The 72,089-nt window shown below is 45.3% G+C and overlaps 1 protein-coding gene across 1 annotated transcript; it reads left to right on the forward strand.

Annotated features, from left to right (window-relative positions):
• Positions 1 to 11,961: 11,961 nt before the first annotated feature.
• COX5B (cytochrome c oxidase subunit 5B) lies at positions 11,962 to 36,784 on the forward strand. Its single transcript, XM_077454250.1, has 4 exons — positions 11,962 to 12,147; positions 29,923 to 29,993; positions 33,458 to 33,557; positions 36,599 to 36,784. Exons 1-4 carry the CDS (start codon positions 12,036 to 12,038, stop codon positions 36,709 to 36,711), a joined length of 396 nt encoding a protein of 131 aa, XP_077310376.1. The 5' UTR covers positions 11,962 to 12,035; the 3' UTR covers positions 36,712 to 36,784.
• The last annotated feature ends 35,305 nt before the right edge of the window (positions 36,785 to 72,089 follow it).

Raw genomic sequence — 72,089 nt, forward strand, 5'->3', positions numbered from 1 at the left:
GGTCACTTGGCCATATATTTTCAAGGTCCTGGAAAAATGAGGATTGGGCCCCAGCAGTTTGGGGTAGCCTCAGGTCTCGGAGTCAACGTTTCCAAATCCGCAGCTCTGAATATATTGATTTCGCCGAACCTTCTTAAAGCCTGCAATCACACTTCCCTTTCACCTGGAGCTCAACATCTATTCTCTACTTAGGCATAAACCTTACCCCTAGATTTGACATGTTATTCAACAGTAGCTTCAAAAAACTTGAAACTGACATGTCTGCATGGTCTAAACATGATCTATCCTGGCTGGGCAGGGTTAATTCCATTAAAATGACCCTCCTTCTCGCCTCCTGTACCTCTTCCGATCCCTTCCTATCCCAATTAAAAAAGCGCAGCTCCTGCGGTTCCAATCCTCCATCCTGAAATTCATCTGGGGATCCAAAGGCAGACGATGTTCCAAAGAACACTTTATAGACTCAAAACCCAAGGTGGTCTGGCCCTCTCTAATATTTGGTGGTATTACCAATCAGCGCAATTAGCTCAGATCTCTGTAGCCTACTCTAGGGGCCCTAAACCCGACTGGCTACTGCTGGAGAGACCAGCAACACAGTGACACATAGAATACTTACTCTGGGCTCTTCCGCGACTCAGACCAGCAATATTAGCCCCAACCCTTTCTTACTCAATGTCCTTATGGGACAGACTTCAAAAACACTCTGCCCTAACTTCCCCCATTCACCCACTTATTCCACAACCCAGAATTTCCCCCGGGCCAAAACATACTTGCATTCAAATTGTGGCTAGACAAGGGCCTATACAGGATTGGACATTTCCTCAACTCCATGGGCCCCCTTACTGTCGGATACTGTGTGAGTAAGTTGAAAATGCTTGCCTCCGAAACAGACTATTCCAAATCACTCACTTCTTGCGTTCAAAATGGTCTCATAATGCAGACTCCACGGCACTGACTGCATACGAAACGTGGTGCTCCAACATAACGGATCAGAAGGGGGGTATCTCCATTATCTACAATTCTCTAACCAGAACCTTAAACAAACTGCTTTATGCCCGACTTTGGGAACAAGGCCTGGCAGATGAGTGGGACTTGAATAAATGGTATCAATGCTTCCACAGATCTTTCAAAGGCATCATGAACATTTCTCTAATGGAAGCTAGCATTAAAATCATAACTTGGTGGTATTGAGTTCCTGCCACCCTGGCAAAAATGTTCCCAGATTCTTACTCTCTGTGCTTCAGGGGATGTGGCAATGTTGGCTCTCTACTTCATATATGGTGGACATGTCCCAGACAAGGAACTTTTGGAACGGCCTTTTCCATTTATTGCAGAAAATCACGGGCGTAGCAGTTCCACAGGTTCCGGAAATAGCACTTCTCAATGTCCAAGTAGAGAAAATTTCCAAACACGCTCATTCTTTGATCTTCTATATGCTCTTAGGAGCCAGAATCACTATTGCCAAGAACTGGAAAAGCCACACAGTACCGCTAGCTGGAATGAAACATAAAATCTCCTGGATCATGGCCCAGAAGATTGTCAGCAAGCTACTTGACAAAACCCACAACGGGCGAACTACATAGGTACTACAATATTTCCTGGTGCGTAGCCGACCCCGATTACTTTCTCTCACTCTAGGTGATCTTCTTTTCTTCTTCTCTTTTCTTTTCGCCCCTTTTCTTTCCTGCTGACACTTCTCTCCCCAACTTTACGCGATTTTCGTTTCCCTTTGCTCCTCCCTCCTTTTTCTTTCTTCATGTGGAGACAAAACATCTCTCTTGTCTGATTCTCTTACAAGTAGATGGACGATAACATTCATTTATCCTCTTACCTGGTATGGTTTAGGCCAGGGATATGCAATTAGCGGACCTCCAGCTGTTGCAGAACTACAAGTCTCATGAGGCATAGCAAGACTCTGACAGTCACAAGCATGACACCCAGAGGCAGAGGCATGATGGGACTTGTAATTTTGCAACAGCTGGAGGTCCGCTAATTGAATATCCCTGGTTTAGGCCATAAACTAACGCAATCAGGATCAGCTACATAATAGCATTTAGCACTGTATGACACAGTCTATGACCACTTCCTTTCGACTGGCCATGTCATTTTCCAGGAGGGATTGTCTCAGTCCACCTTCTCCACAATGTGTTCCCCTAGGGGTGGAGAAACAGCCCAACATGAGCAATCTATCTCTGTTTATCGCAGGTTACAATATGGGCCGATGGAACTGAGTTGACTTCATACTACACTAGGACATAATGACTGTATGTACTTGTCTCCCTGGTCTTGATCTAACCCCGAGCTTAACCTTCCCTCGGGCAGGATGACCTTACACTAGCTTTATTTAGTGGTCAGCTTTAGTTGTCTATTGTTACTGTACACATATGTTGACTCTGTTTTCTCAACTATAATGACTTACCGGAATTTGATATTACCATGTATCCTTGTATGATATAAAATCAATAAAAATATTGAAAGGAAAAAATAATTGTAAACATTATTATGGAGATCGGGCTTTCAAAAACTAGAATATTAGTCATGAGATGAGGATAAATAATCAAGAAATCAGTTTGTGAGAACTATGTGTGAATATGAGCAGCAAAACAACTTCATTCTTCTAGCAATCTAAAGAAGAAAAGAATGCGCTGTATTAAAAGATCACAGAATTAGCAGCGCGAGGAATGTGCTAGCTCCAATACGAACGGTAGTTTTACCACACCGAGTGCTTCCGCCTCATACTTGCTTCAGAGCATAAAGGCAAGAAGTGGGCCATCTTGGAAAAACGATCCACCACTACGAAGATCGCTGTGGAACCCTCAGAAGGTAGGAGTTCTACAATAAAATCCATAGAGATCATTTTCCATGGCCTGTCAGGGACAGGTAGAAATTTGAGTAGACCCCATGCTCTTGCAGACAGGACAAGAGTTTACATAACTTTTACAGAATCCTTCCAGATCTGGCCACCAAAAGGTGCGCAGTCAGCAGTCTTATGCCCTGTACACATGGTCGGACATCCCGACGACAAAATCCATCTGATTTTTTCCAACGGATTTTGGCCCAAACTTGTCTTGCATACATATGGTCGCACAAAGTTGTTGGAAAATCCGATCATTCAGAATGAGGTGACGTACAACATGTACGACGGGACTATAAAGAGGTCAGTAGCCAATAGCTTTCGTCTTGTAATTTATTCTGAGCATGCGTGGCACTTTGTACGTCGGAATTGTCTACACACGATCGGAATTTAAACAATCGGATTTTGTTGTCGGAAAATTTTAGATCTCAAACTTTGTGTGTCAGAAATTCAGATAGATAAAGTCCTATGGAGCCCACACACGATCAGAATTTCCGACAACACAATCCGATCGCACATTTTCCATCGGAAGGTCCGACCGTGTGTACAAGGCATAAGAGATACTGAAGTGGCCTGCTAGTGGATGATCATGAAAAGTCATTTGTACCTTCACCCATGAACTTTTGGGTACAAAGATCTGGTTCCCCTGCCATAGCAACCCCTCCTTATATTCCAGGATGATTCCTGAGGGGCTAGTATCACCCGTGGAAGGTTGCTTAATTTGTGAAAGCAGATCAGATTGCAATAACAAAAAGTTACCTGCAGGCAGGATAGTATCCAGAGCTGAGGGTTCCTTTGGATTGTTATACATACATGATAATGCATCTGGTTTGACGTTTTTGGATCCAGGTCTGCAAGTAATGTGAAATGAAAATCTTGAAAAGAACACCGGTGGTTTTAACCATTTGGAAGACCGTAGATACTCCAGATTCTTATGATCAGTATATAATAGGATGGGATGGGCCGCACCTTCTAATAAATATCTCCACTCCTCTAGAGCTGCTTTGATGGCGAGCAATCCTCGGTCACCTACTTCATAGTTCCTCTAAGCTGGGGAGAGCTTGTAGGAGAAGAAAGCCACAGGATGCATCAAGACCTTCAGACCCTGGCATTGTAAAACAACCACTCCAACTGCAATTTCTGAGGCATCCACTTCAAGGATATGGGGCAATGCCAGGTCACGATGGCTGAGAATAGGAACTGAGGTAAAATGTTTCTTTAAAGTGTCTAAAGCGTCCTGGGCTTTAGGACTCCAGCAGAAATGAAAGTTCTGTTTGGTCAGATGAGTGATGGGGGTGATGATTTTAGAAAAACCCTTAATAAATCTGTGGCAGAAGTTGGCAAAACCTACAAAACACTGCACTTCCTTTTTGTCTGTAGGTGCAGGCCAGTCCAACATGGCAGAAACCTTTTGGGGATCCATCTTGATTCCTGTTGATTCCAGTCCCAAAAATTGAATACTCTGACATTCAAACTCACACTTCTCCAGTTTAACATAAAGTCCATGTTGGCGGAGTCAGGAAAGAACACTCTTTACATGTTCTCAATGCAATTTTAGGGACACAGAAAAAAATCATTTTATCCAGGTAAACTATTACAAAATTGTCCAGGAAGTCTCTGAAAACATCATTGATGAAATGTTGGAAGGTGGCTGGGGCATTGCAGAGACCAAAGGGCATGACCAGATACTCAAACCTGGTGCAAAACGCTGTTTTCCACTCATCCCCTTCGTGGATGCATACCAAGTTATAGGCTCCTCATTAATCCAACTTAGTAAAGATGTTGTAGCTCGTAATCTCTGGAATAGTTTGGGCATGAGAGGAAGGGGATATCGTTTTTTAACCGTGATTTTATTTAATTCACGACAGTTGACACATGGTCGCAGTCAGTGGTCCTTCTTTGTAACAAAGAATATTCCTGCCCCTGCTGGAGAGGTAGATGGGCGGATGAACCCTTTCCTGAGATTCTCATTAACATACTCCTTCAATGCTTCCTGTTCTCGTTCAGAGAGTGGAAATTTGCGCCCAAAGGGAATCTCAGCCTCAGGGAGTAGCTCAATTGGACAGTCATATGGCCATACATAATATTGTGGCCAGGGTATTAGGAGGCTTGGGGAAACAGTGTTCCTGGCAATAAAAAGATTGCAACTTGACTTCTCCGGTGTCCCAATTTATCTGGGGGTTATGGGCTTGGACCCAGGGCAGGTCCAGGATGACGGGAAACAGTGGAGAGGATATGGCATCAAGGCTGAATAAATCATTATGCTGGTTAAGAGTTATTACAGGAATTGGTGGTGTCTCCTGAGTCACTAGGCCTGATTTGATACTGGAGTCATCAGCCAGGTATACAGACAGTCCTTGTGCCTTTGGTTGCAGGGGGATAAGTTGCTGGACAGCAAAAGTCAAGTCAATAAAGCAACTACAGGCCCCGGAGTCAATGATGGCGTTGATGGAAACCGTTCCTCTTGGAAAACTACAAGTGAGAGAGCCAAATGAGTTGCCTGGGTAGACAGGGGTGACAGATGAGCAAGAGGCATAACTGGACACTTACAGTTTTTCAGGGCAGGTCCATAGGTAATGGCTCGCTTGCCCTGTTGTCTATGTAGTCATTCTTCAGGAGATAAAGAAGGAGGCAGCAGCCCAATCTGCATAGGTTCAGGACTAGAGGTCGACCGATATATCGGCCGATATTTGCCGTTTTTTAAATAATCGGCATCGGCCGATTGTGCTGATAAAAAGCATATTCTACAGCGGGACTTTGAAATGACTTCTGTAAGAAGTCAGTGTGAGTTGCCTGAGTCGTCATAGCAACACTTTCCTCCTCTCTGGGCAGACTGCCAAGAAAAGAACTAAATGATACAATGTTTACACTTGAATGAATGAAGTCATCTCTGTGTGTAGAAGTTCTCAGTTTAACCATTTAAAGACTAAATCTTTTCTAACACTTGTTGCTTACAAGTAAAAATCCTGTATTTTCTGCCAGAAAATCACTTAGACCCCCCCAAAAATTATATATATTTTTTTAGCAGAGATCCTAGGGAATAAAATAGCGGTTGTTGCAATATTTTATGTCACACGGCATTTGCACAGAGGTCTTTCAAATGCATTTTTTTGGGAAAAAAATACACCATTTAAAAAATAAAAATAAAATAAAAACAGTAAAGTTAGCCCACTTTTTTTTTTTTTTTGTCCAAAAGTTTTGATTACCCGTTTTTATTTAATATATAGGTTTTTTTTTTTTTTTTATCTAGATCATACATACAAGTAAACTGATTGGAGGTTTGTTTTGTTTAATAAATGTTTAAGTGTAAGAAATTTTCTGTATCACTTATGAAGACTGCTTTCACACTGGAGCGGGCAGGCGTTGATGGTAAAAAGTTTTAGCGGCTCTTTACCATCATTTTAGCGGTGCTATTTTGCTGTGGGGCACATATAACCCAGCTAGCGGCCAAGGAAGAGGTTAAATGCGCCCATGAAGCACCGCTGCCAAATCGCATTGCATGCGCTTCGGCAGTGGTGCCCATTCATATCAATGGTCAGGAGTGGTGGAGGAGCGGTATACACCACTCCAAACGTGCTGCTTGCAGGACTTTTTTTTTAAGATCCTGCCAGCGCATCGCCTCAGTGTAAAAGCACTCTGTCTTTCACACAGACTGCAGGGGAGCCATTTTGCAGGCACTTTACAGGCGCTATTTTTAGCCCAAAAGCGCCTTAAAAAACGCCCCTGTGGGAAAGGTGTGTTAGATCAAGGGGGATTAAAAATAAATAAGTAAAATAAAATCGGCCTAACATATCGGCCCAAAAAAATCGGCATCATATATCGGCTATCGGCCGCCATGATTTCTAAATATCGGCATCGGCATCGGCCAGAGAAAAACCCATATCGGTCGACCTCTATTCAGGACCACTGGGTGCAGCATTGTTTGGAGCAGGGTTGGCAGGTGGCAAGTAAGCAAAAACTGGGGCTCTGGGCATAATCCATACAGGATGACCTTTCTGGGATGATCTTTCTGTCCTGCGTCACAGAGCAGAAAGTCGATCTGGATGGCCAGGTTGATAAGGCCTTCCTAGGTGTTGAGGACTCCAACCCAGGTCAGTTTGTCCTTGAGACCTTCGGAGAGACCTAGACGGGATTGATGTCGCAGGGCTGCATTGTTCTATTGTGTTTCTGTGCTCCAGTGTCTAAAGTCTGTTACATAGTCCTCAGCTACTCTGCGACCTTGCTGGAGCGCATAAAGAGCAGCCTCTGTTCGAGACATGGCATGGACCTGTACTTTATTCTCCTCCAACAGCCGGTGGGCCCAAGTCTGGGGTTCCCCTTGAAGAAGCAAAATAATAAAGCCCAGCTCTGTGGCTTCCAAAGAGAAAGTCCATGATTGCAGGTTGAAGTATAGTTGGCATGCATTGCGGAATGCCCTGAGCTTGCTTTGAACCCCTGAAAATCTTTTGGGGGTAGGCACTCAGGGTTCAGGTGGCAGCATTACCACAGTGGATGTGGTAGCAGGCTGTGCTGGAGCTGTAGCAGGTGAAGAATCTGCAGGTGAACTTGTGGAGAAGGCTACGGACTATGCCTGTTCCTCCAGCCGGATGTGGCCTTCTTGCAGGGTCTTCACGGCCTGTGTAAGGGCTGCGAGATGCTGGCAAATCAGTCCATCGGAGAGGCCCCTCTTTCAGGCTTAGACATGGCTGTCTGATACTGTTACGTACCATCTGGGAGAGCCTGACGAGTAGAGGGAGACCTCTCGTACAGCCTCAGCTTAAGGACTACTGGAGTTGCAACAGTGGCTGGGAGAGCATGGCGAGGTAAGAATGCCTGCAAAGTCCTTCGTTGGTAGCGGTAGTGGTAGCTGATGAGTAGCAGGACCAGACTGGATTGCTGAGCAGCAGAAGGTAGCAGAAATAACGGATGCAGGTATGCTGTGGATGCAGGACAGTGGATGCAGGTAAGCTGTAAATGCAGGACAGCGGATGCAGGTAAGCTGTCGATGCAGGACAGCAGATGCAGGTATGCTGTAGATGCAGGACAGCGGATGCAGGTATGCTGTAGATGCAGGACAGCGGATGCAGGTATGCTGTAGTTGCAGGTCAGCAGTACTGGAGCTACACAGGCTGGAAGCAGAAGACTGGAGCAGAGTCAGACAAGCCAGGTCATACACGGAGGATCAGTCTATGATAAACAGCAAGCCGAGAATGGTCAGAGTTCAGGCTGGGTTTTGCAACAGAAAATCAGACAGACAGGCAGGAATAATCAGGGTCATGGAAAACCAAAGGTCACAACTGGAGGTAGCAGTGTGGTCAGAAAGCAGCATCAAATACTGGATCAGAGACAGGCACAGGATCAGAGCACAGGGTAAAGCTGCAGATCAGACAGCACTGCACTAGTGCAGCTTCTGTCTTTATATAGCCATTTGGCATTAATGGCTAGTAACGTGTGCGCATATGCCTCCGCCTATTAGCGCTAATGTTCCTGCGCATGAGCATAGGCATTAGCCTATGCCCAGCAAGACGAGCACCTGCAAATGCACCTCTGCACATGCCATGTCCCTGACAGCTGTATCGACCACAAGGCCTCTTTCTTTGGACCCTGAGGGTCCAACTCTGGTGGTTCTGTCGCCTGCTCCACAGATATCGCTTTGGGACAAGACTCAGTTGCTGGCTTACTACTGTAGCATTCTCGCTGACAGCCAAATGCCACTGGTACAGGGGTTGTATTAGCACAATCCTCCTCTTCAGGTTCTTGATGGAACAGCTTGACCCTGCTATCTTTGGAGGAGCTCAGGTGTGGAACAGCTTCCATCACTGGCACCAGTTCCAGATCTTCCGGGTGCACCTCTTCTGGCTGCTGTTTAGGATCCTCATTGCCTTTGATGATCTCTCAGGTAGTGCCCTCCTACCATGGCACCCAACACTCACATAGTGCTTCTTCAGCCGGGAGCACCTTGAATAGAAAGGCTCTGCATCCTCTGAAGTGAGCCCGAGGTGAACCCAATGCAGAAGTTAGGGCCCATTCAGCACAGACAGAGACCAAGGTCTCCGTCATCCCAATGTATTATACTGCCAGTATACATACCTTAGCATCACCCGCACTCCAGCACTGTGTCAATAGTCACATCTTTGATGCATTGAAATGTGAAGTATGTTTGGACCACCCTCACTGCCATGTATCTTACACTGATACTAAAGTCTTTTTTTTTGCTGTTAAAAATAACAAACGTTATACTTACCTGCCCTGTGAAGTGCTTTTGCACAGAGCAGTCCGTATCCTCCTCTTCTCAGGTCCCTCTCCTGTGCGCCTGGCCCCTCCCTCCTGTTGAGTGCCCCCAAAGCAAACAGCTTGCTATAGGGGCACTCAAGCCAAGCCGCAGCTGCCTTTGTCCATTCAGACACAGAGCCATGGTCCGGCCCGTCCCCTCCCCTCATTGGCTCACTGACTTTGATTGCACACAGGTTTTTTTATCTTAATCCATAGAATGCATTAGGATAAAAAAACCTTCTGCCTTTTACAACTACTTAACCACTTGTTGACCGCTATCGGCAAATATACATTGGCAGAATGGCACAGCCATACGTTACTTTGAATTACCCGTAGTGCGTGTGCTCGCGCCGCTGCCGGCGAGCTCCATGACTGTGGGACCCACGGACTTAATCGCTGCGGGTATACCCGCGATCGTGTCACGGAGCTGAAGAACGGAGAGATGCCAATGTAAACAGCATCTCCCCGTTCTGCCTAATGACAGAACACTAAACGTCTGCTCCTTGTCATCGGGAGCAGCGATCAGTGTCATGTCACACATAGCCCATCCCCTAGACAGTTAGAAACACTCTCCTAGGGCACACTTAACCCCTCCCCACCCCCTAGTGGTTAACTCTTTCACTGCCCGTGACGTTTTTACAGTAATCAATGCAATTTCTTAGCATTGATCGCTGTATTAATGCCAATGGTCCCAACAATGTGTCAAAATTGTCTGATGTGTCTGCCATAATGTCGCAGTCACAATAAAAATCGCTGATTGCTGCCATTACTAGTAAAAATGCCATAGAACTATCCCCTATTTTGTAGACGCTATAACTTTTGCACAAACCAATCAATAAACGCTTATTGTGTTTTTTTTTACCAAAAATATGTAGAAGAATAAATATTGGCCTAAACTGAGGGGGAAAAATAAAATTTATATATTTTTGGGGATATGTATTATAGCAAAAACTAAAAAATAATGCGTTTTTTTCTAAATTGTCTCTCTTTTTTGTTTACGGCGCAAAAAATAAAAACCACAGATGTGATCAAATACCTCCAAAGGAAAGCTCTATTTGTGGGAAAAAAAGGACGTCAATCTTGTTTGGGAGCCACGTCGCACGGCCGCGCAATTGCCAGTTAAAGAGGCGCAGTGCCGAAACGCAAAAAGTGCTCTGGTCAGGAAGGGGGTAAATTCCTCCAGGGCTGAAGTGGTTAAAGGCTTGCATGTTCCAGCTGTTCACACTTGCCAGCGACTTCGCAGTGTCTGCAACAGACCATCCATGTAATTTTTCTGCCTCTTGGCTCAGTGGACAATCACACATTCTGACACAGGTTGCAGGTGGTGACGTGTCCCATGCTGCCAACTATGCCAAGTGTAAGGAGAGCCCACATTAGTTGGCTGTTGGCTCCATGTGGGCTATGGAGCTGCTCTGCTTCTTCATCACATAGTCATCTAGCTATTATTTTAGAGGAGCAGCTCCAGCACAGCACTACATCTCTGCAGGTCAGGGGTGTCCTTTTCCCATACCCCAGTGCACTGGGCTCCACTCACAGCTGGCATATAGAGAGGCACTATCTGCACCCATTATATCACTAGAGGCAGGATAACAATTAAAGGGGCACTAACACCTGACAACAAGCTGAATGTAATGCAACTATACTTCAGCTAATTACAGTACAGAGGATGTTTTTCCAGGCCTTTACAGTCAAGGAAGCTGCCATTTTAGCCTCTGACAATTCTGCAGTTGTTATGGTGCTGCACATTCGATCAGCAATGGTTTCAGTCATTTGATGGCTTGACAGTTGGGTTGAGAACACAAACACATGTGACAGTATTCATTCACAGCATCCCTTGAATGTGACTGTTTGGGAAACATTTAGGCAGTGATGGCCCGTCCATACCGGGTACAGGGGCGCCGTCCCCATAATCCATGCCCCCGGCCCCTAATCTCCATGCGGGGCCCCGGACGCATGGATTCCATCAGGCTTTTATTTTTTTAGAAGCACAATTAGAGCCCGTAGCTTCAAAAAAGGTGGGCTCTGAGCTGCAGAGCATTGCGCCCTGAGCCCACCCAGTTCTGTGACAATAGGAAATTAATATTCACTATTGTCTTTCTGATTCTCTTTCCGGCCAATTAGGAAGCAGATCTTAAGACCCGACTGGCCGAGAGGTGAAACAATCGTATTGGCCGCCAAGGGAAGGAGGCGGGAAGCTGCAGAGAAGCCAAAGATGCATGGTGAAGCCGCCAAGGAACAGACGCAGGAAGGAGCCAAAGCTGACTGTGACCTAAATGGGGTAAGTGCAGGGCTTGTGGGCGGATAGAGTGAGTGACAGGGGGTGGCGGATTTGACAGATCCATTGACCGACCCGGTGGGGGGTTCCCTTCACTTCCTCTGCTATAGAAAGAACAGGAAGTGAGGTAAATCTCCTCTTAGTTGTCCCTATTTCTTCCTTCTCCATCACTCCTGTTCTGCTGACAACCCTAATTATACATTATCTGTCCTTGACATTGGTTCCACACTCCAAATCTTTTTTTAGATTATGAATTGTGGCCAGTGTGTTTTATTTGTAGAGCAATTTCTTTGTATTTCATTCTAGGGGGACACAGCCTGCTGTCACTTTATGAATGTTTAACCAGCAGAAGCGGACCAGCCCATTCTATGAGGGGTAGAGGCTCATACCATTATTACGTCGTGCTTTTATTCATCTACAGCACCACAAACGGGGCCATGTGCTGGCATAATAATTACGCGAATCACTCGTATTTTATATATGAACGTTCTGCCAGCCTGTCCATAATGAGGAACATTCCTTGTTGCCCCTCCCCCCCCGGGGTCCGGGACTTGGTACGGTCAGCAGTGTAGGAAGTAGGTGTGGTCAGACTTGAGACCGCCCCCTCACATTGAGCTGTGTCTCCTCAGGACTGAAGGTGCTCGGACACAGGCAAGGATGGCTTCCATGAGAATGTGTCAGCTAATGCTGCGGGCAGCTTCCCGCTCTGCCTCCGTCCCCCGGGCTGTGTACCTCAGCAGAGCCTGCACCAGGGCCATGAGCGGCGGCGGTGAGTGTGTTGTGTGTGTGTCCGTCCCTCAGTGCAGCACCTGAGTGATGAATGTCCCTGTGTGTGCGGCCCATGGACGGTGTGTGGATGTAGGTGACATGGTGGCCCTTGTGAAGGGCACAATCCGGGTTATTGTAGGTGACTTGCCGATGATTGGGGGGGAGGGAAATGGTCAGTGAGTGAGGCGCACATAGGCCACGCCCCTCGGCACGTACTGCACTGCGACTCCAATCCCAGTGACTGGGAAGTGAGCACGTGACCCCCGGCTACGTCAAATACACGGGACTGCGCAGTGTGACCTTGTATACATACCGGGCCTGGCCTGGGGCCTACACCTACAGGCTGACCTCTGAGTGCCTATATATATATATATATATATATATTGTACCTCATGTTAAATCCCTGCCCCTCAATGAGACTACAATAGAAGGTCCCTATATCGCATGCATGTATACACCTCCTGGGCACAATTTATTATTTTACAGGTTTTATATAGTGCCAACAGTTTGCACAGCGCTTTACAGCATGAGGGTAGACATAAGTTACATTACAATTTGATACAAGAGGAATTGGAGGGCCCTGCTCATTAGAGCTTACAATCCAAAAAGGAAGGGACAATTGATACAAAAGGTAATAGCTGTGAGGGGATGAGCTGATGGAGGAAGTAAAACAGTGTTAGAAGCAGAATAGGCATCTTTGAAGAGAAGGGTTTTCAGGGATCATCTAAAGATGGATAGATTAGGGGACGGTCAGACAGATTGAGGTAGGGATTTCCAAAGCATAGGAGAAGCTCTGGAGAATTCCTGGATGCGAGCATGGGAGGAGGTGACTAGAGAGCGGGAGGTCTTGAGATGAACAATTCCAGGCATTGATATGTTATACATGGTGCTACTGACCCTGCCTGGAGCAGTGTGCATAGCTCCCAACTGTCCCTGATTTTGGTCTGATCTATAAAGTTGTGTGTATAAAATGCACTTTTTATCTTTCAAAATATGTTTCCCAGTGCTAACCCACCCTTCTAAACTATAAATGGCTGCATTTGTAAATTTTATATTCCTATATAAAGGAATAGTAGTGGTAAAAAAAAGCCCCTTGTGGATTTAATTAACTTTTTTTTTCTTTTTTTTTTTTTTTTTTAAATTCTGCTTTAAGGGGGCGTGTCCTATGCCTACATACATTTGCTGGTAGGTGTCCCTCATTCCAATCTCAAAATGTTGGAAGGTGTGGTACGTATGTAGCACTAACCCTTGAAGGAGCTGCTGGTTATTTTTGGGCTTACCGTTGCCTTCCGTTCTCCTTAGGGATGCACCGAATGGTTTTTTTGGTGCCGAAAATGAAAAATACACTAGGCCGAAAATGGCTTTTTTTATATATTAAAAAAAAAATTATTTATATAAAATTGCCATATAGTATTCATATTCAACTGAATCATTAATTTTATGAATAAAAGAATAGTCCAGTAATGTAAATAACAGTACTTTAATAAAGCAACCCAAATAAATTGGACAGTGGACACAGAAGATAAAATCATAAAATCAAATAAAATACAAAATTTAATTTATAAGTTACTACAGCATATCCTGCGATGTAGACTGCAGTCAGTGCACATTGAACCATAACAAAAAAATAAATAAAAAAAAAAGAAATGAAATAATATAAAAATAAAATGACTAAGTCTAAGAAGACTTTGAGTCTTAGACTTTATTAATTTTCAACTTAAGGCTGGGTTCACACTGCTGCGGGGGGAGATCCGGATGTGATTCGCACCGCAAATCACATCCGATCTCCGTAGCGCTGCGAGTTCAGCCATACAGATAGTATGGCTGAACTCGCAGCGGTCCCGCAGCAAACTCGCACGGGACCCTTTTTTTCGTCCGCAACAGAATCGGATCGCATGGGCGTTCACACCATGCGATCCGATTCTTGTGCGAGTCGGCAGATCGCACTGCGATATGCGATCGGATCTGGGGGTGTCATTAACATATCATTGACACTCCCAGCCGTTCGCATAGGGCAGTGTGAACTGCCGGCGGGAGTCGTGCGATGCGGGAAAACGCCGCGGATTCGCGGCGTTCCCGCATCGCAGCGGTGTGAACCCAGCCTAAATCACAAGAACTAGTAGTAATTCAGTTCTCTCTCCCTAAGGTGTCAGCGGCTGCATTTGCGATAAGTGTATGTATGTAGCTGCGGGTTACATACATAGTCATACAGTAGGCCACGCTGTTTTCCAGCCCCCGGGTATGAGCGGAAACCTCCTGGAACACAGTCTACAGTCTGGTCTACAGCAGCGGTGCTCAGGCAATCACAGCAAGCAATGTAGACTAGTCTGTTTCTGGAAGTCTCCGCCCATATCTGGAACACAGTGTGGTATAGTACTGGAATATGTAGACCGCCACAGATACAGGACATCGTTTTGCACATGCAGCAGGCTGAAAGCTTAGGGAGAGATATAGTTTGGCCCAACAGCAACAAACTATGTATGATGTGTGTGTACAGTACTAAAACTGGAGATCTCTTAAATTGATGAAGTGCAAAAAAACTGTAGAACTACTACAATGAACAAGCAACTAATGGCAGTATGGCACAACTAGACAACTGGAACATACTGGTAGTCAGTCATAGTCATACTATGTTGTATGTTCCAATTGTCCAATGCCAATTCATTTACTATGTTCAACAACATGGTAAAGGAATTGGTCTATGCTACGGATTTATAAATCTATTTCAGTATAAGTGGCAGATTTGGCTTTAAGAACAAAAGTTGCTCCGCTTTCTCACAGGAGAGACGGTTTCTCTTCTTGTCAAGAATGAGATGCTAGACTGAATAGCCTCTCACTCTCTGTACTGGTGCTTGGGGCAGATAAATATCTGCGTGCAATCTGTGCAAGCAAAATAAAACGTTTTGTTGATGCGCCAGTACACAAGGGGATTGTCACTTCTGGCGATAGGATGTTCAGCTAAATAAATGGGTAGCTGCACTTGTTGCTGCACTGCTATGGACCGGGGTGCATTCATGTAAAATTTCTTCAAACATATCAGATATGGAGGGAGCGTGTTCCTCTTCACTTGTATGCAACCGTTTCTTCTCACTTTCCTCTGTGCTACACCTCAAAACTCCTTCACCAGATGCTTCCACCACTTCCATTTGTGCCTGTATCATTTCCCGTGCACGCTGCTTTTTCTCAACATTAAAATAATGCTCTTTAAATCGAGGATCTAGAACTGTTGCAATGCAGTACTGAGGGTTGGACTCGGTGTCTTGAATCCGGTTGGTAACAGCCTCCAGTAGAGTGGTTTTAGCCATTTTTACGCCATGGTCTGTTTCTATCTCTTTTCCTAGCAGACGCTTCAGTGCGGCAATCAAGGGAATAACTTCAGAAATGGAAGCATTAGTTGAGCTTATCTCTTTTAACTGTTCAAATGGAGATAGAAGAGACAAACTATTTTCAACTAACATCCACTGATGTGCACTCAGTGTTGCCGGCAGCTTGTAATCTGCAATGTATGCAGCTAAAACACGCTTTTGTTCAAAGACTTTGCAGCATATAGTAGGTGCTGTTCCAACGAGTGGCTACATCTTGCTGCAGTCGTTTCGGTGACATTCCAAGCGGTATCTGTAAAGCTTGTAATCTGGAATAAGCAAGCGGGGAATGCATAAAGTGACCCACAATTTTTCTTCCTTTTGATACAATATCAGATATGATGCGCTGACTCAGCAATCCTTCATTCACAGCCAATTGCAGCGTGTGTGCCATACACGGTATGCTTTTAAGTTCACTGTCCTCCATTGCCTTTGCCATGTTCCGCGCATTATCTCGGACAATCAAATGCACTTTAGACTTCTCAATGTGCCAAGTGTCGGGCATGGATGTCAAGTGTCAGCTATTGCTGCTGCAGTATGTGATCCAACAAACTCGCGTGCGTTAAGTAGGATGTTTTGCAATTGAAATTTGTCATCTATCCACTGCGCTGTCAGGCTAAGCATGCTCGTTGGACTGACGTCTGAACTCCAAATGTCGGTAGTCAAACTGATTGCTATGATGTTGGTAGTCATGAGCTCTTGAACGTGTTTTCTAACACTGCAAAACAATTCAGGTAGACGGGTATCTGCAAAGTAGCGTCTGCTTGGTAGTGAGTAACGCGGCTCAATATGTTGCATAAGCCTACGGAATCCAATGTCCTCCTCAACAGAGAATGGCTGGTCATCTAATGCAATAAATTCCATAATTTTATCTGTTATGGCACGAGCTTTAGGACTGTCACTTGCAATTTTTTTTACCTTTTTAAAGACCGTGGCCACAGATGGTGTTGAGCCTGAGTCACTTTTTGGAAGTGGCACTGTTTTCTTGTAATCTGAATGCTGAACTGGATGTCGTGTTTTCAAGTGGTGTATCAAACCTGTTGAAAAATGCCTTGGCACTGTACCCCCTCTTGAAATTTCTGCTGAGCAAAGACTACAGATTGCAAATTTGGGGTCTTAATCAGAAACTTTAAAATATTTCCACACTGCAGACATGGTCCATCTTTGCTGGTAGCGCAGAATAATAGCATAGAATGATCTATAGTGGGAGTGAAATCTGAGAGGGGAAAAGAAGAAAAAGGACAAAATCTATTTAAAAGCTAAACCCCAGGAGGCAGCTTTAAAAAATAACAAACTATCACTTTTTTTTTTTTTTTTTTTTTTTTAAGGCTGCAGCTCTTGCCATGCAAGGTAGTTAATGTCTGCACTACATCTGACTTGTACCAAAAAGATAATATAATTGCACTGATTAAATTTCATTGCAAATGGAATGGAATGGATTGCTTGCATGCAAATTGCAATTGCATGCTATGTTTAATTTTTTTGAGCCATTCTGCAGTATAATATACTGTAACTTCATGCGCTTGTTGTCATTGCATTTGTCAGCGTAGTATTAAGTTATACATGATTTGTTGAAACATGACAGTACACAATAAAATATATAATATATAGTTATTAAATATAATATATCATATTGCGTACTTTCATGTTTTAAAAAATCATGTGCTTGCTGTCATGTCAGCGTGCTATACTATACCAAAATGACAAATTCAATGACAACAAGGGCATACATTTTATAGTATACTAGTACTACAGAATAAATAGCATGCCATTCCATTTCAAATCAGTTTTATATAACTTTTTTTATTTTTTTTGCTACGTCAGATGTACTGTAGTACAGACAGACATATTTAATATCATACTGCATGGCACAAAAGCGAAAGTAATACATTTTGACTGCTATGACAGTTTCAGTAGTATAGTAAAATAAATTGTTTGGCAGTTTAAGGCAAAAAGGCAATGCATTGCTCACCGGCGAATAGTAGTAAAGGTAGCCATCCAGGAGGGACAGTGCCCACTGTTCTTTAGTATGCTATGTGTAGCCCTCTATGAAGGCGTCTCTCGGGTCCCAGCAGCGTCCGCGGGGAAGGTGCCAGCGTCTCCAGCAGGGAACGTGCTTACGAGTGCAGCGTCTTATCTGCGAGGAACGTGCAAGCCGCCCACAGAACGAGTGATGTCATCCGAAGTTTCTCCCACCGCTACTGCGCATGCACGATTTTCGGCGCCATTATCGGCAAGAATTCTCTTTCAGCAAAATGCCGAAAAGGCCATTTTCGGCCGATATATGTTTCGGCGGCCGAAATTTCGGTGCATCCCTAGTTCTCCTTGTTGCACGTCTAGCAGATGTCCTGTGGTAGATGACCCAGTAACTGGAGACTGACAATAGATCCACTTGAATGGATTTTATTTGCAAAAACTCGAACCATTGAACAGTCTTTCAACTTTGGATCAGAGGGTTGGGAAGAAGGTTCAGGTACTCTCAATGTCAAAGTCTATAAATGTTAAAAAACTTGCTTACTTTGACTGCATCCAGAGAATAGCCATTTGCGGCTGGATGAACACTCAGGTTGGACAGTCCCCCTCTCATAAGGTCTAGCAGCCAACAAGGTGCTTATTCAGGAAGAAAGTCTGTCGCAGACGTTGTTGCAGAACACGTAGGAAACTAAGCTGTAGGATACCTGGATCTTTCAGCCCCCTTGGCCATATCCACAAGACCGGATTCTCTTGGTTACTTCAGCCCTTCCAGGCTCTTTAGAAGAACACCACGTGTGCATTTGGTTTTCTTAACAAGAGTCCTCCCCTGGAATGCTTGAAGTACAATGGGTCTCTCCCGAACCTGAGACGGTACCCAACCACCTCAGAATCCTTTTTTTTTTTTCTGCCTCAGGCTAGCCTTTCCCAAGGCATTAAAGTCGGGTGGATCCGGACCCCAGGCCATAGCCTTCCTGGGGGCTGTTGGTCAGGAGGACCAAGTAGTCAGCACATCATACTGGACCAGAACCCCGAACCATTTGACATCCGTATCTTAAATACCCTCTCCCAGAGGGCACAGCTAGAGGGCCAGTCCCACTGACCTGGCTCCGAAAGAGTAACTTAAGCGCCTGACCAGACCATAGTTCCACGCCTGCCACAAGAGACATTGCCCCCTGTGGCCAGGCTGAACATCTTGCAACCCAGTCAGACTGACACAGAAGTCAAACTTGGAACAATAGACCCAAACCAAACTGTAGCTTGGTTGAAATTTTAAGTTTGAAAAACACATAGCGCGTGCTCTTCAAGAGCCTGCCACTACACTCCCCCCCACTTATTTAGACAATGTCCCCACTGTCTGGGAAAGACAGAAAAAAGAACCCCAGAACTAACTGGTCCTAAAAAAACAAAACCGTACCTGAATTGGGGTGGGAAATGGGGGGGGGGGGGGGGAAGCGATGGTAAAATTTACACTGTACACACTGCAACAACACAGCATTATCTTACATTAGTTACCACCCAAGCCTGTCTATCTAACCCACCAATTCTCCAGTGGTTTGACAGATGCTCTCCAGTGAATCCTGGAAAAGAAAAGCACAGATGTACAATATCTTACACCGAACTGTTAGAAAGCAGGACTCCACCAATCTCCGTGAATTCCTCTCTAACTTCTAAAACCCTCTTAAATTTCTAAAACTTTTTTTTTTTTTTCCCTGTAAAACAGTACTTATTGCGTACTAACTAACAGTACCTAGTGGTACGCGTTGCTGAAGTGCAGTCTTTAACCTAAAACAGCTCAAGTATTGTTGACACGGTGGATGTTCCATTTCCTGTGTGACTGACTCTGACTACCCCAAAGTTCAATAGTTTGAAGAGAAATTTCAAAGAGGCAAAGACCAAGAGAAACCCTCCTTGCAAATTTTAAAGTCTTGACTCGGGAACAGTTCACTAGTAAAAGCAGGGATCAGGCAAAGTCAAATCTTTCCCCTGTGCATCCACGGTAGTGATAAAGTACACAGCACTGCCTTTCCGTTCTGCAGATCACCACTTTGTCCTCATAGATGTGCCGACCGTAACTCCAATGCCGTAGACATACGACAAACCGTTCATAAAGCTCCGGTGAAAAAGCCTTTTCTCCTATCGTCTTCCAGCACAGCCTCTGAGAAGATATAGGGCTCCTCCCTCCAGGACAGGAAAATGCGTCTTGCCAATCAGATAAGAGTGGTCCTCCAGGCCCTCCAGTTTTTGTTTCCTACCGGATGGGAAGGAGCATGTCGGAACTAACAGGGGAGCTAATATCTCAGGGGTGTTCTGGGGAGCACCTGGTGGACCTAGCCCATAGCACACCTCGGTCCGTTAAGGGGGAGGGGAGGGTCGCTAGCAGCCTCTGCTGCCATCAAACGTTCGGAGAGAATGGGACCCTGATGCACGGCAATCTCCCCACTATCTCACAAACCGCTCGTACCTGGCTGGTCGGATGGCGGGCAGGAGACGTTCGGATCCACTGGCTGGCGTTTTCCGAGTACTGGCAGGAGCTTTGCAGCCGTAGGAACGAACTGTGAGTGGGCGGAGCTTTTGCGTTCCAAAGTGTGAGACGCACTTCCGCTAGAATCGCGTCATCAGGGGGCACCGCGGGACCTGTTCCAGTCTCCAGGGCGCAGTCATGTGGCTGTAGGGTTATCTGGAGCAGTATAAAGGCTCAGGGAGACTGAGCGAACACAGGAACTATGGAGGGCACAGTGGTGCAAGTGGACTCCGGTTCGGCAGGCTCGGGCACCTCCCAGGTAAGCTTGGTGAGGGCAGACCAGGTCTTACACTGGGGGGGTGGAGGGGTAATTTTTGACCGTAGTAACCCTCCCAGGATGGGGAACCTTTAAGGGGGGGACACTTCCTAGGCATACCCTTAAGCACAGTGGTGTGTCAGGGGTGGTATTCTAATGGGAGCCTTTTTTTTTTTTTTTTTTTTTTTTTTTTTTTTTTTTCAGGTCAAACAGAATAGAGCCCAGATAATGTTCATTAGAAAGAAATGTGCCATGTGTGGGGCTAAGTTGGGCAACGGTTGGGAGAAGCTGCTTTGCCTCGAGTGTGTCAGTAGTCTCGTCAAGGAGGACTCTGTGGCAGCTTGTCACAAAATCTTGACATCCCTAAAGGACGAAATTGCATCTACTTTCCAGTCTTTTAAAAGTATGATGGATAGGATGCAGGGTACCTCTTTGTCCTTACCCAGGGCAGTCAGCATGCCTTCCTTTTATCTGAGCCGAGTCAGGAGGAGGAGGAGGGGGATAATTAGAGGGTACCAAGATCACTAGCCTCCTCACGGACAGGGTCAACTTCCGAGTCTGAGGGAGAGGAAGAGTCCTCTAGGGTGTCAAGATACAAGTTATCTTTGGACGATGTGGGTGACCTTCTTAAAGCGATATACGACATTCTGGAAATCAGGGGAAGAGCAGGTCCACCTTTCCAAGCACGACCTTATGTATCAGGGGTCTAGTGCGCAGAAAGACAGGGTATTCCCCGTGCATAAATCATTGATTGAAGCGATTTTGCTGGAGTGGGAGCAGCCGGAAAAGAGGCAGTTTTTTTTTTCAGGCAGCCTTAAACGGAGGTTCCCTTTTGAGACAGATGCGGTGCATCCCTGGAGCAAGGTCCCCAAACCTGATGCCCCTTTGGCCAAAATCTCTAAAAAGATGGATTTGGCCTTTGATGACATGGGTTCACTCAAGGATCGCTGTTGCGACTAGAAATTGTGCCCTGACGCCTGGGTTTTTGACACTGACAGGTGCCTCCAGACACGGAGCACTGTCTGGTAGTCGGGATGGAGCAGGAAGAGAGCAGCTCAGCAGCCTCTGACATCCTACTCCCTTCTCTACACACTGTTGGTAGAGCAGCGCCACAGTGTGTGAAACTGTGTAGAGAGGAGCTGTCAAAATTGAGGCTGAATGTCGGGGTTGGCTGGACCCAGCTTTTCAGCAACAGCCAATGGGATCTGGGCGGGCCGATACGTGTATGTGGCCCCTCCCCTTAAGCAGCCCAATCATTGGCTTGGATAGCTGCTGGGTCCCGCCCACCTCTGACATCACGCTGAATGTCGGCTCCTCTCTCTCCATACAGTTTCACACAGTGCAGCACTGCAGGGAGCATTCAGTTTCAGTTACACTATCAGCTGTTCCACCTGCCAGTGCAATCCAATGCCACCTGCCAATGCCAGTTAGTGCCACTTGCCAGTGCCAACCATTGCCACCTGCCAGTTATTGCCGCCTGCCAATGCCAGTTAGTGCCACCTGCCAGTTCCCATTAGTGGCATTTCAGTGCTGCCTATTGGTGCCCATCAGTTCCAACCTCAATGCTGCCCCATCAGTGCCCATTAGTGCAGCCTATCAAAGCACATCAGTGAAGGAGAAAAAAAACGTATTTGCAAAATCTTGTAACAAAACAAAACTTGATTTATTTTTTTTTTTTTTTTTTAAATATTGTCTTTCTCTTGGCATCAGGCATGAGCAATTGTTATTGTTCGATGCCCCAGACATGCAGTTCTGGGTGCTGGGCAGAGGATTTAAATAACTGGCTCCTAGATTCTAAGCAAATTTGTCAAGCCCTGCCCTGCCATATTTGGACGATCTCCTGTTTATAGCCCAGTTGGCCCAGCAGCTGGAGAGACTGGCAGGAGGCATTGGTTTTCCTGCGGGCGCTGGGGTGGCTTATCAACCAGGAAAAGTCCCAGTTGACCCCTTCGCAGGAGATTCTGTATCTGGGGTACAGGATCTCCTCGGTAGAGATGAGTGTTTCTCCCGGGGGAAAAGATCATGAAGTTAGAGCAGGCGGTAGCCCAGCTTCAATCCGGTCGGGAAGCCTGGATATGGGAGGTTGAGAGTCCTGGGACTGAGGAGGTCTTGTTTTCCAGCGGTTGCATGGGCAAGGCATCATCAGCGCCCTTTGCAAGTCTCATGCTCCCTTATTGGGACGGCAGTGAGCAGAGTCTGGATCAGGTTATGCCCCTGTCCTCCGCGGTGAGGAAATCGCTGTGGTTGTGGCAGGCCCAGGTCAACTTGGACAAGGGTCTTCTCTGGTCCCGACAAGCCGTTGTTGTGGTCACGACCGACGCCAGTGCGTTTGGTTGGGGGGCCCACCTGGAGGGCGCCTTAGCTCAGGGGGCCTGGTCGGAAGTAGAGGCAGGCCGCTCCTCAAACCAGAGGGAGCTTTTGGCAATTTTGAAAGCAATAGAAGCTTTCCAGTCCCAGATAGAGGGGTGTGATTTTTCAGGCTCAGTTGGACAATGCGGCAACTGTAGCTTATCTGAACAAGCAGGGGGGGACCAGAAGCCCTGCGCTGCAGGCCATAGCAAACAATCTTTTGCTGGGCCGAGAGGAACTTGTCCTTAATATCATCGATTCATCTGAAGGGCTCTCAGAATTCGCTGGCCGATTTTTCTCAGTCGGCAGAGGGTATGTCAGGACGAGTGCTCCCTCAACAGGGGGGTGTTCAAGAAGATTGTGTTATGCGAGGGTCAGCCGGTGATGGACCTATTTGCCGCAGAAAGCAAAAAAAGTAAAACAATTCTTTTTCCTTCACCCGCAGGATCAGGCCAGGGGGATAGACGCCTTTGCCAATCTTTGGCAATTTGGGCTTTATGCCTTCCCACCAATAAGGATGATGGTGGAGGTTCTGCAGAAGTTCTTGACAAACTACAGACCTCATCTTAGTGGAACCCTTTTGGCCAAGGAGACCCTGGTTTGCCAGTCTGAAGAAACTGGCCATTCATCCCCCATTATCTCTTCTGGTCAGGGAGGATTTGGTGTCTCGGGGCCCATTCTACATCCTCAGACTCAATCTTATGGCCTGGTATCTGAGGAACAGCTCCTAAGATCACAGGGTTTCTCAGAGTGGTTAAAACTTTGTTGGAATGTCGTAAGCCGGGAACTAGGGCAATTTATACCAAGATAGGGAAAAGATTTGACACCTGGTTGTGGGAAAAGGGAGTTAAGCATTCTGAAATCCCGGCGGTCCTGAATTTCCTTCAGGCGGGGGTAGAGCTGGGTCCATCGGTACCCTAAGTGTTTTTCTTCAGACCTCTCTCCAGCAGAATCCTATCAAATTTTTTCAACTCTCTGGCAAGATCCAGGCCAGTGAAGTTAAGGACCTTCCCTACCTGGGATCTGTCCTTGGTCCTTAGGTCCCTGACCCGAGATCCCTCTGAGCAGGCATCCCTTAAATGGGTAGTGCTTACGACAGTTTTTTGATCACCTCAGCTAGAAGGGTGAGTAATCTGCAGGCTCTCTCGATTAGGGAGCCGTTTTTGTTAATTTTAGAGGACAGGGTGGGGCTTAAGACTGACCCTAGTTTTCTCCCTAAGGTAGTGTCCAGATTTCATAGGACTCGAGACATTGTCTTGCTGACTTTTTTTTTGGAAGCCACTAAGAGCTTCAGGAAGTCTGAAGCGCTTTTTGTTAATTTTTGTGGGTGCTTGCAAGGCGTCCAAATCGTCTATCGCCAGATGGATAAGATTGACGATCGTTAAGGCTTATGAGTTAGAGGGGAAGCAGGCTCCCTTAGTAAAGGCACATTCTACCAGGGCGGTTTCTGTTTCATGGGCAGAGAGGGCTGGCGCCTCACTGGAGATCTGCAAGGCAGCAACTTGGTCCAGCTACTCTACGTTTGCAAGACATTACTGTCTGGATTTACTGTCTGACCAGGAACAGACTTTTGGATGCTAGGTCCTCCAGGCAGTGGTCCTGCCCTGACAACGTGAGTTCCTTGCTCATCTCAGAGGCTGTCCTGGAAGATGATAGGAGAAAACCGGAGTTAGACTTACCGGTAACTTTTTTATTTTTCTAGGAGTCTTCCAGGACAGCCTGGTTTACCACCCAGGGTTGTTTAGATTGGTGGGGAGGATGTTTACTGACGTTGTTAGTGTTATGTCTTTCAGAGCCTTCCGGCGGTACTGTTTGGGTAGACATGTTTCCTTTCCAGGAGGGAGGAGCCCTATATCTGAGGTCTAACTCCAGTTTTCTGGAGCGGCTTTGGTACTTTTAAATGGCTCCAAACATCGTCCTTGTACCAGGCCTCACGGTTTTCTTCAATGACGGTCATAATGTCCCTTGAAACATAGGGGAATTCCAACCCCATACTCTTGCCACCCGCCTATTCTAACCGTCTCGGATGCCTGATTGGCCTCGTCATAATCGGGCAGTTCCTTTTTTATATTTTTTTTTTTTTTTTAGCATGGCTTAACTACCAGCCTCTAGCAAAAAGTTTAGAAGAGTACTCACAGCAACTTGGGTTCAAAGTGCCAGTCGTCTCCCTCATCCGAACCAGAGCGGTTCCCCGAACTCTGCGATGACTCCCCTGCGGGCTGACGGTTTCCAGTAACACCCGGAGCTTTCCTGTGTCTATCTGTGGGTATCCTCTTCAAGATGATCTGCCAGGGACGGCGTACGGACGATCCGGCTTTACGGCCACAAGGAGCGCTGGGCTGCTTCTCTCCCTTGCTATTAAGTTTCTCTTGCGGTGCCTCGTGCAGGAATGAACAACTCAGACTCCTCATCCTGGGATGCTCAGGTTGCGCAACTTTGCTGGCTTTTCGGCAAGGGCCCCTCCCACGCTTGCGCACCTCAGTGAAAGTCCAAGTAAAGATGGCGCAATTACAAAACGCAACCCTCTGTCCTTGCTTTACCACGTGTACAGTTCCTTTTTGCAAGGGAACGGTAAAATCCCGGACGACAGGCACCCACATGTAGCACTAACCCCCGAAGGAGCTGCTGGTTATTTTTGGGCTTACTGTTACCTTCTGTTCTCCTTGTTGCATGTCTAGCGGATGTCCAGTTGTAGATGGCCCAGTAACTTGAGACTGACAATAGATCCACTTGAATGGATTTTATTTGCAAAAACGCGAACCATTGAACAGTCTTTCAACTTGGGATCGGAGGGTTGGGAAGGAGGTTCAGGTACTCTCAATGTCAGTCTATAAACGTTAAAGAACTTGCTTACTTTGACTGCATCCAGAGAATAGCCATTCGCAGCTGGATATAAATAAAAACCAGTGCACTAAAGAGACCTATACATATAGTACATAAAATAGTCATTTATTGAATGCTAAAAAAACGCGCACACACAAACTCTGGAACTTATCCACAAATGTCTGTGAAAAAAGAAATCCATAATGATTATCAAACCTTGTGTGAATTGAAACACTGGCAATATTGTATTTGATTTATATTCAAAAGAGTCGGATCACAAGGGGTTAACGCCACCTCAGGTCCTGATCTTCTGGGTGAACTGATGTCCAAAGATGAAAGGCAGGGTATAGTGCTCACTATGGGATCAGTGATGGATGGGTGTACTCTCCTATTTCTCACTGTGTGACAGAATTCCCCCAGATCGTTGTACTGGTTTAGGCAATTAAAATATTATAGTAACACCGTTCAGGGTTACCGCTGTCTCCAAACACTGCTGTCGGACGCTCTGGGAGTTCAAAGCCACAGCCGGAAGTATCGACTCGTTATGACAACCCGAAGTTGTACGATTCAGTCCGCCAAAGATTAGCCGCTCGGAGATCACGTCAGCCGCTCGAGGCATCCCAGCGATGAGCTCCGTAGGACTGATACTTTTTGTGCAGAGACAATAGGTAAAATATAAAATGTATTGAACAGAGATATTGGTAACATGTAAAATGTGTGTGTAAAAATATTCTATTCAAATCTCTGCATGGCTTCTGATTATGTTCTAAGGTTGATCCAACATTCTGATGAATATCTTCATAAAAATAGAGGTGGGGTACTCTTACCAGTAGTGATGGACTCGCAGACCAATGGCCGTGAGTCAAACAGGCTTAACCCAATGAAGGGTAAACGAAGATCTAATCCAAATCAATTGATTACTCCTGTCAAAGGGAAGGATGTGGAACGATCCGCTTGCACACATACCACCTCAGTTGGAATCCTTAAACACTTCAGTAATCCTTGGTGTCCAACTGGCTGTATTAAAAAAATAAAAAATAAAAAATAAAAAAAGTTTCCATTACTTCCTGGGTGGACCTTGGGACATGACATAGGAAGGAATTTGCCATCTGTCCTCATTGGCACCAAATGACTCATTGGCTTCCGCTGCTGTTCTGAGTAATTTTCTAGCCAAAATATGCTTTTTACATGTAGATGAGTGCCAGAATAGGCCTGGTATGGAAGTAGTTAAATAGAGCAATGTTTTCTGCAGTGTATTAATCTTGCATGTTTAGCGTATGCTACATTTAAGGCATGCCTCTGCTGACTGTGACCGTTGCCACACACTTTTTGTTGGCAAATCGTTCAGGCATTTCACATGGGCAGCACCATAGCAACGGCGTATTTAAATAAAAGCCAGTGTGGTACCATCTCTGGCTGTGAAAGGATAAGGAGGGTTTAGTTCTGTTTTTAATAATGAGGATTTGGTTTAAATCACTAGTAAAAAGGCTTGATTTTAAATCCACTCCTATTTAAAAAAAAAAATTAACCACTTCAGCCCCAGACCAATAAACACCTTAAGGGCCAGAGGTCTTTTTCCAATTTCACACTGCGCTGCTTTAACTGGTAATTGCGCGGTCATGCAATATTGCACCCAAACGAAATTTGCGTCCTTTTCTTCCCACAAATAGAGCTTTCTTTTGATGGTATTTGATTGCCTCTGCGATTTTTTTTTTTTTTGCGATATAAATGGAAAAAGAGCGAAAATTTTGAAAAAAATATATTTTCTTCTTTGTTATAAGAAAAATCGAATAAACTAAATTTTAGTCATACATTGAGGGCAAAATTTATTCAGCCACATGTCTTTAGTAAAAAAAAATGTCAATAAGCGTATATTTTTTGGTTTGCGCAAAAGTTATAGCGTCTACAAACTAGAGTACATTTTCTGGAATTTACACAGCTTTTAATTTATGACTGCCGATCTCATTTCTTGAGGTGCTAAAATGGCAGGGCAGTACAACCCCCCCCCCCCCCCCCCCAAATGACCCCATTTTGGAAAGTAGACACCCCAAGGAAATTGCTGATGGGTATGTTGAGCCCATTGAATATTTATTTTTTTTGTCCTAAGGGATTGAATAATGACAAAAAAAATAAAAAATAAAAGTTTACAAAAAGTTGTCACTAAATGATATATTGCTCACACATGCCATGGTTATATGTGGAATTGCACCCCAAAATATATTCCGCTACTTCTCCCGAGTATGGGGATACCACATGTGTGGGACTTTTTGGGAGTCTAGTCGCGCACGGCACCCTGAAAACCAATCACCACCTTCAGGATTTCTAAGGGTGCAAATTTTTGATTTAACTCCTCACTACCTATCAGTTTCGAAGGCCATAAAATGCCAAAATAGCACAAAACACACCAAAATGACCCCATTTTGGAAAGTAGACACCCCAAGCTATTTACTGAGAGGCATGTTGAGTCCATGGAATATTTTATATTTTGCCAGAAGTTGCGGGAATATTACAAACTTTTTTTTTTTTTTTTTTTTTGCACAAAGTTGTCACTAAATGATATATTGTTCACACATGCTATGGGCAGAAGTCAAATTACACCCCAAAATAAATTCTGCTTCTCCCGAGTACGGGGATACCACATGTGGGGGACTTTTTGGGAGCCTAGCCACGTACCGGACCCCGAAAACCAAGCACTGCCTTCCGGATTTAAATATAAAATGCTACCAAAAAAACTTAGCGATCGCAGGGATCAGGCCTGACTCTGCGATCGCTGCAGTTATGTGTTTAGTGTTTTGTAAGTGACAGTGATCGATACTGCACTTGGGTGGGCTGGGCATAGGGGCAAAATGCAGGTGCTAGCAGGTATCTGGGCTGATCCCGCTAACAATGCGTTTTTTTGGAACCCTGAACTGCTGGGGACGCTAGTATAGATCTGATCAGATATTGATCTGTTCAGATTCTATACCACTACGGGAGGTGTATGCTTTGCGCGTGGGTGTTAGCGGTACTGGCACTAACCTAGCGCTGCCTGGGGCGACGCAGACCCTGACCCTAAAACCTAATTGATATCACCCGCCGGGTGATCAGGGGGTTAAACCTTTATTGGGTAATAAATGGTGGGTGCCCTGATGCTATAAAAAGCAAACTAACCAGAGTCACCCGTAACACTTATACGGTGATCACTGGTGAAAGGGTTAACTAGGGGCAATCAGGGGGTTCAAATTTTTATTAGGTAGTATATGGGGGTCCCTGGCGCTATATAAAAACCTGACGGGGAACCTAAATAACTAACTGGCTAACCAGCGTCACCAGTGACACTTATACTGTGATCGCTGGTGAAAGGGTTAACTAGGGGGAATCAGGGGGTTAAAACCATTATTGGGTAGTATATCGGGGTACCTGGCGGTGAACCTAAAAAAATAACTAGCTACCTAGCGACACTGATGCAGCGATCAGAAAAATTATCGCTTAGTGACACTGGCAAAAGGGGGTGAAAGGGTTAACTAGGGGCAATCAGGGGGTTAAATCTTTATTGGGGGGGTGATAGGGGGCTACCCTGGACCTAACACTAACTGCCCTGACAGTTTTTACTTTTACAACTGACACTGAATGCATTGATCAGTAAAGAAATGATCAATGCAATCAGTGACACTGTGACTGGGGGGGGGGGGGTCGGGGGGGGTTTGTGTACCTATGTGTCAGTGTAGTGTTTTGCTGCACTTACTTTTAGTCTTCTCGTAGTCCGGTCAAAAAGACCGCCCCGAGGAGAATGACATCACTTCCTCCTTCCTGTGTAAACAATACACAGTGGGAGGAAGTTCGTCATTGGCCAGGAGCGATCGAGAGGGGGTGGCCAGAAACCAACGGCCATCCCCTTATCACGGATCGCTCCTGGAGGGAAACGGACCGCCGTATCCAGCGGGAGGGGGTCCGATCGGACCCCCCACCCGCTGGAAGGCAGGCACGTACATCTATGTGCTTGTGCCTGCCTGTGCCATTGCGATGACGTATAATGGCAATACGGCGGTCCTTAAGTGGTTAAAGAGCGACTCTCATTTCTGTCCTGCAGAGGCTCCTCTGACCTGATGTTGCTTCACCGACAGTCCCATTCACTTTAATATGTTGGTGATGCAGCATTGCCACAACAAGGTGAGGGATGTGGCGGCAGCAGCAGAATATATTACCTCATGCTACATAACGAAGCTCCATTTCATGCTGAATGGTGACAGGTTAACCATGCATAAAAGGATGTCAGGAATTGGTCACTGGAATTAACGTAATATGCTTACATTTCTAATAGTAATAGCTATAAAGTCAGGATTCATTAGGACAGACTTTTTTTTTTAAAAAAGTGGAAAAATTATGTGTGTGTGTGTGTGTGTCATTTGTGACTGTCAGTTAACATTTGTATTGTATAAAAAAAGTTAATGGTTATGATTTATTTCACTTATGAGATTGTTTTGTCTAAAATGCAAATATATCTCTCTGAAGGTATTCCCACTGATGAAGAGCAGGCCACTGGACTAGAAAGGAAAGTTTTGGAGGCTATGAAGAGAGGAGAGGTAATTCAGAATGATAAAAAGCTGTATTTTTGAAGTTGCAAGTTTTTTTTGTTTCAGAAATATGATCGAGAAAGGTAGCTTGGTTTTTTGAGAGTTTTGTTTATATTTTGTCATTTAACCACTTTCAGACCGGACCATTTTGCTGGTAAATGACCAGAGGTCTTTTTACACTTTGGCACTGCGCTGCTTTAACTGGTAATTGCGCGGTCATGCAATGTTGTACCCAAACAAAATTTGCGTCCTTTTCTTCCCACAAATAGAGCTTTCTTTTGATGGTATTTGATTGCCTCTGCGATTTTTATTTTTTGCGATATAAACGTAAAAAGACCGCAAATTTTGAAAAAAAATGATATTTTCTACTTTTTGTTATTAGAAAAATCCAATAAACTCAATTTTAGTCATACATTTAGGCCAAAATGTATTCAGCCACATGTCTTTGGTAAAAAAAAAGTCAATAATTGTATATTTATTGGTTTACGCAAAAGTTGTCACATCTACAAACTAAGGTACGTTTTCTGGAATTTACGCAGCTTTTAGTTTACGACTGCCTATCTCATTTCTTGAGGTGCTAAAATGGCAGGGCAGTACAAAACCCCCCCAAATGACCCCATTTTGGAAAGTAGACCCCCTAAGGAAATTGATAAGAGGCATGTTATGCCCATTGAATATTTTATTTTTTTGCCTCAAGCGATTGAATAATGACAAAAAAAAAATTTTTTTTTTTTTTTTACACAAAGTTGTCACTAAATGATATATTGCTCACACATGCTATGGGCGTATGTGAAATGACACCCCAAAATAAATTCTGCTGCTTCTCCTGAGTACGGGGATACCACATATGTGGGACTTTTTGGGAGCCTAGCCGCGTACGGGGCCCCGAAAACCAAGCACCGCCTTCAGGCTTTCTAAGGGCGTTACAGTTTTGAAGGCCATAAAATGCCAAGATGGCACAAACCCCCCCCAAATGACCCCATTTTGGAAAGTAGACACCCCTAAATTTAGGGGTACACTAGTGAGACTAGGTAATAAATGGCGGGTGCCCTGAAACTATAAAAAAATAACTAACCAACCAGCGTCACCTGTAACAGTTATATGGTGATCACTGGTGAAAGGGTTAACTAGGGGGCAATCAGGGGGCTTTATGCGGTAGTATATGGGGGTCCCTGGCGCTATAAAAAGCTGCGGCGAACCTAAATACCTACTTGCCTAACTAGCGTCACCTGTGACACTAATACAGCGATCAGAAAAACGATCGCTTATTAGGCTGGGTTCACACTGGAGCGATGCGGGAACGCCACGAATGCGCGGCGGGTTCCCGCATCGCATGCCTCCCGGCGGCAGTTCACACTGCCCTATGCGAACTGCTGGGAGTGTCAGTGAAATGTTACTGACACCCCCAGATCAGTTCGCATATCGCAGTGCGATCTGCAAACTCGGATCGCATGGTGTGAACACCCATGCGATCCGATTCTGCTGCGGGCCAAAAAAAGGGTCCCGTGCGAATTTGCGGCGGGTGCGGCGAATGGCTGAACTCGAATCGCACAGAGATCGGATGTGATTTGCACTGCAGTGCGGTGCGAATCACATCCGTTCTCAAACCGCTGCAATCTGAACCCAGCCTTAGTGACACTGGCGACGGGGGGTGATCACGGGGTTAAACCTTTATTGGGGGGGTACCTTAGAACTAAAGGGGGCTAACCCTAACTGCCCTAACAGTTATTAGTCACAAATGACACCCGCCGGGTGATCAGGGGGTTAAACCTTTATTAGGTAATAAATGGCGGGTGCCCTGAAACTATAAAAAAATAACTAACCAACCAGCGTCACCTGTAACAGTTATATGGTGATCACTGGTGAAAGGGTTAACTAGGGGGAAATCAGGGGGCTTTATGCGGTAGTATATGGGGGTCCCTGGCGCTATAAAAAGCTGCGGCGAACCTAAATACCTACCTGCCTAACTAGCGTCACCTGTGACACTAATACGGCGATCAGAAAAATGATCGCTTATTAGGCTGGGTTCACACTGGAGCGATGCGGAAACGCCGCGAATCCGCGGCGGGTTCCCGCATCGCATGCCTCCCGGCGGCAGTTCACACTGCCCTATGCGAACTGCTGGGAGTGTCAGTGAAATGTTACTGACACCCCCAGATCAGTTCGCATATCGCAGTGCGATCTGCAAACTCGGATCGCATGGTGTGAACACCCATGCGATCCGATTCTGCTGCGGGCCAAAAAAAGGGTCCCGTGCGAATTTGCGGCGGGTGTGGCGGGTGCGGCGAATGGCTGAACTCGAATCGCACAGAGATCGGATGTGATTTGCACTGCAGTGCGGTGCGAATCACATTCGTTCTCATAAACCGCTGCAATGTGAACCCAGCCTTAGTGACACTGGCGACGGGGGGTGATCACGGGGTTAAACCTTTATTGGGGGGGTTAGGGGGGTACATTAGAACTAAAGGGGGCTAACTCTAACTGCCCTAACAGTTATTACAGTCACAAATGACACCAATGCAAAAAAAAAAAAAAAAAAAAAAAATGACATTGGTGTCACTGTGACTGGGGGGCAGGGGTAATTGGGGGGGTGATCGGGGGGTAAAGGGGGGGTGTGAGTGTGCCTGGCATGTTCTACTGTGTGTGTAGAGTGTTGGTGCAACTCACCGATCCGCTCTCCTCCGTGTCGGAACGGAAAATACCGACACGGAGGAGAGAATACATCACTTCCTCTCCTGTGTTTACATTACAGGAGAGGAAGTGATGTCACGGGGGATTTCCATTCGTCGAGAGCGATCGCGAGGGGGTGGCCATGAATGAATGGCCGCCCCCTCATCCCGGATCGCTCTCGAAGAAATGCCGACCGCCGCAGGCACCGGGGGGGGGCCCGATCGGGCCCCCCACCCGCGGGCAGGCAGGGACTTATATATACGCCCATATGCCTGCCCGTGCCATTCTGCCGACGTATATCGTCGTGCGGCGGTCGGCAAGTGGTTAAACTGTACTTTAGTCTTGTGTCATTAGAATCCATTTTCTCCTGCATTTATCAATACTATATTGTCTTCTATGAGGAATACAGTATGAACATGGATGGGGTTTATATCCCATCATTGGGTCTCTAAACTTTCTAAATTGAGGGCAAGTTTACTTTTCAGACTTTGGTAGGGCCAGTGTGACCAATAGGAGTAGAAAATGTCCTGGCATAAGAGAGATGTCCCTCTTTAGTATTGAGGGGAGGATTAGTGGCCCTGATTGGGGGGGGGGTGGGTGTTCTTTTTTTTTTTTTTTTTTTTTTTTTTTTGCCCTGCCCCCATTGGTTTCTGTTGGTGAAATTATGCCTTGTATCAATAATAGTGCCCCAAGGGTTTGTTGGATAATGGCAAGCAAAGGCCTGCAGTTTAAAGACAATTGCTCTACATTGATGACTTTCTTCTATATAAATGATAGTTTTTGTTTTCCTTTTAAATTGAAAGGATCCATACGACATTCTGCCAAAGGTAGGACGTCCAGGGACGAAGGAGAACCCCCATATTGTGCCCTCCGTCAACAAACAGAGAATTGTTGGTTGTATTTGTAAGTACTGGTGCCAACTCTAAAATCTGACTTGGTTGCTTAATATGAATTTAAAAATAAAAATAGTGTGTGCTAGAAATGTAACGGGAGAGAATCTGGTTGCTAGAAATTCATTTCTTTGAAACTTTAGTATTGACCGCAATTTTTTTTATTTTTTTTGGCTACCTTGCCTAAAAAATTTAACAGTTTAAATTCATAGTCCTCTGTATGTACAGCAATAAATCGGTCCACATTAAGTGTCCTCCCCAGGGCTTTTTTTTTTTTTTGGTGTGTGTGCGTGTGATTAACCACTTGTGGACTGCCCACCATGCATATACTGAGGCAGATGGCCACTCTGGTACCTATTACGTGATCTGACACTGCTGGGTCTGGGGCACGGGCCGCCAGCAACCTACTCCCACTGTGATCACACAACAGGAGCTTAGCGGCAGGTACAGTGAACTCTATGTCCACCGACACCTGCGATTAGACAGTACACAGGCAGAATGGCAATCTGCCTATGAAAACAAGGCAGATTGCTGTTCTGTCAGAAGGGAAGGTATTGATCCTTTGTTCCTGCAAAATAGGAACATAGATAAATGTCATCCCCTAGTCAAAGCACCTCCACACTGACCCTTTTTTTCACCCTTGATAACCCCTTCCTAGCCAGTGTTGGTACAGTGACAGTACAAATCGTTTAGCACTGTCCCCAAAAAGTGACAAGCGACCAATTTGGCTACAATATTGCAGTCATTGCTAGAAGATGCTGATCGCTGTCATTACAAATAAAAATAAGTAAATAAAAATATCATAGTTTGTAGATCTATAACTTTTTTTTTTTTTTTTTTTTTTTTTTTTTTAATATACGCTTTTTGGTAAAAAAAAAATGCAGCAGAATACATAGGAGGGAAAAATGTACATTTGCCCACTGACAAAAATGATCAGTCTATAATTTTAATGGTAGGTTTATTTGAACAGTGAGACCGAATAACAAATATCCAGAAAAACGCATTTCAAAAGTTATTTATTGATTTGCATTTTGATGAGTGAAATAAGTATGTGATCCCTTATCAATCGGCAAGATTTCTGGCTCCCAGGTGTCTTCCGTACAGGTCACAAGCCTAGATTAGGAGCACTCTCTTAAAGGGAGTGCTCCTAATCTCAGGTTGTTACCTGTATAAAAGACACGTCCACAATCAGATTCCAATCTCTCCACCATGGCCAGGAACAAAACTGTCCAAGGATTGTAGACCTACACAGCTGGAATGGACTAAAGGATCATTGCCAAGCAACTCTGAGAGGGCGACAGCAGTTGTTGCGATTATTCACAAATGGAAGAAACCCAAATTGGCTGTCAATCTCCATAGGTCTGGGGCTCCATGCGACATCTCGCCTTGTGGCGTTTCAATGATCATGAGATCAGTAAAGAATCGGCCCAGAACTACATGGGAGAATCTTGTCAATGATCTCAAGGCAGCTGAGACCATAGTCAACAAGATAATTGGTAACACTATGCCATGAAGGACTGAAATCCTGTAGCGCTCGCAATGTCCCCCTGCTCAAAGCACATGTACAGGCCTGTCTGAAGTTTGCTAATGAACATCTGAATGAGCCAGAGGAGAACTGGGTGATAGTGGTGTGATCAGATGAGACCAAAATCGTGCCCTTTGGCATCATCTCAAATCGCCATGGTTGGAGGAGGGAATGCTGCCTATGCCCCCCAAGAACACCATACTCGCGGTTTGGGGATGTTTTTCTGCTAAGGGGACAGGCAACTTCACTGAATCGGTTACGATGGACTTTTATTTTTTTTTATTTTTTTTCTAACACCCTAGAGAATAAAATGGCGGTCATTGCAATATATTTTTTCACACCGTATTTGCGCAGTGGTCTTGCAAGCGCACTTTTGGAAAAAAATAACTTTTTTGAATAAAAAGACAGTAAAGTTAGCACCATTTTTTTTTTCTTTATAGTGTGAAAAATGTTACGCCAAGTAAATTGATACCCAACATGTCGCGCTTCAAAATTGCGCCCACTCGTGGAATGGCGTCAAACTTTTACCCTCAAATCTCCATAAGCGACATTTAAAAAATTCTACCAGTTGCATGTTTTGCGTTAGAGGTCTAGGGGTAGAATTATTGCTCTTGCTCTACCGATTGCAGCAATACCTCACATGTGTGGTTTGACTACCGTTTTCATATGCGGGCGCTACTCACGTATGCGTTCGCTTCTGCGTGCGAACCCGTTGGGACGGAGGGTTTAAAGAATTTTTTTTATTTTTACACTGTTTTTATATATAAAAAAAAATCACTTTTATTCCTATTACAAGGAATGTAAACATCCCTTGTAATAGAAAAAAGCATGACAAGTCCTCTTAAATATGAGATCTCGGGTCAAAGTCCTCAGATCTCATATTTGGACTTAAATGCAATAAAAGTCATTTGAAAAAATGACATTTAAAAATGTGCCTTTTTAAGAGGTATGGGCGGAAGTGACGTTTTGACGTCTCTTCCGCCCTCCTATGGTATAGACGAGTGGGGGGTCATCTTAGCCTCACTCGTCTCTATACCCAGGCACAGATAGGACCTGATCGGCTCTGGAGAGTGGCGGGAGGGGTGGGGTGGCACCTCGCCTGCCACCTGAAGAGATGGAGCTGCTGCCATTAGATCTCTCCAAAAAATGGACGTACATCGTCGTGCGCCGGTTGTAAAGTGGTTAATTTGAAGGGATTTTATCACACTTCCTGTTTTGGCTATGGGACAGGAAGTAAAGGGATATCTCTGCAATAGGACACAAATGGAAAAGAAAAAAATCTGACTGGTTATAACTCTCCCTACTCTATCCAAAATTCGTTTTTGGCTATAGTTCTACCTTAATTTATAGGTGGGTGCTGGTTGGAGGAATTGCCCACAGGCTTATGGTGAGACCTCCATGCTAACTACAGTGCCATGCTGTGTACTCCTCCTTTACATGTCTGTTAGATGTGAGCTTTGCTGAGGAAGTGCAACTCTCTAGTGCTTCTATGGATGTAATATTCTTTGTCCTTTTTTCTTTTTTTGTAGGTGAAGAAGACAATACTGCAGTTAACTGGTTCTGGATCCATGCGGGAGAAGTGAACCGCTGTCCAGAGTGTGGCTCTCATTACAAGCTTGTGCCCAAAGAGCTTCCACACTAACATGTGTGACTTGCGATACTGTCTATCTTATTAAACCCAGAACATTTTATTATTAAAGTCTTGACCTGTTAAATGTGACTATTTGTGTTTTTTTTTTTTTTTTTTTTTTTAATACATGTTCTTTTGTTGGGCAGGCTAGCAGGAAAGTGTTGTGTTGGGCAGTAGGAAAGTTAAAATGTAGGAATGGTTTAATACAAATGAACATAGTGGTACAGTGATCATCAAGAACACAAGTTAAGCCCACTACGAAGAAAATCTAGTTTGTACACAGATTATGTATCATTGTCACTTCATTTCAGCAGTTTTTTGCTCAAAGTGTATGTTTAGGCAGAATAAAAAATACATCTTTTCAATACATGCAGTTAGCTGTTTTTTCCTGTTAAATGCTGTAGAAAAATGCTGTCTTGCTGCCTAAATCCAGTGTGCTGACATGGGGGAGATTTACTAAAATGGGTGCGCACAGAATCTGGTACGCCTGTGCATAGTAACAAATCAGCTTTTAAGTTTTATTGTGAAAGCATATTTGAACAAGCTGAAGTTAGAAGCTGATTTGTTATGCACATCTGCACCAGTTTTAGCAAATCTCCCCTGTGGTGTCTGCTGCACTGAAATCCCAAGCTGTGTGTATGTTGAATTCAGCAAATTCAGGCAGTTTCCTCCCTGGCTACCACCTCCAAAAAAAACCTCACTGCTTTCAGAGTGAACTGCACTGGGTCAGAGATGGGATGGTCACCTACTAAAGTAAACCTCAAAAAAAGTAGGCAACAACCTAACGCTGAATGCTGGGGCAGGAAGGAAATCTTCTTGCAGAGGGGCTGTCCCTGTATTCTAGATTCTCACTTAGGTCTAGTGTACTGGAAAAAGTGGCTTGTTACCCAGTCTTCTGCACCTGCCCTCCCTGCTGCAAGACTGGTCTCACAGCCTCTTCTCCCATATGCTGTGGCAGCCAAAGTTGCTTTGATGTCATAAAGTGAAATGCATAGCCCTGCATTGGATAGGTGAATACAGAGGATCGGACAAGTAAAACTGCTGTTACTGGTCCAAGCATTTACCCCTTTCGGTGTGGTGTGCAGATTTTTACTTTCCATAGATGGATGTTGAGCACAGAACCTTGCCAAAGGGACATATTGGCCAGGGTGGTTATAAATCAATGAGCTTTCAAAAATTTGGGGGCGTGCATGTCAGTCTGACACACTGCAATTACGATCTAGGTAGAGCCTGACAGATGTCCAATCGCAGCTGATCATGATGTAAACAGGAAGAGTCATTGATCGGTTTTCCTCACTCACATCTGACAGAGTAGATGCTGCTCTCAACAGGGAGATGATGCTGATTATCAGTGCAGCACCCCTTGGATGCCTGCCCATGTCCAGGTATGCCAATTTGTGCCCAGGCAGCTGCCAATCAGTTCCAAAGTAAAATGCCTGCCAGTGATGCCCATCAGTGCCACCCATAAGTGCCCATCAGTGCAGCTTATCGGTACCCATCAGTGATGGAGAAAACTTGTATATTTTACAAAATGTTATAACTTTTCAATTTTCAAGTACCACCAAAAGAAAGCTCTATTTGTGGGAACAAAGTGACAGTGCTGAAAATTGGCCTGGGCAGGAAGGCGCAAAAGTGCCCTGTAGTGAAGTGATTGACGTTGCTGTAGACCTCTTGGCACCCTATTTGACCAGTTTTCTTCTAGTCTATGCATCAATTTTGGAAGGACATCCAGTTGTTGGTAATGGCACTGTTGTGCCATATTGTCTTCACTGTGTTCCATGGTAGATCTAATGCCTTGGAAATTTTGTTGTACCCTTCTCCTGACTGATACCTTTTTAACAATGAGATCCCTCTGATGCTTTGTAAGCTCTGTGGACCAAGGCTTTTGCTGTAGAATGTGACTAAGAAAATGTTAGGAAATACCTATTGGAACAGCTGATCTTGATTTGGGGTCCAACATGATTAATAGAAGTTGGTACACACCTGCCATCATTTAAACTGAGTTTGAATGTAATTGCTTAATTCTGAGCACAGCTACATCCCCAGTTATAAGAAGGTGTGCACACTTATGCAACCACTTTTATTTTATTCTTCCTTAAAAGATTTTTCCCACTTTCGTCTTTCAGGACAGCACACTTGAGACCTCGGCTCCTCCCTTCTCAGGAAACACTGCCTCCACCAGATCTTTAAAACCACTCCTTCCCTCCAGCCCTTCAGTTTTGGTGTTTCCCCCGGCGCGGAGACATCGCTAGGAACCTGGTTTTAAATCAGCTGGGGAGGCTGAGTCCAGTCTTACCCTGAAGGCAGAACGTTTTGTCTGGCCGAAGGGATTTCTGAAGAGATTAAGGTCTCATACATTGCAGCAGGGCTGGGGAGTCCGTTAACTGCAGTGTCTGGCACGTCTCATCCTTCCTTGGAGAGAGTGGAGGTGTTCGCTGGATGTGTCCGCGTCTTCCCCTCGTTAGTGGGGCCAGCATGGAGCGCAAAGCTGGGTCGGATGACGAGCGACGTCTTTTTTTCCGACGGGAGAGGTCACGTCCGGTTCACCTGTGACTTCTGGGTCCGGTCGTGGGACGCCATAAAGAACGGAGCGATAGCTGGTGTCTGCCTCATTCACGCTGTAGCGACAGCTAAGAGGAGCAGTTTCTTGTCGAATCAACCATCGAACCGAAGGGATGTCTGAGACTGATGGTTCCCGTTCGGCTCCGGGTGATGCCAGCACCAGTCACTCTAAGGTAAGTGGAACCCTGGGGTGGTGTTCCCTTACTACTTCCCGTATAGCTCCACGGGTGATCTCCCCTCCTTGGATAGGAGGGGAAGAGTTGTACGTCTGGGACCCTGGTGGTTTGTCCTGGGAGGGTGCACTCTTGGTGGTGTTCTGGTGTTAATTTTTGCTGGCAGGGGCTGATGCTGGTGGGGTTTATTTTTTTGTGTTTCAGGACAAGTCCATGGAAAAGTCTAAGCCTTCACATGGGTCCAAGAAGACGTGCCCCTTATGTAGAAGTGTGTTAGGGGAATCCTGGGGGAAAGTACTATGCATGAATTGCATTGAGAGCTTAGTCAAGGATCATGTTGAGGAACAATGTTCTAGTCTGGCGGCTTCTGTTAAAGAGCTCTCCAGCACTTTTCAGTCTTTTAAAACCTTGTTTGAGAATTTCCAGCCTGTACAGCGCCCAGCTAGTCCTCTGCCAGCACAACAGGATGTCACACCTGGCCCCTTGGTAGGTCCCTCTGCTAATGATGGGTTGCCTGGGGGTAGCAGAACGATACTAGAGTATGAGCAGGGGCGCGTGACCAGTGCGGAAGTGTGGTAGTGCGGAAGCTGGGAGGATGAGGGTGTGTGAGGGACCGGCACTGCTCCCAACCCCCCCCCCCCTGCTCACTGATATGCACGGCGGGACGGCTTGCCCGGCTTTATCTGCTGCAATGGCGTCACGGGCCCTGGACGGTGGAAGTGTAGCGGTATAGGAGGGATGATACTTTTCGCTGGAGGGCTGCCCCAGCGTGTTTTGAAGCAGGCTTCCCTCCCTCTCTCTCCCGTCCTTCACTAGCTCCTCCCCCTTACCTGTCGGCGTGGATGGATGAGAGGAGGAGGTTCGACTCGGTGTGGTGAGTTGATGCTGCTAGTGTTACAGCTGCTGTCCCAGAGTTTTGCCTGAATGGAAGATCTGGATGAAACGAGAACCGATATTTACCGGTAAATATATTCTTCTGGATGAAGTGAGAAGCACAACATACGGCTGCAGTGATTGAGAACTGTCCTCCTTTGGAGTTTTGGAAATTCAAACACACTGGTCAATGGAATGGAATAGACTTGTACTGCTTTATTTGAACTGTACTATTTGCTGCATATATAGGTGTATATGTGCCTCTATATTTGTGACTGCTTCCTGGTGCTGAGATACCCCGTCTGGTAAAGTTAAAGCTATTTTTAGGGAGTCATTCACCTATCTCTAAGCCGCCATTTTTTTAATAACACACACACACACACACACACACACACACACACACACACACACACACACACACACACACACACACACACACACACACACACACACACACACACACGTGTACGTTAATACGCCGGTTCCCAGGAGCTCTGGCTATGAGACTAAGCTGTGCGGCTGCACTGCCCCTTTGAAAGTGGGGAGATGGTGGGATCTGAACCGAGGTGGTGAGTTGCTGACACTATATTTGCTACACCTGCAGTTCCTATAAGTCGCTGTGAGGTACTATACATTTTGTTGCAGTGAGTGGATGATATGGTGGCCCTGGCAGTACTGAGTGGTATTTCTATGGAGCAGTATACTGAAATGGCTTAGCGACTGAGATAAGTGCCTCCTTGTTGGGATATCTACAAGCGCAATTGTACCGTTTTGTGGGCGTATACTTTAAGACAATCGCTATCTCATCGGACTGATCTGCTGGACTTGCTGCGTATATAGGCTTATATGTGTATATATATATAAATGTAGTTTGTTTCCCGCTGATGAGACACCTTGTCGGGGGGGGGGGGGGTGAAGAGGTTTGAAGATATCCATACACTAACGGTCATCATTGATTATATGGTTAGGTGCTAGCTATGGCAGGGCTGCCCTCTGACGCTGGCACTCCATCCTAGAGTATACTTTAAATTCTAAACTTAACTGGGTGGAATATATTTCCTCCCCCCACGCTTGTCTAGCTAGTGTCCAAAATTGGGTCGAGTATTCTCCTGCATTATTCCCCCCCCCCCTTCTTCTTCTTCTTCTTTTTTTTTTTTTTTTTTTCTCTCCCCCCCCCCCCTTTTTTTTCTCTTTTTTGGTTTATATTGGTTGTAGGTAAAGGGGAGTCTACAGGGAGCAGATTGGGCATATATAAGGCTGGGTGAGGGAGTAAGGTTTGGGGTATTTTGATATTTCTGTTGGGGGGGGGGGAAGGGAGGCCTACTGCTTAGTTATAGGGCGAGGTATACGCTCTTACCTAGGTTAATTATGTCTAGAAAAAGATCTCCGGAAGAGCACCCACCCCCTGAGGGTCCACAAATTACTCGGTCTGCCAAGGATAAAACTAACCAAATGGCTATAGCTGCGGCTGCAAAACTAGAGCGATATGCCCATCCTGGCCCGGCATCACCTGTTAAACCAAGCACTCGGCAAGTAAACATACAGGATAAAGATTCTAAAAAGTCCTCTGTCGATAGATAAAGTCAAGGGCAACCCTCCCACTCCATTGGTTGTTAAATCTGGCGGCAGCAAGAGATCAGGGGGAGGTAAAACATCAATGACCATAACAGACACGGAAGCAGTATCAACGCTTAATAGTACTCATATACCTACAGCACGTATTGTAGAGGAGGAGCCTACATTAAGAGATATATTGTATGCAATCAAAGAATGCAAGGATTCGATATCTAGTTTTGATGCTCAGTTAAGATCTCCAGAAACGATGAGCTGAATTCATTTTAGTTAAGTGGGAGATGTTAAAATATAAGAGTATGCCCTCCTACCCAGCTCGCTTAAGGGTGATAGCTCTTGGGAGGACTTCCTTTTTTTTTTTAATACGCCAAAGAAGGCAGCTCAATGGCTAGAAGAAAACAAAAAAGACTTATAAACTCATATTATCGGGCAGTTACAATGATTTAAATATATGATTGTTTAAATATTTGGTGGGGGAGGGGGATGAGGTATGGTGTATTATAAGAGGCAAATATATAGTGCACAAATTAGGAGTAGGGTAGGGGTGGAGCAGTGTGGGATTGAGGAATATAAGTAGGTGTGTGTAGAGTGGAGCAATTGGGCTCCCTGTTTGGAGGTAGGGTTTTGGGTGAAGCATTTAGTGGGAATGGTGTAAGTATGAGGTGGGTGGGATGTAAGAAGGTCACGAGCACACCCCTAGGGGGTAGCCCGGTGGGGCAAGGGGAGGGGGATGGGGGGGTGGAGGTTGGGAATTGGGGGGGGGGGGGGGGGGCAAGGTGGGTCAATATTGCAATAATAATAACACAAGTATACACAAATTTGAAAATGTATTATGTAAGGGGTGATAGGAGAAGATATTGCATTTGGGCGGGAAAGCAGAATGTAAATCATTATTATTAGGAATCATACACGAGGCACGGGTGTAAATCTAATGAAAGGGGGAGGGGTTTCTTTCCCTCTTTCTCTGCTCCCTTTTTCTGTGTTTTTTTTTTTTTCCACCTCTCATTATATTGCTTTTTTTAACTTGCCCGATTTATATGTTAAGAGGAGATGCAGGCGAAAAGAATTGGGGTAATATCATGGAATGTGAGGGGTTTGGGAGATCCGACCAAAAGAGACGCGGTGTTATCAGCATTAGAAGGTAAAGGACCTGGATTGTTGTGCCTGCAAGAGACACATTTGATGGGCGAGACGACTCGGCTTCTCCAAGGTCGGAAATGCCAAACCAATACCATTCTGTATTCTCAACGTATGCAAGAGGGGTTAGTATCCTGATTGATAGGGCGGTCTTGTTTTCTTGCTATAATAGTTGTATAGACGTAAAGGGCAGGTACATTTTTCTATATTGTCAAATTGAAAATAATCCCTACGTGATCGCCAACATATATGTTCCCCCCTCCATTCAAGCTAGAGGTTTTACATGAGTTAATATCCTTTATAGTAGATAAACCTGACATTCCCGTGATAGCAGTAGGGGACTTTAACCACTTCCCGACCAGCGCACGACGATGTACGTCAACAGAATGGCACGGGCAGGCATATTGGCGTACATGTACGTCCAATATTCGTTGCCGCCGTGCCATCGGGAGCGCGCCGGCGGCGGCGCGCTCCCGCGCTGGTCGGGACCCCCGTGAGTCCGGTCGCGGGACCCGCGGACTCGATCGCCGCGGGCATCCGTGCGATCGTCTCACGGAGCGGCCGAATGGAGGAAATGCTGTATAAACAACATTTTTCCATTCTGCCTAGCAACTAGTGACGCTGATCTCTGCTCCATGTGATTGGAGCAGAGATCAGTGTACACTAAATGAAAGCCCCACCCCCCCACAGTTAGTAACACACCCCTAGGAACACTTAACCCCTACACTGCCACCCACTGGTTAACCCTTTCACTGCCAGTGTCATTTACACAGGAATCACTGCATTTATATAGCAGTGATTACTGTATAAATGACAATGGTCCCAAAAATGTGTCAAAAATGTCCGATGGGTCCCCCACAATGTCGCAGTCACAATAAAAATCGCAGATCGCCGGCATTACTAGTAAAAAAAAAAAAAAATAATAAAAAATTATTAATAAAAATGCTATAAAACTATCCCTATTTTGTAAACGCTATAACTTTTGCGCAAACCAATCAATCGCTTATTGCGATTTTTTTTTTTTTTTTTACCAAAAATATGTAGAAGAATACGTTTCGGCCTAAACTGAGGGAAAAAAATGTTTTTTTATATATTTTTGGGGGATATTTATTATAACAAAAAGTAAAAAATGTGTTTTTTTTCAAAATTATCGCTCTATTTTTGTTTAAAGCGCAAAAAATAAAAACCGCAGGGGTGATCAAATACCACCAAAAGAAAGCTCTATTTGTGGGAAAAAAAGGACGTTAATTTTGTTTGGGAGCCACGTCGCACGACCGCGCAATTGTCAGTTAAAGCGACGCAGTGCCGAATCGCAAAAAGTGGTCTGGTCTTTGACCAGCAAATTGGTCCGGTCTGAAAGTGGTTAATGAAGTCTTGGACAAGTCCCTAGACAGATTTCCAACTGTAAATACAACAATAGCGGGGAGCGCAACGCGATTATCTCGCTATTTGCAAGAAATGGGCTTTTGTGATGCGTGGCGCATTCGGTATCCGCTGGAGCGACAATATTCCTGTTGTTCAGCCTCTTTTTCTACCTTATCGAGATTAGATATGGCCTTGGTGAATAGTAATGCGTTGACACTGGTGGATGCGGTGGAATATGGTCCGAGGGGGCTATCGGCCCACTCCCCCCTAACATTGACACTTCGTATAGGTAAAAAGCTGTACCTTGGGCAATGGAAAATTGATCCCATGTGGCTGGAGATATTGAAAGATTCTGACCGAGTAATATCTGAGTTAAAAGCGTTTATTCAGGTTAATAAGGGTACGGCATCAGTGGGAGTGGTCTGGGATGCATTAAAAGCTTTTTTTAAGAGGACTCTTTATTCAGCAAATTACTAGAAATAAAGTTGAGATGAAAAAACGGGAGGAGGAAGCTAGGGAGATGGCACTAGTGGCAGAACAGCAGTATATCACCAATCCAACTCCATCTACACAGAAGGACTGGTTAGATAAACAGCAAGAGTATAAGACGACTATCGGGCAAAAGATAGAAAATAGACGTATACTCCAGAGACAAGCGAACTTTGGGGAAGGGGAAAAAGTGGGCCGCCTTCTCTCTTTGCTGGTTAAAACAAATACTGCTCCCCCAATGATACCAGCGGTCAGGACTCCAGAGGGAGAGATCACATCTGAACCGACCATTATTAATAGCATATTCCATCGCTACTATAGCTCTTTATATAAATCTCAAGGGGGGGGTTGGGGGAACAGCAGCCTTCCTGGGGAAAATAAGTTTACCAACTCTACCAGTAGAGGATGTGGTGGCACTTGAGGCTCCAATTACCATTGAGGAACTTCAAAAAGCTGTGGCAGAGATGCCTAATTTAAAAGCCCCAGGACCTGACGGGCTACCAGTTGAGGTTTATAAAAGATATGGTGAGGTCTTATTGCCGGTACTGTTGGAGACACTGAGTCAGGCCTTGACCACTGGGATCCTTCCTTCCTCAATGTTGGAACCCAATATAGTGGTTATCCCCAAGGAGGGCAAAGACCCCACGGACCCCGCTTCGTACCGCCCAATTTCGCTTCTGGGTACAGACGTGAAGATTTTAGCAAAAATTTTGGCGACACGCTTGAAAAGAAGTATCCATAAGCTTATCCATTCTGACCAGTCGGGATTTATCCCAAACAGGTCTACAAGTATTAATATTCGCAGACTTTATCTGAATATTCAAATACCGGTGGGTAATGGAGGCTCCAGGGCCATATTGGCCCTGGATGCAGCTAAGGTGTTTGATAGTCTGGAGTGGGGGTATTTGTTTGAGGCTCTTGCCAGATTTGGGTTTGGTCCAAATTTTATCAAATGGATAAAATTGCTTTACACTAACCCAAGAGCGAAAATTTTAATTAATAATGAGTTCTCTGAGATGTTCCCGTTGGAACATGGTACGAGGCAGGGCTGTCCCCTTTCCCCCTTACTGTTTGTCTTGGCGGTGGAACCACTGGCTATTGCCATTAGGGCTAACCCTGATATACAGGGATTCAGGAGAGGACAGATGGAGGAAAAAATTGCATTGTTTGCCGACGATGTTCTGCTTTTCCTAGGAGATGTCCAAATTTCGTTGAAAGTGGCGATGGGAATGATTAGAGAATTTGGACATATGTCTGGATTAACTATTAATTGGGACAAATCTGCATTACTCCTGATAGGAACAGAGGCTACTTATATTTCACAAGATATTGTGAACTTGAAGATGGTGGAGAAATTTAAGTATTTGGGGGTGTGGATTACAAAGGATGTAAATTCCTATCTGGAAGATAACCTATCACCCCTTTTGGTGAAGTTAAAACACAAGGTGGATAGCTGGAGCCGTCTCCCCCTTTCGAGGGCGGGACGCTGCAACTTGGTCAAGATGGTATGGCTTCCTCAAATTCTATATTTTCTCCATAATTCGCCAATATGGATAGGTCTGAGGTGGTTTAAGAAAATAGAATCCTTATTTAGAGCCCTTATATGGAGAAAGGGGCCGCCTAGGATTTCCTTACGGACGCTGCAGCTACCGCCGGAAGAAGGGGGAATGGCGATTCCATATCCCAGACTTTATTATTTTGCGGCTCAGCTACAGCACTTAGCAGGAGTAACAGCAATAAACGAGGGCAGACCTTGCCATAAATTAATGTTGATAGGATGTCCACATAACACGCTCATGGAAGCCCTTGAGGCAAATTCGTTCGATTATTCACTGTCCAACGATTAATCAGATCGTTAAACTTTGGAAAACAGTCAAGACCCTATTGGGTTACCAGAGGGTATCTGTATTGGCTCCCTTATGGGATAATAGAAACTTAAGTGAGCTATTCAAAGTAGAAAGATGTAGGGAATGGGTAAATCAAGGGATAGACCAATTGGCTCAGATATTTCGGGGTCCAGATATTAAATCCTTTTTTGATTAAAAGTCAGAGTTCTTGCTATCGAACCATTCGTTCTATAAATATCTCCAGGTCAGACATGCAATTCAGGCACAATTTAGATCCCAAGAGGTGCAGTTGATTCAGATCCCTATACTTTCACAAATTATGTCCTTGGACACGCACAAAGGACCGATCTCATATTTGTATGCTAGACTTGGGGATAAAATGTTAGACCGCAATGGTATGACTAAAAATAGGACAAGATGGGAGCAGGACGTAGGTCCATTGTCCATAGCTGATTGGGACCGAATAATGGAACAAGGAACTAATGTTTCAATCTCTCCTTCCCAGAAAGCTTCCCATCTTTTTTTTTTTTTTTTCTATCGGGTATACCATACCCCCAGGAAAATGTTTAAACTGGGTTGGAGAGATAATGATCACTGTCCCAGATGTGGCCTAGCCGGAGATTTTATTCATATGTTTTGGCGGTGTCCGAAATTGTTTAGGTATTGGACACAGGTAATAGATCAGATAAATGGAATTTTTAATTTAACATTAGTGGCAACGGCTAGGACCTGTCTATTGGCTATACCGGAGAGATTTACAATCGCTAAAAATAAGTTTGTATCAGTTATTAGATGCCTCTTTCAGGCAAGGAAGCTAATTGCCCAACAATGGCAGTCACATTCGGGCCCGCTAGTGGAAACCTGGTTAATTAATATAAGAAAAATAATCAGCAACGAAAGGGGTTTTTTTTTTTTTTTTTTTTTTTACCAAACAGGGTAATATTAAGAAGTTTAGGAAGATATGGGGTCCCTGGTTGATGAAACTGGGGATTCCCGCATAAGTAGACAGGATATAATAGGTGCCCTTACAGAATATAGTTTTTCTTGTGTTTTGTTTTTTGTGTTTTCTCCCTTTTCATAGCCGTTCTTGTTGCACCTATTCCCTGTACTGTCTTTCTTTGTGGGGGGTAAGGGGGGGTAGGAGGGGGGACGGGGTGGAGCGAAGTGGGAGGAAATTAGAACAGATGTAGTCGGGGGTAGAGGTTTGAGAATAACTGTTGAGCCTAGCTTAAAAATTTTAATGACAAGTTTGTTGTCTTTGCGGCCTCTTTGATTACCTGGTTCCTTTCTGTATTTTAAACTTTGCTAAATTTTTTTGTATAAGAATAAAGAAAGAAAAAGTTAAGTAATTGAATATGCCACGATGTGGAAATGAGAGGAGACACAAATGAGCTGCAAGGTGAATTAAGTCCCCCGCATAAACACACTGAGGTGGCAGGAAAGAAAAAAGAAAAAGAGGAGGAAAGAAAAAAAGAGGAAAAAAAAGGTAGAAAAAAAAAGAGTATGAGCAGGACAGCAAATCCTCAGACTCTTCTGAGTCAGAGGGAGAGAAGGTGGATGGTGAGTCCTCCAGATCCTCCCGTTACAAGCTCTCCTTGGAGGAAGTGGAAGAGCTCCTGGGAGCTATTCACACTACACTTGGTATCCAAGAAGAGAAAAAACCCCGGTCTCTTCATGACCAGATGTATGAAGGTCTAGGACAGTGATGGCGAACCTTGGCACCCCAGATGTTTTGGAACTACATTTCCCATGATGCTCAATTACACTGCAGAGTGCATGAGCATCATGGGAAATGTAGTTCCGAAACATCTGGGGTGCCAAGGTTCGCCATCACTGGTCTAGGAGGACTGAAGAAAAGGGTCTTCCCAGTACATGAAGTTCTGGTAGACACCATTAGGAAGGAATGTTGAGACCCAGAGAGGAAGCCTTTCTTTTCTAGAGCATTGAAACGCAGATTCCCTTTTTCAGAGGATGAATCTGCTGTGTGGAATAAATCGCCTAGATTGGCTGCAGCCTTCTCAAGTATCCAGAAGGACCGATTTTGGCTTTTGAAGATATGGGTATGTTAACCGACCCTATTGATAAGAGGATGGACTCTCTCTCCTCAAGAAGGCTTGGGATTCTTCTTTAAGCAATCTTAAGCCTGCCATGGCTGTCACAGTGGTGGCATGCAACATGGATCACTGGTTGACTCATATAAAAGCTCATATTGAGGCAGGCACTGCAAAAGAAACAATTCTTTCCTCTTTTCCGATGCTTTTAAAAGGAGTCGCATACATGGCAGATGCGTCAGCAGAATCGGTCCGCATGTCTGCTAGGTCCTCTACATTGGCCAATTCAGCCAGAAGGGCACTTTGGTTTAAAGACTTGGCAAGGGGACAATGCCTCAAAGATCAAACTTTGTGGTATTCTCTTCACGGGGGATTTACTGTTCGGTCCAGACGTGAAGGCTGTCCTTGATCGGACAGCGGATAAAAAGAAGGCTTTTCCTTTAAAGAAAAAGACTTTCCGAGGACAGAGTCCCAGAAAAAGGTCTGGACCAACAAGGGCAGAGGACCTGGGGGAGCGATTTTTCGCCCTCCTGAGCAGTCCCAAAAGACCCAATGACATGTTAACCCAGGTGGGAGGAAGACTGGGGGCTTTCCTTCCACAGTGGGAGTCGGTTACCTCCAATCCTTTTATTCTAGGCATTATAAGGAGGGGGTACAGACTGCAGTTCTCAAGTTCCCCCCCTCAAAGACTGTTAATCACGGACCTGCCAAGGTGTGCAGAGAAGGCGGCAGCCCTTCTGGTCTCTCTGAAGGATTTGGAGCAGCAGAATGTGATATCACGGATTCCTCCTGGGGAGGTAGGCAGAGGGTTTTATTCCCACGTTTTCGTGGTCAAAAAGCCTTCAGGGAAGTTCAGGCTGATCCTGAACCTGAAACCTTTGAATCTGTCAATCTGCTACAAAAGGTTTCGGATGGATTCCATTTTTTCCATGAAGGCACTGCTTCCTCCAAATTGCTTCATGGCGTCCATAGACCTAAGAGACGCCCATCTGCACATTCCAATTGCCGAGGACAGCCAGAGATTCCTCAGGTTGGATATTCACCAAAGTTATGGTGGAGGCCCTCGCCTTTCTGTGACTCAAGGGAATCTCAGTGGTAGCATATCTGGACGACCTGCTCCTGTTTGCATCTTCACCGGAGCAGCTGGTTCAGGATTTGCAGGTAGCAAGAAATGTGTTGGAACAATTGGGATGGCTCCTACATTTGGAGAAATCCAACTTGGTTCCATTGCAAAGAGTGACCTTCCTAGGGTACGTTCTAGACTCAAATCAGCAGCGAGTATTTCTCCCAGAGGAGAAAATTTGCAGTTCTTCAAAGCAATCAGCAAATTTCTATAAGAAAGGCCATGTCAGCCTTGGGACTGCTGACGGCGGCTCTTCCAGCAGTAAGGTGGGCAGGAGCACACTTTTGCCCCCTGCAGTTTTTCATTTTGGAGGTTTGGGATCTTACTCAGTTCTCTGGACTCTACGATTCTCATTCCAATAAAAGTAAAGAGGTCCCTCTGGTGGAGAAAAGCAGCAAATCTTTCTCAGGTTCTAGAATGGGTACTCCCAGTGTCCACGGTCATCACAACGGACACAAGCGGCTCAGGTTGGGGAGCGCACCTGGAGAAAGGTCTGACCCAAGGATCTTGGAGTCTCGAGGACGCAGAGAGGTCTTCGAATTGGAGGGAGCTGAGAGCCATCATCTTGGCTCTGAGATTTTTCTAGCAGGAACTCCAGGGACATCATGTCCAGGTCCGTTCAGACAATTCTTCAGCGGTTGCTTACATCAATCTGCAGGGGGGCACAAGAAGCAGCTCTCTAACGGAAGCAATATTCAGCTGGGTGGAGGTAGCAGTACGCTCTCTATGTGCAGTAAACCTGAAAGAAGAGCTAAATCAGAGAGCAGACTTTCTCAGCAGGAGAAAGCTGAGGGAGAGCGACTGGGTCCTGAATCTGGAAATCTACAGGTTGATTGTCCAGAGGTGGGGGAGACCGTCCGTGGACCTTTTTGCGTTAAGGGAAAACGCAAAAGCTCCTCTTTTCTGCTCTCTGAATCGGGGGGACGGAGCAATAGGAGTGGATACTCTTTCTCAGAGATGGCCTTTTACCAAGTGCTGTGCCTTTTCACCCTCCGGCGTTGTTGCCGGCAGTTCTGAGGATACAACTCTGATCTTCATAGCCCCACACTGGCCCAGGAGGCCTTGGTTTTCTGTACTAGAGAAGCTTGCGGTAGAACCACCTTGGATACTTCCGGTCAGGGAGGATCTACTTTTCCAAGGCCCAATCTGCTGCCCTCAGGTGGAGAGGTGGAGTCTGGCAGCCTGGCTACCTAGGAGGATATGCTGAAAAGCAAGGGGTTCTCCGAAAAGTTAATAGCAACTCTTCTGAATTCTAGAAAGGAAGAGACACGTAGGATTTATTGGAAGGTATGGAAAAAATTCAATTCCTGGTGTGCGGAGAGCTCCTTTAACATTCATAGTCCAGTAGCAGTACTGGAGTTCCTACAAAGGGGGGCAGATAAGGGGCTGGCTCTCAGTACGCTTAAAGGTCAGGTTTCTGCTTTAAGTGTTTTTCTGGAGCAGCAATTGGCAGCGAACCCTTGGGTCTCCAGGTTCTTTAAAGGGTTAAGTAGACAGAGACCAGTCCGTTTACATCCTTTTCCAGTTTGGGATTTATCTTTAGTTTTGCAGGCTCTTACAGAGGATCCCTTTGAGCCCATTAGTTCTTGCACGGTAACATTTTTAACCCTCAAGACAGTTTTTTTGGTAGCTATCACTACCGCAAGAAGGGTCAGTGAGTTAGAAGCCCTCGCAAGGAGAGCACCCTTTCTTCAGGTTTTTCCGGATCAGATTATTTTTAAAACTGATCTGGCCTTTTTGCCAAAGGTATCTTCAAATTTCCATGCCCACTTTCTGTTCGAATCCTGTGAGGGAACAGGAACAGGTCTTCCACAAGTTAGATGTCAGGAGGTATGTGTTAAAATACCTGGAGGTTACGGAGCAATTCAGGAAATCCGATTCTTTGTTTCTTTTTCAGGGGCTAGGAAGGGTTCTAAAGCCTCTAGAAATACTATAGCCAGGTGGATTAGGTTGGCAATCAGTCAAGCATACATAGCAAAAGGGGTGGAGGTCCCAGAAGGAATTAGGGCCCATTCCACTAGGGCTATGGCTACGTCACAAGCAGAGTGGGCTGGTGCTACGCCCGAGCAGATCTGCAGAGCAGCAACGTGGTCAAGCTTTAGGACCTTCGTTAAGCACTACAGATTGGATTTATTGTCTGCCCAGGACCCGGCCTTTGTGTGTAAGGTCCTGCAAGCAGTGGTCCCACCCTAGGGTAAGTGCTCGCTTATCCTCTCAAGTGTGCTGTCCTGAAAGACGAAAGTGGGAAAATCAAATGTACGTACCGGTAACGTTTTTTCCAGGAGTCTTTCAGGACAGCACTGGTACCCACCCAAAATAAGGTCTTTACCATTAGGACATAAGAGCATCAGGTATGTGTAATTTGTTAATGATGTATCTTTACGTCTCCCTAGTCTGGCCAGAGGTGCTCGTGCAAAAGCTGGAGGGAAGGAGTGGTTTTAAAGATCTGGTGGAGGCGGTGTTTCCTGAGAAGGGAGGAGCCGAGGTCTCTCAAGTGTGCTGTCCTGAAAGACTCCTGGAAAAAACGTTACCTGTACGTAACTTCGTTTTTTTTTTTGTTTTTTTTTTACCTCCCTGGCAGTATGATTATTTCAGATTTTAGGTGCTGAAAGCAATACCCTTATTTTGCATGGAAATTTGGCGTCTTATATTGTAGGCCTGTATTTCTTAGAAATAATTCACTTAAATCCATCCAAACGAGTCTAATAGACTTCCCGGGTATGATAAAATTTGAAATGTGAAATTATAATCTAATAAATATAACAAAAATTATGCAATAGATGACTGCATCGCGCGTGGATGGCGGCCTCGCTTTCCCTAACCTTTTGCATGTTCTCCCTGTGCCTGCGTGGGTTTCCTCCGGGTACTCCGGTTTCCTCCCACAATCCAAAGACATGCAGGTAGGTTAATTGGCTTCTGTCAAAAAAAAAAAAAAAATTGGCCATAGCATATCAATGGGGACCTTGGATTGTGGGCTCCTTAAGGGTAGGGACCGATGTGAGTGTGCAATGTACAGGGATAGGGACAATTGTAGACACTCAGGTTGAACTTGATGGACTGGTGTCTTTATTCAACCTAGCTAACTATGAAACTATGAATACCCATATGTTGGCTTCTGAAAAATCACTCCTTACCTCATTTGTCTGCAATCCCAAGGTGCAAGACAGTCTATCCCACCTGATGTCATACCCCTGGGCCTCACGAAACCTCTTCCATCTGGGGACCCTGGTGGATCCTAGATCACAGAAGCTACTGCCCTACTCTGATCTCCAAACTAAGTTCGACCTCCCCCGTCAGGCTTTCTATAGTCATTTACAAATATGCCACTTTGCCCTGACCATCTCACCCGACCTACAATTTTCTCCACCATCTCCTTTCGAAAATTTAATCCTGGTGGGCACGGCCCAAAAAGGAATGATCTCAGATATCTACAAAATAATAAATGCCTTCCGTATGGAATATAAAGGTAAACATGCATACATGCTCAAATAAGAAAAGGCCCTTGATGAGGAAATCTCTATGGAACAATGGCGGGTGTTATGGTAACAGGCCCCCAAAAGCTCCCTGTGCACCCTATACAAGGAAAATGCATACAAAATACTTTTTTCCCAAGTCCGTCTTTCAGGACAGCCACCATAGAGAGACTCTGGCTCCTCCCCTCTTAGGAAACACTGCCTTCAATTTCACAATTTAAGTCTCATCCTCCCTCAGTTATGGTGTTTCCTCCGGTGGGGAGACACCGTTAAGGAACCTTAACATAACCTCAGCCTCCCCGACTGTTTAGCTATCTAGAGTAGAGGAGACAGTGGTCTCGCTGGCTCCGCTCGGCAGTCCGTTCGTCTATCTGACTGCACTCGGCAGTCCGGTCGGCTGGGGAGCTGAACGTTCGTACTGACCGTTTTCCGCACACTCCAAACTTCGCTTGGGGAAAGCAAGAAGTTTGGGGAGGTCCATCCGTTCGTTCGCCCAGTGGGGCGCTGCAGCAGGATGTCCTAGGTCCCCCTGTGTTTGCAGTCGGCATGGAGCTGGAGGCCGGACCGGATGACGGGCGACCTCATTTCTGGTGGGGGCGGACATCTTCGTTGGATCAGCATCTTCCGGTTCCGGACACTGTTCGTGAAAGGGGACCAAGCGTTCGGCTGGTGCCGCCTCTTTCTCTAAGCTGTACAGGCAGCTGTCGGAAGGTATGTTCGTACCACTCTTCCTCAGCAGGAGAATGTCCAAAGCAGAGGCTTCAAGAGCGGCTCCTGGGGACAACAGCACCAGCCACTCAAAGGTAAGAGGAACCCTTGGGAGGTGTTCCCTTACTCAGTAACCAGTAGCTCCACTGGTTTTATTCCCTTTTGGTGGTCGGGGGGAAGGGGAGTGTCTGGGACCCTGGTGGTGGTTGGTCCTAGGGGGGCACTCCCGGTGGTTCTCCAAGTAGCGCTGGTGATCTTTAAATTTATGCTGCCCTCTCTTTTATTTCTGTGTATTTCCGAAAGCCACGAGCAAGTCCCCCCATGGTTCTAGGAAGAAGTGTCCTTTGTGTAGAGCCTCTATGGGGGATTCCTGGACCAAGGCACTTTGGGAGGAGTGTATTGAGGGGTTGGTTAGGGAGCAGGCAGCAGAACAGGTGCAGACCTGGTGGCATCTGTGAAGGAACTCTCTAGTACTTTCCAGTCCTTCAAAACACTTTTTTCTAGTTTCCAGTGGCCTCAGCCCCAGAGCACTCGTCCACCAGCGCATCAGAGTGTACCACCTAGCCCAGCGGATGTTCCCCCTGCTAGTGGGGAGAATCCAGGGGGTTCCAGAGAGGAAGCTGAGGAAGAAGTTGACAGTGCTGCCTCAGATTCCCAAGGGGAATCTGATGGAGAGGGATTGGATGGGGAATCCAAAAGAACCTCACGGTATAAACTTTCCCTGGAAGAAGTGGAGGAGCTCTTAGGAGCTATTCATACCACTTTAGGTATACAAGAGGAAAGGAAGGCATTGTCACTCCACGATCAGATGTACAAGGGCCTGGGGGAACAGAAAAAGTGTGTGTTCCCGGTTCATGATGTCTTGATCTATGCCATCAAGAAGGAATGGCAGGATCCCGAAAGAAAACCTTTCTTTTCTGGTGCGTTTAAACAAAGGTTTCCTTTTGCGGAAGAGGAGGCTCTTGTTTGGAATAAATCTCCCAGGTTAGATGCTGCCTTTTCTCAGGTGTCCAGACATACTGATCTGGCCTTTGAGGACATGGGGGTACTTTCAGACCCTATGGATCGAAGAATGGATTCACTTTTGAAGACAGCCTGGGACTCATCACAGGGAAATCTTAAGCCTGCCATGGCAGACACAGTGGTGGCTCGTAATATGGAATATTGGCTTACCCAGATTAAGGCACACATTGAAGCAGGGATGGCAAAGGAGACTATTCTATCTTCCTTTCCCATGCTGCTTAAGGGGGTAGCATACATTGCAGATGCTTCAGCTGAATCTGTGCGACTGTCTGCAAGGTCTACGGCCCTGACCAATAGTCAGGAGGGCCTTATGGCTGAAGACATGGCAGGGGACAGTGCATCCAAAATAAAGCTCTGTGGGATCCATTTCACAGGGGACTTGCTTTTTGGGCCAGATCTTGAAGCAGTGCTAGATCGCACGGCAGATAAGAAAAAGACATTTCCCATTAAGAGGAAGTATGGGGAGCAGTCAAAAAGAAAGGCTCGTCCTCAGAAAAAGTTTGAAGCGCCTAGAACTGATCGACAGAAGAAAAGTTGGGGGCTAAAGGGCGTGGTGGGGGGGATTTTTCACTCTCCTGAACAGCCCAAAAAGTCTTAATGACAAGGTCACGGTGGGAGGAAGGTTGGGTGCCTTCCTCCCACAGTGGGAGATGATCACCTCCAATCAGTTTGTGTTGGGGATCATCAGAAGAGGTTACCAATTGGAGTAGAAGAAATTTTGCACAAGAAAAATCCTGGATTATGTATACTCTGACGACTGTAAAAGGAATAGGGGAGAGAAAAGAGGTAAAGGAAAAAGTCAAAGGATGAGAAATTCTGTCTTAAAGACTGACGGTGACACGTGCTCAAGAACATGACTGTATAAAAAAAAAAGTTTCAATATGAGGTACTATAAAACTAGGGAAGATACTAGACTGATAGTCATAAGAAAGCAGCCCTAAAGGTCTCAACAAAGGCCATTTACAAATTCCTGCAGTTGAGGGGAGTCTTTAAAAAATATCCAGGCAAGCTAGATCGGTTTTAAATGTATCAAGGTTTTTTGTTTTTGTCCGCTACAAGTTCTTCCAAAAGAAAGGTACAGTGCTGGATTTACAATGCCTAGCGATCAGATGTCTTAATGTAAATGGAAAAAATTGTAGCAGTGTGTTTGGCTTGTGTTAATGATTGAGGTAGTAAATTGGAAAGTAATTTCAGGGGTATTTGGCAAGGATTCTCAAGAAAATTTTATGGATGGGGTTAAGACAGACTCCCAGAGCTTATGAATAGAAGAACAAGCCCACCATTTATGAAGAAAAGCGTTGGGTAAGGCATGGCAGGGCCAATATGCCTCTGAGTGAGACTTGTATATCAAGCATAATCTAGGAGCAAGATACTAACAGGAATGTCATTGAGAACCATTTTCTGGCACAATGGCACAAGACTTTGACAAATTATACTTGTTAAAATAAAAATCTGTCCCAACTCAGAGGTCTGTTTCTCCATATGGGGGGGAACCAGAAGATACATTTTGAGAAATTAAATAGTACAGCGTAGAAGTGGCAAAGAGGAGGTGCAGAGCTACTCAAATGACATGAGGTCAGCATTGGGCATTTATGCATAATGTTGTTCTAGAGTGAAAAGAGGAATTAACTCTAAAATCCTTTTGCCTACATTAGATCCTCCGGCTAAGTCACAATTTAAACATATTCCATATTAATTGTAATATAAGGCCATGTAGTTGAGTAAAAAAAAAGGACTTCAATAGGCCAAAGGGGAGGGTTGGATTAAGTACAGAAATTTTGGAAGTACACTCACTGGCCACTTTATTATTTACAACTGTTCATTTGCTTGGTAACACAAATCGGCCAATTACATGGCAGCAACTCCAAGCATTTAGACTTGGTGAAGACTACTTGCTGAAGATCAAACCAAGCATCAGAATGGTGAAGAAAGGGGATTTAGTTGACTTTGAATGTGGTATAGTTGTTGGTGCAAGAGGGGCTGGTCTGAGTATTTCAAAAATGGTTGATCTACTGGGATTTTCATGCACAATCATCTCTAGGGTTTACAGAGAATAGTCAGAAAAAGAGAAAATATCCAGTGAGCAGCAGTTGTGTGGACAAAAATGCTTTGTTGCTGTCAGAAGGGAATGGGCAGACTGGTTTGAGATGATAGGCAACAGTAATACCCACTCATTACAACCAAGATATGCAGAATACCACCGCTGAATGCACAACACATTAAACCTTGAAGCAAATGAGCTACAGCAGCAGAAGACCACAGCAGGTGTCACACCTGTTAGTTAAGGACAGGAGGCTTCAATTTACACAGGCTCACCAAAATTGGACAATAGAAGATAGATAAAAAAACATTGCTTGATCTGATGAGTCTCGATTTCAGCTGCAAAATTCAGATGGTAGGATCAGAATTTGGCGTAAACAACATGAAAGCATGGATCCATCCTGCCTTGCATAAACCATTCAGACTGGTGATAATGGTGTGAGGGGTATTTTTTGGCATACTTTGGGCCCCTTAGTACCTACCTGAGTATTGTTGATGACCATGTCCATCCCTTTATGGCTACAGTGTACCCAACTTCTGAAGGCTACTTCTAGCAGGATAATGCACCATGTCACAAAGCTCAAATCATCTCAAACTGGTTTCTTGAACATGACAATGAGTTTACTGTACTCCAATGGCCTCCGCAGTCACCAGATCTCAATCCAATAGAGCACCTTTGGGATGTGGTGGAACAGGAGACATGGATGTGCAGCCAACAAATCTGCTTCAACTGTGTGATGCTCTCATGTCAATATGGACCAAAATCTCCGAGAAATGTTTCAACACACCTTGTTCAATCTATGCCACGAAGACTTAAGGCAGGTCTGAAGGCAAAAGGGGCTCCAACCTGGTGCTAGCAAGGTGTACCTAATAAAGTGGCCACGAGTATATGTCCAAACCAGGACAAAAGGATAAATTGTCCCAGGCCTTAAAGTTTTAAGTAACAAAAGAGAATCCAGCTATATAAAGAGAAGTGAGATCAGTAGGGATTTTATTACCCAAATATTTAATTGCAATAGATTGTCATTTAATGAAGAAAGATGAGATAAGATGAGAAACTTCTGGCCAGGGCAACTAAAAATATTGAGCATTTCAGATTTCATTAGATTGATGTTAAAGTTACTGAACTGGCTGAACAGGTGGTCAGAGACTGAGTTGAAAATGTTTTAACAGAATAGAAGCAAGTTCAAGAATAGGGGATGAGCTTGCGTAGTGCGTTCCGGTGTGCAGGGAAAGAGCAAGATAGGCAGGGACAGTGTGTTCTTTTCTCAGGCATCTGCAGGAATTAAAGTGGGTGTTGTGTGCCACCAGCACAGTATACACCTGTATCTACCCTTTATTGCTGGTGTTCTCTAATACAGGCATCTGCAGGAGGTAAAGTGGGTGTTATGTGCCTCCAGCACAGTATACCCCTGTAGCTACCATTTATTGCTGGTGTTCTCTAATACAGGCATCTGCAGGGGTAAGTGGGTGTTGTGTGCCTCCAGCACAGTATACACCTGTAGCTACCCTTTTTTGCTGGTGTTCTCTAATGCAGGCATCTGCATGAGTTAAAGTGCTACCCAATTACTGGTTTCCCTATCTCCCTGCAGGCCATTACTATGTCTGGAAGGCCAACAAGGAGAGGCAGACAGTCACAAGCTAATAAAAGTGGGCAAGCAGGCTCTGTGTCTAGAGATAACAGTGCTGGTCGTGGACGCGGTGCATCGTCATCAGCACGTGGCCATGGGACACGCTTGTCCTTATTTTCGGCAGCTGGACGTGTTCAGCCCCATAATGCCGAAGACTTGGTAGAGTGGATGACCAAGTCCTCCTCATCCTCTCTCACCCAGGCTCAGAGTACTAGCAAAGCAGCTGCCAACGCGTCCTCTTCCTTCGTCTCAATGTCATTAATCACTCCTTCCCTAGACCCACCATGTCCTCCTGAGGAGTCCCCCAAACTGTTTGAGCACAGTGTTGGGTACATGCTCCAGGAGGATGCCCAGCGTTTTGAAGGCTCTGATGATGATACCCAGCTAGAGGAAAGCAGTAGCGGGAGCGCAGAGAGAGGGGATTGCACTGCGCGTTATTCAAAAAGTTCTTTGGTGTGGGCCTTTTTTGAAACAAGTGCATCAGATCGCACCGCTGCTATTTGCAACATATGTCTCAAGCGTATCTCGCGTGGCCAAAACATCAGCCGCTTGGGCACCACATGCTTGACCAGACGTATGTTGACCTGCCATGCAGCTCATTGGCAAGCGTACCTTAAAGACCCACACCAAAGAACAAAGTGAACCTCTCCTTGCTCCTCATCAGCTGGGATCTCCAACCCCACTAGACCTCCAGTCCTCTGAAACCTGCACTGAGAGGAATGAAGGTGTAGAATTAGGTGTGTCACAGCCAAGTACTTGCAGGCACTCTGCTAGCAGTACACCGACGTCCGATTGTAGCAGGCAAATTTCCCTGCCCCAGCTGCTGGACCGTCAAAAGAAGTTCACTCCCAGCCTTCCACAAGCCCAGTGGTTGAATGCTAGCTCAGCTAAATTGCTAGCACTTCAACTGCTGCCTTTTCAGTTGGTAGACTCTGCCCCCTTCCGTGAGTTTGTGCAATGTGGGGTTCCTCAGTGGCAGGTCCCCAAACGCCACTTTTCCTCAAGGAAGGCAATTCCGGCTCTCTACCGGCATGTGGAAGGCAATGTCCATGCCTCACTGGACAAGGGCGGTCAGCGGTAAGGTTCATATTACCGCTGACTCATGGTCCAGCAGGCATGGATAGGAACGTTACCTATCTTTCACAGCCCATTGGGTCACTCTTCTGGCAGTTGGAAAGGATGCAGGACAAGGTGCAGTAGTGTTGCAGGTTGTTCCGCCACCACGCCTTCAAAATGCTACTACTGGTTGTGACACACCTCTCTCCTCCACCCCTCTTCTTCTTCCTCCATGGCCTCTTCCACTGCTCTGTCCTCGGACCAGCGGTGCTCCGTAGGCATTCAAGGGGCTACGCAAGTACGCAGGCAAGAAGATGCCATGCCGTGCTTCCGCTGGTTTGTTTGGGGGACAGGAGCCACACTGGGGCAGATATTTTGTCAGCTCTGCAGGGGCAGGCAGAGAGGTGGTTGACGCCCCGCCAGCTTAAGCCAGGAATGGTGGTTTGCAACAATGACACCAACCTCCTCTCCGCCTTCTGACAGGGACAACTGACCCATGTGCCCTTTGTGCCTCACGTCCTTAACCTGGTGGTGCGGCGGTTCTTGGGCAGCTCCCCAGGCTTACAGAATGTCCTGAGGCAGGCCAGGAAAGTCTGTGTGCATTTCCGCTGATCATTTAATGCCAGTGCCCGGCTGGCTGAGCTCCAAAAGGAGTTGAACCTGCCCAAGAACTGCCTTATATGTGACATGCCCTCCAGGTGGAACTCAACGTTGGCCATGCTGCAGCAGTAGCACACGCAGCAGAGGGCCATCAATGATTACCTGTGCAACTACGGCACCAGGACAGGGTCAGGGGAGCTTGTTTTTTTTCCCCACGCCAGTGGGGCATGATCAGGGATGCATGCACTGTCCTGTTACCATTTGAGGAGGCCACGAGGATAGTGAGCAATGACAGTGCATGCATCAGTGACACTGTACCTCTTGTCCACCTGTTGGAGCATACGCTGCATGGAATAATGGACAGGGCACTTGAGGCAGGAAGAGGAGTACTTCCTTGCCTCTCAAGGTCCCCTTTATCCAGACAGTGTTCCTGCTGTCCTGCCCATCACACAGGAAGAGGAGGAGGAGGATTGTGTCAGCATGGAGGTGGAGCCTGGCACTCGGCAGCAGCAGTCTTTTAGGGATGATTTACAGTCCCAAGAAACCTCTGGACTTCTACGTGGCTGGGAGGAGGTGGCTGCGGATCATGTTGTCCTAAGTGACCCAGAGGACCCCGGACCGAATGCCTCAGTTAACCTACGCTGCATGGCCTCCCTAATCCTGCAAAGCCTGCGGAAGGATCCTCTTATTCAAGGAGAGGGACCATTACTGGCTGGCCACTCTACCTTGATCCACGGTACAAGGGTAAGGTTGCAGACCTTATCTTGCTGTCGCAGAGGGAGCAGAGCATGAGACATCTCCGGGAGGCCTTGCAGAAAGGTCTGTGCAACGCGTTCCCAGAGACTGGGAGGTTACAAACCCCTGGTCCTGGACAACGTTTTGCTGAGGCTTCGGTCAGTCACAGAAGGAGCCGTGGAGAAGGTGGCCGTCTGACCGATGCGTTCAGACAATTTTTTAGTCCGCAGCCCCAAGGTATGATCGGTTCAAGCAACCATCACCAGCGCCTGATTTACATGGTGCAGGAATACCTAGGGGCAAGGTCAGACTTGGACACCTTTCCCACCGAAAATCCTCTGGCTTACTGGGTCTTGAGGATGGATCACTGGCCAGAGCTTGCACAGTATGCAATTGAGATACCGGCCTGTCAAGCATCCAGTGTTCTTTCGGAACGCACCTTCAGTGCTGCTGGTGGCTTTGTAATCGATCACAGGGTGCGCCTGTCCACCGACTCGGTTGATCGACTGACCTTCAGTCTTGAATCACCACCAGCTACCAAGCACCTGATTAACCGAATAATTTTTTTTGAAATGTCACATCCCTTCAAGACTGCCTATGCTGATGCTGAGTGACTGTCCTGTTATGTTGACTGACTTTCCTCTTCATCCTCAATGATCCTGCTGATATCTTGGAAGAACATTTTTGGTTCTGGGTGATGCCACCAGCCCAATTTTTCAGCCCCTGTTCAACAGGGGCATGTAATTCCAATTTTTGATGCAATGCTTTGCAGCAGGGCTCATTCCTGCACTCCCACTAGAGTATCTGGGTGAGGTTGCAGTGTCGTGGCACCAGCAAGCAGTTCCTAAGGCCCAATTTTTCAGCCCCTTAACAGGGGCATGTAATTACAATTCTTGATATAATATTTCACAGCAGGGACCGTTCCTGCACCCACCGAGAGTAACTGTGAGGACTTATAGTGTTGTGGCACCAGCACCACCACCACAACCACCAAAGGCCCAATTTTTCTACCACTGTTCAACAATGGTATGTAATTACAATTCTTGATATAATCGTTCACAGCAGGGCGCTCCAGCACCCACCAAGAGTCACTTTGAGGGCTTACAGTGTTGTGGCAACACCTTAGGCCCCCATTTCTGCAGATCATATAGGGCAGGCCCCTACTTTCAAACATCCAACTTACAAACATCTCCTACTTGCAAATGGAAGGAGACAACAGGAAGTGAGATGAAAAAAGACGGACGTCAAAAAAAATTATACAGGGGTGATAACCCTTCCCTATGTTTTCCAAAAAGCTTAAAAATAGACTTTTTGACTAGAGCTACACTTTAAAAATGTACCAGTTCAAAATTACAAACAGATTCTACTTAACACAACAAACCTATACAGTCCCTGTCTTGTTTGCACCACCTGTATACTACTGTTCTGAGTATATAGGGCCTGGGGGCCCCACACCTTTCCTTTTTTTAATTTGGGTACGGGGTTCCCCTTAATATCCGTACAAGACCCAAAGGGGCTGGTAAGGGGGGGGGGGCTACCCATGCCATTTTTCTCAATGATTTTCATCCATATTGACGGAACCAGATATTACATTAAAAACGCAAGCAGTTTTAAATGACTTTTTTTCCTGTTAAATGTCATTTTGTGCAGGGACTGTTCTAAACACGGGAAACACGTGCACTTCACAGGCATACTATAGACTCCCCCAGGCACGATATTTAAAGGAATATTTCACTATTTTTTTTCAATTTAATCGTCATTAAAATCAGTGCTCCCGAAAAAACTGACGTTTTTCAAAAAAAAATTGGCATTGACCCATATCCCCTGGGGCAGGAGCTGGGTCCCCAAACCCTTTTTAGGACTAAATTAATTTAATTAGCCATTAAAATTAGCACTTTTTATTTTGAACGTTCGAGTCCCATAGACTTCCATGGGGTTCTAAAGTTCACACAAATTTTCGCCCATCGAAAGTTCTGGTGCGAACCGAACCAGGGGTTGTTCGGCTCATCCCTATTCAGGAACAAAGGTTTTGTAGAATCTGTTTGAAAAGCCACCAGGGCCTGGGTTTTTTAGGGGATCCTGTGTCTCTTGGAGGAGCTCATTCATCATGAATGGGCATCTAAAGTGGTCCCGGTTTGTTGATCCAACTGGGGTAGGGTGGTATCAGCAATGTAGGATGAGAGATCCTTGTCCAGGTTGGAAGAGGAAAGAGAGGGAGCCAATGTATCTTGCTGATTGTTGTATAGCAAAGAATAATAAAAACAAAAAAAAATAAAGTTTGAAGGATTTTGGAATTGATATAGACTTGACCCATCTGGGGTGAAGGCAAAGAGACAAATTCATAGATGTGTTATATGGTGCAAAGATTTATCTAATTATGAACCGCTTTTATTGCTGTACTCGTAACAGGCTCTAAGGAACCTAATGCGAGCAAAGAAAGAGTGTTTTGGTCTAATAGATGTAAAGACTAGGACCTAGAATTAGCCAATTCTATTCTGATGGAATCCGAATTGTTATGCCTATGTAAGAGATCGAGTTCCGATATCTTGTGTAGAAGGGTTTTGCAGATTTTGCCTTTTAAAGTCTAGTCCCATGAAAATACCCTGTAGAACACACTAAATAAGGGCAGTATTATAAGACAACTCAAGTTTCAATCGAGATCCATATAGTGTGTGTGTGAGTTTTGCCTGTGGAAGGGTCAATGCAGGGATTAAGGGCCAAATTAAAATCCACACCAAAAATATTACCTTCAGAAAGAATCTAGGGTGCTAAGGTATTTAAGTTCATAAACTGTAAAGTATTGGGTAGCCAAAAATTAGCAAAGGTAAATACCGATCCACCAAAAAGGAATTTAAGAAATATACCCAATAGGACTAAGTCAAGTAAGAGTCAAGTATTTTAGTTTGTGCATTCTTATGAACAACAATAGAGACTCCCTTCATTTTAGCACACAGGTTGGTGCTATGCAACCATGTGGTAAAATATTTATTGTTACAGGTAGGATGACCGCTTGAGCAGAAATGGGTCTCCTGGAGAAGCACAATTTCATGTTTCTCCCTATGTAGATGGTACAGGATTTGGAAACATTTACTAGGATGACTGAGGCCCTAAAGAAGAGTGAACCAAAATCCCTCCTGAGATGTGTGCAAGCTTGGTAACCAACTGCAAGAAACATCTTACCTCTGTGCTTGCCAACAAGGGTTTCTCCACCAAGTACTAAGTCATGTTTTGCATGGGGATAAAATACTTATTTTGTTCACTGAACTGCAACTCAATTTATAACATTTTTATCATGATTATTTTTTGGCTGATATTCTGTCTCTATCATTTAAAATACACCAATGAGGAAAAGGAGCAAAAATGCAGCAGGAAAAGCAGCAAAGATGCAACAAAATAGGTGGGACTTTATATGAAGCTCATGGTAACAAAATTAATAGAATGGTGGAAAGTAAAGAATTTAATAATACATAGATTTACATACATTAAATTTCATATATATAGAAACGCACACTTCCATAGTGCCAATTTCTGAAACAGTAATATCTGGTAATAACATATTCATAAACATTAATCACATGATGAGATTTAGGAATCCATCAACATTCATGATTGGATATACACATATTGTAAGACAGCATCTGCACAGTCTATGGTCTTTCTGATCCCTGTCACAATAAAAATTGTATATACAAGCACATATCTTAATGGGTGTGTAATTGAAGTGCATGACATCTGGTAGTTCAATGAGCTTCGTGGCTTTAAGCCGCTCTTCATGAGCAGACGTGATGTATCTGCAATGGGAGAGTAAATTAAAGTAAACTAGCTTGTATCATTATAGGGGAGGATAGATATAAAACAACCTACCTCTATTTTAAACAGATTACTTACAGGTATATGTGTACTTAATGGTGCGATGTCAGGGACCGTGAGCCACCCGAAGGCATCAGTATCGAAGCTAAGGAGGCGTGTTCAGCGGTGGCACCCATCACAGACAATGCCCCAGGCGGATCCGGGCACACCGAGCACTCCTAGTGTAAACATTAAACATGGGAAGCATCAGTGATGAGTGAGTCAATCAAGTGGACCAATATTCGGGCTATGTGAGTGAATTAATAATTAAAAGTGAGGGTGGACTGGATAGTAAAAATGGTTAGTGCAGAAATGAAAACTGATATTGTAACTAAGCGGGAGTGGAGGTGAAAGATCATAATGGAAGGTCACCACCAAGACACCCAAATGCAGAGGAAGGGAAAGTGGGCGGGGGCAGAATTTTGCCAATTTAGGAAACAATTTGGGCCTGATTCATCCCTGAAACAGAGAACAGGGACACACCTGCTGTAAGCCGCATCCGTATTAGGTGTGAACCTAGCCTAATGCCGCATACACGCGATCGGAATTTCGGCCAGCAAAAGACCGATTAGAGCTTTTCATCTGAAAATGCGACCGTGTGTATGCTCCATCGGAATTTAGCTCGCCAAATTCCTGGCAGCAAAAATTTGAGAGCATGTTCTCAATTTTTCCAACGGAAAAACTTTCTATCGGAAATTCCGATCGTGTGTATGCAATTCCAACACGCAAAAACTCACGCAAGCTCAGATTTAACTACAAGATGGAAGCTATTGGCTACTAAACTTCCTTTTTCTAGTCCCGTCGTACGTGTTGTACGTCACCGCCTTCTTGATGGTCGGAATTTGGTGTGACCGTGTGTATGCAAGACAGCTTGAGCAGAATTCCATCTGGAAAACCATCAGAGCTTTTTCCGACCAAAATTCTGATCGTGTGTACGCGGCATAAGGCTTTTTCTGACACTTGTATTTCTTGCTAGAAAATTACTTAGAACCCCAAACATTTTATATATATATATATATATATATATATATATATATATATATATATATATATATTTTAGCAGAGACCCTAGAGAATAAAATGGCGGTCGTGCAATATTTAATGTCACACTGTATTCGCACAGCGGTCTTTTAAGCGCAATTTTTCGGGAAAAAATACACTTTCATGAATTAAAGAAAAACAAAACAGTAAAGTTAGCCCAATTTTTTTGTATCACATGAAAGATGATGTCTGTATGCCAAGTAAATAGATACGTAACATGCCATGCTTTAAAATTGTGCACACTCGTGGAATGTCGACAAACAACAGTATTTAAAAATCTCAATTTTATTCTCCAATCTCTTTAACATTTTTAAACAAAAGTTACCAGTTTAGAGTTACGGAGGAGTTCTAGTGCTATAATTATTGCTCTCGCTATAACAATTCTGGCGATACCTCACTGTTTACATTTGCGGGTGTGACTTATGTATGCGTTCAATTCTGTGCGTGAGTGCAGAGGGAAGGGGCACTTAACTTTTTTTTTTATCATTTTATTTTATTTTTACACTGTCACTGTAAAAAAAAAAAAAAAAAATTGCCATCACTAAGAATGTAAACATATACGTGACAGCAATAGTCATGTGTCAGGTATTTGTTTGGAGGGATCTGGGTTTTTTAAGACCCCAAATCCCTTTTTTGCACTTAAAAGCATTCAGAACACCAAGTTTGGCTGTTTTTGATATTTTTTTTTAAATCTGGCGTCTTTAAGGCTCCAGTAAACAGGAAGTGATGTCATGACATCGCTTACGGGTTATTAGATCAGAGACCCCATCATAGCCAATTCCGGCTTTGTTCAGGACTCCGGCCAGCCAGTGGAAATGCCGGATGGTTGCTGGTGCCTCCTGGAGGAAAGTGAGAGCATGGGTGAGCCATGGAATGTGGCAGAAGGGGGACACTTCCCCCTCGTGTTGCTTAAAAAAACAGCCGAGCGGCTGATTAGTCATTACAAGAATGCTGATCGTCGGCTCTAAAAAAAACGGTTCCAGGGTCACCCCAGTACAACCACTGTACACTGTACAACTGTTGGTGTGAAGGGGTTAATACATATATGAAAAAGGTCTGAAATAGATATACATTTTAAAATACAGTGGTACCTTGGATTACAAGAATAATTCATTTCAGAAGAATGCTTGTAATCCAAAGCACTCATATATCAAAGCGAGTTTCCCCATAGGAGTCAATGGAAACTCACATAATTCTCGCAAACTGAGTCAGGAGTTTTAAAAAATAATAGCTCGTATTTCTCATAAACCACGTTATTCACATTCCGAGGTATTACTGTAGTTATTCAGCAACAACTGCTGAGGGTAACGCTCTTCAGACCTCATTCTCTTTTCAATCTTACGGAGTATGCACTCAATATAGTATTGTAGGGGTGTGTACTGCACAGATGTGGGCCTGGTTCAGATGATTTTGACAAGCCACTTCGTGGATGTCTCCCTCGGCTGAGGACAAGTGAGTACAAGGCATACAAGGCATGTTAGGGACAGTACCTTATAAGCTTTAGAACTTTATGCTATATAATAGTAACAAGTGAACATGAATCACCACTAGAGGGAAGTGTGGTAGTATTGATCTGGGCTTTGCTTGGCTGAACTCTTCCCAACACAAATCCCGTATCATACCATAAACACAAAGCCTCAGCTCCTGACTCTTTTAAAATATGCTATTTATTTCCAAATAAATATAAATATAAAATGTGGCAGAAAAAATCTCAGGAAAAATAAGAGGTCCTTTAAACCGGAGTTTCACACAAAAATGCAACTTCCACTTTAAGTGATGGTGACCCCCTGACATGTCACATTTGGCATGTCATTTTTTATTTTTTTTTGGGGTGGGGGGGACGAGCGGATACCCAGTTTTATGGGCACCTAGCCTCCACTTCGTCCTGGGGCTCTGCAGTGCCGGAAGGAAGTTCACCTCTCCACCCTCCCTCCCTGCAATCTTCTGGGACACGTCACAGGTCCCAGAAGATTGCCCGACCATTCACAGCGCGCAGCATGGCTCGTATATGCACAGTGCGTGCCTGGCTGTGAAGCCACAGCCGGGCGCCCACAGTTAGAATGTCGGCGCTGTGGAGAGGAGCGAGGTTTTGTGTGCCCGCATCGCTGGACCATGGGACAGGTGAGTGTCTGATTATTAAAAGTCAGCAGCTACACTTTTTCTAGCTGCTGACTTTTAAATGGGTTGGAACTCTGCATTAAAGTCCATAGGTCATTCTCTTTCACTGATATTTTCAGTTACTCCAGTGGAATCATCACAACTATTTTAAAGATCCAACTAAACAAAGTCAGATTATATCCAGCAATGATCTCCAATGTTCTAGGCTGCAGAATGCATCACAGTTTGGCTGATAAAACTACACACAGTATATAGATATAATATAGCTTGGGACAAATAAAGCTTTATACTAAGATGGAAAAAAAAAACATATTAATCCCAAAAAAACATAAATCCCTCACCAAAAAAGCATATATAAATCCCCCAAAAAAATAGGTCAGGCTCAGCAGACCACTTGATCTTTTTTCTGCTGTCATTCTTTTGTTACCACAATGATCTATAGCAGGGATATGCAATTAGCGGACCTCCAGCTGTTGCAGAACTACAAGTACCATCATGCCTCTGCCTCTTGGTGTCATGCTTGTAGCTGTCAGAGTCTTGCAATGCCTCATGGCACTTGTAGTTCTGCAACAGCTGGAGGTCCGTTAATTGCATATCCCTGATCTATAGAAAGTCAGTTTTTCAAGTGGACCAATTAGGACTCCAATGGAGCCTGTCCTGTGTGTAAAGGGTAAGGCTGCCTTCACACTAGTGCAATGCAGCATGTTTTTTGCCGTATTTGTCACGCAACAGCATAGGGTAGCCCGTTTACTTGAATGGACTATATGGCACAAAAGCACTATGGTATGTCATGTACCTTTTCTTGGCCAAGCTTGTTTTGCGTTGCGTGTTTTTGACACTTTTTTGCATGACTGCTACCTGCATCTGGGGTGCCATTAAAAAATAATATATAACGACATGAATTTTGCCACATTTCTCATACTTTTCCAGAAAACACACATTTCTGCCTGCATTCCCAGAACATATAGGAGTGAATGCAGCCTGAAAATGTGTTTCTATATGAATTGCTAGGATTTGGGGAGCTGCTATTTTGCCTTTGGCTGCTGGCATAATATAATTGATTTAATATTTTAACTACAAACATCCTGTGTGTAAGCTCATACCAACAAAAGGCAAACAAGATTATTCTACATGTCAGTACTTACCTAATTGTGTTGATTTTCAATGTAACAGTAAAGCCCTGTCATGAATCGCCAGTAATACCTTCACGCCCTGTCTGTCAGCCTACCTGGTCTGTGTGTCAGCCTTGCGCTGCACTCTCACACCTTCACGGTTAAGTAATCTTCCCTCAGCGTGGCTCTACCATAGCCTCTACAGGATACACTATTTAACACTGCGCTGTCCAAGCCTGCCTTGCCTGAGCAATATTGTGTGTTTGGTTTCCTGTCTCCTGCTTGCCACGTGCTCTATGTCTGTTTCTATTACTCATCTTAGCTTGTTCTTTGACTATCCCTGCCTGCTTGTTACCCTAACCTTTGACATGTTCTCTGTTTATCCTTGTCTGCTAGTTGCCCTGGCCTTTGGCTTATCTCCTGACTATCCCTTCTTTTCCTGACTGCTGCTTCCTCTCTAGCCAACTGTGAGCATGAGCTGGGAGACCCTGGGGGCAGCGACCTGGAGCCAGTTGCAGTGCAGTCCATATCCTCATTACTAGTGGTGAACAACTGCTAGCTCATAGGCTCTTGGTGCTCCAGTCGACCTTCTTTTCTGAACCATGCAGAGTTCCATCTGCAGCTGTCAACCATAGGGTCCACTACCATACCAGTGCACTCCTGACCCCAATGGTGTGCCTCAGGTGACCTGACAGTTTTCTTGGGCCATGGACCCGGCTTATGTGCCGCTACCTGCCATTGATCAGCTGCAGGGCTTAGTCCGCAGACTCAAGATGCAGGTGTCTAATCAGACCTAAGTGATGCAATTCCTGCAAGGTTTGGCCTCCCGCTTTGAACAGCTTCAGGCCTCATTTGGATCCCAGGTTCAACAACCTCAATCACAGTCGATGGTTGTACTTACTCAGCTTACAGCCCCTACCACAAATTTGTTGCATCTATCAGCTCCTTCTTGTTTCTCTAGGGGGGTTCCTTAGTCAGTGCACCATCCATCTTGAGGTCCAGCCTCAAAACTTTTATTTTATATTATCTCCCTCCTGACCAACAAGGCTTTTAGCCTGGGCAGCCCCTCTGTGGCAGAGGAATGATCCAGTAGTCTCCAGCTTGTCTAACTTCCTGAAATGCTTCCAGAATATTTTTGAGGAACCAGACCATGTCTCTTCCGCGACAAGTGCCCTTTTATGTCTCCGTCAAGAGTCTTCTTCAATGGGACAGTATGCCCGTCACTTTCGCATTTTAACTGCTGAGCTGAGCTGGCCATAGTTGCAACATTTTTACTAGGCCTCGCTGACAGAGTGAAGGATGAGTTGGCAGGAAGAACTATTCTCTCAGGTCTAGATGATGTCACCTCCCTCTGCAATCCGATCATTATTCGCTTCCAGGAGAGGAACCTAGAGAAAAGGCATCAGTACTCCATGGTTCTTAGCCAGCCTGAGCTCCCCTCTCCTCGATGCGTGGGGCATCCCACGCCAGCTGTGGAACCTATGCCACTGGACTGGACTAGGTTACCTCCCCTAAGAGCGTGTAGGTTACCTACCGAAGGCGCAGAACTCTGGGCTCGTGTTTGTACTATGGGGTTAAATGTCATTTTCGGGACACCTGCTCTCTTCATCCGAGAAACGCTGGTCTAATACATCTGGAAGATGGCATAATGGACCCAGGAAAATCACCTTCATCATCCCATCTCCTTACTGTGCTTCTCCATGTCGATGCTTCCCCTCATGCAGTCATGGCCTACGTGGATTCTGGAGCCGCTGGAAATTTCATGGACTGGGGACCTGCTTCTTCCATGAAAATTCCTCTTTCACCTCTCACCACTCCACTGGTGGTCTCGGCGATTGATGGTACTGTTATTCCTGGGGGGCCCATCCGCTTCCAGACCCTCCCTGTCAAGATGTCTATAGGGGTGCACCACCAGGAGTGGATATCCTTTCTCGTGCTACCTAAAGCCTCAACCCCAATTGTATTGGGCCTTCCTTGGTTACAGCTCCATTCTACACACATTGATTGGACTATTGGGCAAATCCTGGCTTGGGGTCCCTCTTATTTCTCGTCCTGCTTACTCAAGGTTACCCCAAATTAGAGAATTCCTATGGCCACCACATCAGTATCTCCTGCTCTTCCTGCTGCATATCTTCCTGCTGCATATAGTGAGTGGGATGTATTCTGCAAAAAATTGGCTGAGGTACTTCTTCCTCACAGGCCTTTTGACTGACTGACCTTGTTCCTGGTGCAACCCTGCCCAGGGGTCGGACTTATCCCTTGTCCATTCCGGAGACCCAGGCTATGTCTGAGTATGTTGCAGAGAATCTAAAGAAAGGGTTCATTCAGAAATCCTCATCTCCTGGGAGAGCGGGGTTCTTTTTTGTAGCCAAGAAGGATGGGACCTTAAGACCATGCATTGACTATTGAGGGAAGGGTGGGACCTTAAGACCATGCATTGACTAGTGAGGCTCTGACAATAAAAAAACGATACCCCTTCCCCTTAATACCGGAACTGTCTGACAGATTGAAAGGCACCTCCATTTTCACTAACTTGGATCTCAGGGGGGCATACAATCTGATCTAGATACGGAGGGATGATGAATGGAAAACGGTATTTAATACTAGAGATGGGCATTATGAATACTTGGGTATGCCCATTGATCTTTGTAATGCCCCAGCTGTGTTCCAAAACACTGTCAATGAGGTCTTCAGGATCTGCTTTATCCGTTTGTTGTCATCTATCTGGATGACATTCTCATCTTTTCGGAAAATCTGCTTGTTCACAGAAAACATGTCCGTATTGTACTTAAGCGCCTTAGAGAAAACACTC

This window comes from Lithobates pipiens, unplaced genomic scaffold (genome assembly GCF_037356315.1).
Source record: "Lithobates pipiens isolate NorthernLeopardFrog02 unplaced genomic scaffold, aLitPip1_a1.2 Scaffold_25, whole genome shotgun sequence".
NCBI classification, from domain to species: Eukaryota; Metazoa; Chordata; class Amphibia; order Anura; family Ranidae; genus Lithobates; species Lithobates pipiens.

Bases quoted from the DNA above. Each gene is read 5' to 3' on its own strand.
- COX5B (XM_077454250.1), top strand. From the start codon at position 12,036: ATGGCTTCCATGAGAATGTGTCAGCTAATGCTGCGGGCAGCTTCCCGC. The intron at 29,994-33,457 runs GTAATTCAGAAT...TTAAATTGAAAG, and splicing joins AGGCTATGAAGAGAGGAGAG to GATCCATACGACATTCTGCC. The intron at 33,558-36,598 runs GTAAGTACTGGT...CTTTTTTTGTAG, and splicing joins GAGAATTGTTGGTTGTATTT to GTGAAGAAGACAATACTGCA.